At 37.1% G+C, this 72,089-nt stretch overlaps 1 long non-coding RNA gene across 1 annotated transcript; it reads right to left on the bottom strand.

The window, feature by feature from the left end:
• Positions 1-29,750: 29,750 nt before the first annotated feature.
• Positions 29,751-52,139, bottom strand: LOC131383934 (uncharacterized). The gene is made up of 3 exons (XR_009214342.1): positions 52,108-52,139; positions 30,673-30,762; positions 29,751-29,783 (listed from the first exon to the last, which is right to left on the bottom strand). It is a non-coding gene; the product is annotated as an uncharacterized LOC131383934 (long non-coding RNA).
• Between the last annotated feature and the right edge of the window lie 19,950 nt (positions 52,140-72,089).

The following is a 72,089-nucleotide window of genomic DNA, read 5'->3' as shown; positions in this document are numbered from 1 at the left end:
AGACTTTGGGTAGAAATGGTATTAGTTCTTCTTTAAATGTTTAGTAGAATTCAGCAGTGAAGCCATTGGGTTTCAGGGTTTTCTTTGCTGGAAGACTGCTCATTAAGGCTTCAATCTTGTTACTTGTTATTGGTCTGTTGAGGTTTTGAATTTCTTTATGGTTCAATCTTGGTATGTTATATGTGTCTAGAGATTTGTCTCTTTCTTCTAGATTTTCCATTTTATTGGCATATAGTTGCTCATAGTAGCCACTAATAATCCTTTGAATTTCTGCAGTATTAGATGTAATGCCCCCTTTTCCATCTCTGAATTTATTTGTTTTAGTATTCTCTCTTTTATTTCTTAGTCTGGCTAAAAGTTTGTTGATTTTGTTTGACTTTTCAAAAACACAGCTTTTTGTTTCATTGATCTTTTGTATTGTTTTCTTCAAGTATAATTCACTATTTTTTTCTCTGACTTTTATTATTTATTTTCTTTCACTAATTTGGGGTTTGCTTTTGCTTTTCTACGTCTTTAAGATGAGTCCTTAGGGTTGTTTATTTGAAGGATTTCTTCTTTTTGGATATATGCATTTATAGCTGTAAACTTCCCTCTTAGTACTGCTTTTGCTGTCTCCCGTATGTTATGGTATGTCGTGTTTCTATTATCATATTTCAAGAAAGTTTTCAATTTCCTTCTTAAATTATTCATTGACCCACTGGTAATTCAGGAGCATATTGTTTAATTTCCATATATTTTTGTATGGTTTCCAAAATTCCTATCATTTTTGAATTCCAGTTTTATTCCATTGTGCACAGAGAATATGCTTGATATAATTTCAATTTTGTCAATATTTTAAGACTTGGTCTGTGACCTACCTTATCATCTATCCTTGAGAATGATACATGTGCTGAGGAAAATAATGTGTACTCTGCAGGTGCTAGATGAAATGCCCTATAAATATTTATTAGAAATATTTGGAATATAGTGCAGATTAAATTCCATATTTATTTGTTGACTTTTCTGTCTGGAATATCTTTTCAATCCTGAGTATGGGGTGTTGAAATCTCCAGCTGTTATTGTATTGGTGTCTATCTCTTTCTTTAGCTCTAAGAATATTTGCTTTATATAACTGAGTGGTCCAGTGTTGGGGGCATATATATTTAAAATTGTTATATCCTTGTATTGAATGGACAACTATATTTACATATAGTGACCTTTTGTATCTCTTCTTATGGTTTTTGTCTTGAAATCTATTTTGACTGACATAAGTACAGCTACTCCTACTCTTTTTTGGTTTCCATTGGCATGGAATATCTGTTTCTTTTTTTTTTTTTTAATTATTATTATGCTTTAGGTTTTAGGGTACATGTGCACAATGTGTAGGTTTGTTACATATGTATCCATGTGCCATGTTGATTTCCTGCACCCATTAACTCGTCATTTAGCATTAGGTATATCTCCTAATGCTGTCCCTCCCCCCACCCCCAACCCCACAACAGTCTCCGGAGTGTGATGTTCCCCTTCCTGTGTCCATGAGTTCTCATTGTTCAATTCCCACCTATGAGTGAGAACATGCGGTGTTTGGTTTTTTGTCCTTACGATAGTTTACTGAGAATGATGTTTTCCAGTTTCATCCATGTCCCTACAAAGGACATGAACTCATCCTTTTTTATGGCTGCATAGTATTCCATGGTGTATATGTGCCACATTTTCTTAATCCAGTCTATCGTTGTTGGACATTTGGGTTGGTTCCAACTCTTTGCTATTGTGAATAGTGCCGCAATAGACATACGTGTGCCTGTGTCTTTATAGCAGCATGATTTATAATCCTTTGGGTATATACCCAGTAATGGGACAGCATGGTACTGGTACCACAACAGAGACATAGATCAATGGAACAGAACAGAGCCCTCAGAAATGATGCCGCATATCTACAACTATCTGATCTTTGACAAACCTGACAAAAACAAGAAATGGGGAAAGGATTCCCTATTTAATAAATGGTGCTGGGAAAACTGGCTAGCCATATGTAGAAAGCTGAAACTGGATCCCTTCCTTACACCTTATACAAAAATTAATTCAAGATGGATTAAAGACTTAAATGTTAGACCTAAAACCATTAAAATCCTACAAGAAAACCTAGGCAATACCATTCAGGACATAGGCGTGGGCAAGGACTTCATGTCTAAAACACCAAAAGCAATGGCAACAAAAGCCAAAATTGACAAATGGGATCTCATTAAACTAAAGAGCTTCTGCACAGCAAAAGAAACTACCATCAGAGTGAACAGGCAACCTACAGAATGGGAGAAAATTTTTGCAACCTACTCATCTGACAAAGGGCTAATATCGAGAATCTACAACGAACTCAAACAAATTTACAAGAAAAAAACAAACAACCCCATCAAAAAGTGGGCAAAGGACATGAACAGACACTTCTCAAAAGAAGACATTTATGCAGCCAAAAAACACATGAAGAAATGCTCATCATCACTGGCCATCAGAGAAATGCAAATCAAAACCACAGTGAGATACCATCTCACACCAGTTAGAATGGCCATCATTAAAAAATCAGGAAACAACAGGTGCTGGAGAGGATGTGGAGAAATAGGAACACTTTTACACTGTTGGTGGGACTGTAAACTAGTTCAACCATTGTGGAAGTCAGTGTGGCGATTCCTCAGGGATCTAGAACTAGGAATATCTTTTTCTAACCCTTCATTTTCTGTCTATGTATGTCTTTTTAGGTGATCTGCTTGTTGTAGGCAACTAATCAGTGGGTCTTGTCTTCTTTTTTTTTTTTAAATCCATTCAGCTAATCTGTGTCTTTTGACTGGAGAATTCAGTCTGTTACATTCAATGTTATTATTGATAAGTAAGGACTTATTCCTGCCATTTTTTTATTTGTTTTCTGGCTGTTTTGTGGTCTTCTCTTTTTACTTTCTTTCCTTCCTGTCTTTTTTTTAGGAAAGGTGATTTTCTCTGGTGATAGGACTTGGTTTCTTGCTTTTTATTTTTTGTGTATCTCTTATATGTTTTTGGTTTGAGGTTACCATGAGACTTGCAAATACTATCTTATAGCCCATTATATTAGGCTAATAACAAGTTAACACTGCATAATCAAACAAACAATCAAAAAGAAATATGCTGGCCAGGTGCAGTGGCTCACGCCTGTAATCCCAGCACTTTGGGAGGTTGAGGCAGATGGATCATGAGGTCGGAAGATCAAGACCATCCTGGCTAACATGGTGAAACCCTGTCTCTACTAAAAATACAAAAAATTAGCCAGGCTTGGTGGTGGGTGCCTGTAGTCCCAGCTACTTGGGAGGCTGAGGCAGGAGAATGGCCTGAACCCAGGAGGTGGAGCTAGCAGTGAGCCGAGATTGCACCACTGCACTCTAGCCTGGGCAACAGAGTGAGACTCCATTTAAAAAAATAAATAAAAAGAAATGTGCTAAAAACTCTACACCTTAAATCTGTCTCTCTGCTTTCTAACTTTTTTTGTTTTTATTTATATCTTATTGTACTGCTTATGTCTTGAAAAGTTGTAGTTATTATTTTTAATTGGTTCATTGTTTTATCTTTCTCCTTCAGAGTAGTTTACACACCACAGTTACAGGGTCATAATATTCTGTGTTTTTCCATGCGCTTACAACTACCAGTGTTTTTTGTATCTTGAGATGATTTCATGTGGCTCATTAACATCCTTTTCTTTCCTGTTGAAGTACTTCCTGTAACGTTTCTTGTAGGACAGGTCTAGTGTTGATGAACACTTTCAGTTTTTGTTTGTCTGGGAAAATCTTTATTTCTTCTTCATGTTCGAAGGATATTTTCACTGGACATACTATGTTAGAGTAAAAGGATTTTTTCATCACTTTAAATATATCATGCCTCTCTATCTGGGCCTATAAGGTTTCCAATAAAAAGTCTGCTGTCAGGTATATTGTAGCTCCATTTTATGTTATTGGTTCCTTTTCTCTTGCTCTTTTTAGGATCCTTTCTTTATCCCTGATCTTTGAGAGTTTGATTATTAAATGCCTTGAGATAGTCTTGTTTGGGTTAAATCTGCTGGGTGTTCTATAACCTTCTCGTGCTTGGATATTGATATCTTTCTCTAGGCTTGGAAAGTTCTCTGTTATTATGCCTTTGAATAAAGTTTCTACCATTACCTATTTTTCTACCTCCTCTTTAAGGCCAATAACTCTTTGATTTGCCCTTTTGAGGCTATTTTCCTGGCCAGGCGCAGTGGCTCATGCCTGTAATCCCAGCACTTCAGGAGGTTGAGGCAGATGGATCACGAGGTCAGGAGATCGAGACCATCCTGGCCAACATGGTGAAACTACGTCTCCACTAAAATACAAAAATTAGCTGGGCACGATGGTGCATGCCTGTAATCCCAGCTACTTGGGAGGCTGAGGCAGGAGAATCCCTTAAACCCGGGAGGCAGAGGTTGCAGTGAGCCAAGATCGTGCCATTGCACTCCAGCCTGGTGACAGAACGAGACTCCGTCTCAAAACAACAGCAACAACAACAACAACAACAACAACAAAAAACAGAAAAAGAAAAATGGGTCTCTCTCTCTCTCTCTCTCTCTGTTCTGAGCCACCTGGAGCTGGGAGTGGAGTGAAAAACACCCCTGTGGCCACCATTGCTAGGACTGTGCTAGGTCAGACATGAAGCCAGCACAGCACTGAGTCATGCTCATGGCTTACTGTAACCACTCCCTGGCTACTGCCTATATTCTATCAAGGCCCTGAGGCTCTACAAAAAGCAGGTGGCAAAGTCCGCTAGGCCTGTGTCCTTCCCTTCAGGGTGGTGAGGTCCCCCAGGTCCTGTGTGGGTCCTAAGGTACCTTGTGGGAGTCAATGACTAGAGTCAAAAATCTTAGAAGTTTACCTGGTGTTCTATTATACTGTGCCTGAGCTGGCACTCAAATAATGAGATACAGTCCTTCCCACTCTTCCCTCAAAGGCAGAGAAGACTCACCCTGTAGCTATAGCCGTCACAGGCCATGGAGAGTAACACCAGACTACCTCTGATGTTCCCTTAATGCTCAAGGGCTCTTCATTCAGCGTGTGGTGAATCCTGCCCATCCTAGGATATATCCTTCAAGGAAGTGGTCCCCATTCTAATCCAGGGCAAGTCCAGAAATGCTATCTAAGATCCAAGACCTGGAAGTGGAGACATCAAGAGCCTGCTAGATGCTGTATTCCCCTGAGGCTGAGCTGGTACCTAAGGTGCAAGACAAAGTCCTCTGCAATTTTTCCTCCACTCTTTGCAAGCAGAAGGAGTCTTGCTTTGTAACTACCACAGTTGAAAATGTGTTTAGTATCATCTGAAGCCGGCAGGTCTCATTGTCTCACCCAAGGCCCTCATCATAGTACCTGGGTATCACTGCTGGTTTTTCAGGGCCCAAGGGCTCTTTACGTAGCAGGTGATGTTTCCAGGCCTGTTTATTCCCCTTCAAGGCATCAGGTTCCCTTCTGGCCCACAGTATGTCTAGAAATGTCATCTGGAAACTAGGACCTGAAAACGGGGCCTCATGGCTCTGTTCTGTGCCCTAGCCTGCTGGGCCTATGCTAGTATCCAAGAGGCAAGACAAATTACTTGTCACTCTTCCCTCTCCTCTGCTCAAGCAGGGGAAAGGGTCTCTCGGAACCAGGATCTGTGCAGCCTGTGATTAAGGGTGGTGTGATGCCAGCATTCCCTTAATCTCTCTGCTGGAGTCCCAGTAGATCATGTGCCACCCAATTCCACTGGCCCTGGGACTAGTTCAGCACTAGAATTCACCTAAGTGTTGCAGTCTTTGTGGCCTCAGCTGCCTATCAAGTTTATTCAAAGCCCCAGGAGTGCTTTAGCCCACGGTGACAAGGCTTCCAGGAATTCAAGTTCGGATCGCTGGAATCAGTGATTCTTTTCTGACTAGGGCAGGTTTAAATACTCCTTCCGTGGGTGGACGTCAGCTGAGTTTGACTCAGTTTGACTGAGGGCAGCACTGAGATCAGTGTCTCACAATTGCTGCACTCTTCCTCTCCCCAAAGCATGGAAAGAATCTCTACCCTCCTCTGCCACTGCTGAGAGATGGAAGAGGGAGGGTGTCAGCAATTCAAGACTGTTTTTTTCTACGGCTTATCCATCTATGTTTGATGAGTTTTAAATCTTAATGTATTACTTTTCATTAGTAAAAGATTACTTTTGTTGTTTCTCCCACCTGCCTGTTTCTCTTTGGAGAGAATCTTTATTGGTGAGTAAGAACACAAATTCTGAAGCCAATTTGCTTGGTATGCAGTATGTTCCCACCATGTACTAACTAAGAGAACTCAAGGAAATTCACCTTTCTTCTTGATGCCTCCAATCCCTCAGCCATAAAGTTAGGACGCAAGTGGTTTTCTATCATAGCTAATCTCTTGGCTTACTCGCTGTACTCCACTTGTCTTTTAACTCTTTTATCCCTTATTTTACAAAGTTCCTCATTAAATTACCTCTATTTTTAATAGTGGTTTCTGTTTTCTTGAATGTACTCAGTTTCTTACTTCTGTTTCCACCCCGTGATTTATTGAAGTATAATTGACAAATACAGATTGTGTATATTCAAGCGTTACAGCATGATGACTTGAATATATCTATATCTAGAGATATATTCAATTATTCTATATATATACACATACGTAAATGTATATGTAGATATACACATTTTGTGATGATTACCAAAATCAAGTTAGCACATTCATCACAGACCATAGTTAACAGTGTGTGTGTGTGTGTGTGTGTGTGTGTGTGTGTGTGTGGTGAGGACTCAAAATCTGATTTCTTCTTGTAACCAATCTCAGGTTCAGCTGCTTATGTCCCAAAAGCAAAATTTGAGAGACAAGCTTTGGTGGATGGGAAGAAATGTAGGTTTATTCAGGAGCCGGCAGCCCAAGGAGATAGTGGACTTGTTTTGCAAAGATATTTCAATTTTCTCAGACTTGCAGAAGGGGATTTAAGGGGGAAGAGGCTTGGTAAACTACGTGTAGGAGTTAGCTACACAGTTCAGCCCGTCTGGTTGTGATTATTATCTTGAGTAATGGGCCATCTAGATGTCTAGCTGATGTCATCTAAACTGAAACAAGATTGAAGATTAACTGTTCAGCGTTTTTTTTTTCTGGGGAGAATGTTTCACGGTCTTGGTTTTATCTCATAATTAGTTCTTGGAATTCTTACGCAAGCACACAGTAAGGCACTGTAAAAGAAAGCATATGGCAATTTGCTTTCAAAGTGGAGTGAGTGCTTCAGTTACATTATCAAATTTCAAGTAAACAATACAGTGTAATTAATTATAGTCACCATGCTCTGCATTAAATCCCCAGATCTTATTCTCTTACAATGGAAAGTTTGTACTCGTTGACTAACATCTCCCCATTTCTCCATCTCCAGACCCTTGCAACCATGATTCTACTCCTTGCTTTTTAGTTCAAAGTTTTTAGATTCCACATACAAGTGAGATCACATACTATCTGTCTCTCTGTGATTGCCTTATTTCAATTAGTATAATGTTGTACAGGTTCACTGATGTCACAATTTGCAGAATTTCTTTTTATTGGTTGGATAACATTCATCTGTATATCTACCTGTCTGTCTGTATCTCTATCTAATATTTTCTTTATTCATTCACCTATTGAGAGACACTTACATTGTTTACATTTTATATCTTAGTTATTGTGAATAATGCTGCAGTGAACATTGGAATACAGATATCTCTTCTGGATACTGATCTCATTTCCTTTGGAAATACACCTAGATGTGGGGTTGCTTGATTTTATGGTATGTCTATTTTTATTTTTTTGAGAAACCTCCATAGTATTTTCCATAATGGCTGTACTAATTTACATTCTAATTAAGAGTGTACAAGGGTTTCCTTTTCTCCACACCCTCACTATCACTTGTTCTCTCAGGTTTTTGATAATTGCCATCCTAATAGGTATGATTTTGACTTGCATTTCCCTGATGACAAATAATGTTTAGCATCTTTTCACATACCTGTAGGCCATTGCATGTTTTCTTTGAGAAAATTTCCATCTGAATCTTTTACTAATTTTTACTTGGGTTATTTGGTGAGTTTTTTTTGTATTTTGGGGGGTTTCTTTTGCCCTTTAGTTCCCTATATATTTTAACTATTAACCGTTCATCAGATATAAGGTTTGCAACTATTTTCTCCCATTTCATAGAATGCATTTTCATTTTGTTGGTTGTTTCCTTTGTTATGCAGAGGTATTTAGTTTGACATAGTCCTACTTGTTTCTTTTTGCTTTTATTGCTGTGTTTTTGATGTAATATCCAAAAAATCATTACCAACACCAATGTTAAGGAGATTTTCTGCCACATTTTCTTCTAGGAGGTTTATGGATTCAGCTGTCACATCTAAATTTTTTAATCATTTCAAGTTAACTTTTGTATATGTTGTAAGACAATAGTCTAATTTCATTCTTTTGCATATAGATGTCCACTTTCTCCAGGACCAGTTATTAAAGAGACTTTCCTTTCCCCCACTGTGTGTTCTTAGGCCTCTTGTCAAACATTATTTGACCATACATGTATAAGTTAATTTCTGGGCTCTCTACGCTTTTCCATTGATGAATCTCCCTATTTTTATGCCAGTACCATTCTGTTTCCCTTACTAGTACTTTGTAATGTATTTTGAAGTCAACCAGTGTAAGGCCTCCAGCTTTGTTCTTCTTTCTCAAGATTCCTTTAGCTATTTAACATCTTTTATGATTCCGTACAGATTTAGGATTGTTTTATCTATTCCTGTGAAAAATGCCATTGGAATTTTGATAAGAATTGCATTTATCTTTTGGTATTTAGTTCTTCATTCATTTTTTTAGGTATGGGAGTGTATTTTTTTCCTAATTTTAAAAATTGTAGTAAAATACACATAATATAAAATTTACTATTTTAAGTGTACAGTTCACTTCAGTAGTATTAAATACACTCATAATGTTTTGCAACCATAACCACCATCCATATCCACAACCTCTTTTCTCTATCAAAACGGAAACACTATAACCATTAAAAAATAGCTCCCCTTTGCCCTCTTCCTCCAGCTGCTGACAACCACCATTCTACTTTCTGTCTTTATAATTTTGACTACTGTAAGTATCTCATATAATTTGAATCATGTTGTCTTTTAGTGACTGGCTTGTTTCACTAAATATAATGCTCTCAAGGTTCATCCCCGTTGTAGCATGTGTAAGAATTTCCTTTTTAAGGCTAAATAATACCTATTTATTTTAGTACAAGAGATTTATATTTCTTTTCTATAAATTCAATTTTGCATTGTTTATAACATTGTTATATTCTATTATTTATTGATCTCTGTAATAATATAGTTTTCTGGTTGTCTTTGTTGCACATTATGCCAAACCTGTGCATTTATAACATATATTATGTACCAAAGGGATATATTGTAGTATTAGCATCAGTACATTAGATACATGGAAATAAAAAAGAAACTGTTATGCATAATAATATTTTATCTTCTCAAGCTAAATGAAATGCTTCTGTAGGGCTTAAGTAGTTTAGATGTCTAAAGCGAATTGTTTGGAAACTAACTGATTGACTGGTAAAGGTGGAGGAATAATTATTAACCTGGGACGCTATCATAAAGAAATGCCTCAGAGTTAATTTTCATTTAACTGGAGTAGAAAAAAAATATTGACTAAACTACAGATTTTATGTAATTGGCAATTGTAACCATTGTTGACCATAAGGAATTATTAAATATGATATCTATTGTGTATTCATAGTATATCAGTCCATTTTCCTTTTTTTGCAAGATAGGTCAGTAGATTTAATGTACTATAGGATGAAAAAGTCATTAATATGATTACAGAAACTTGTCAGTTAGTGAGTTTTGATCTAGAACAAAAGAAAATATCTACACTTATCTGAAAAGACTATTAAAAGATTCCCTTTCCAACCATATATCTGCGTGAAGCTAGATTTTCTTTTTTTTTCTATTTTTTTTATTATACTTTAAGTTTTAGGGTACATGTGCACAACATGCAGGTTTGTTACATATGTATACATGTGCCATGTTGGTGTGCTGCGCCCAGTAAGTCGGCATTTAACATTAGGTATATCTCCAAATGCTATCCCTCCCCCCTCCCCCAACCCCACAGCAGGCCCCGGTGTGTGTGTGATGTTCCCTTTCCTGTGTCCATGTGTTCTCATTGTTCAATTCCCACCTATGAATGAGAATATGCAGTGTTTGGTTTTTTTGTCCATTTTCACACTGCTATAAAGAAATACCTAAAACTGGGTAATTGTAAATAAAAGAGATTTAATTGGCTCACAACTTTGCAGGCTGCACAGGAAGCATGGCTGAGGGGTGGGGGTCTCAGGGAGCTTTTACTCATGGCAGAAGGCAAAATTGGAGCAGGATCTTTATATGGCCGGAGGAGGAAGAAGGGATAGCGGTTAAGTGCTACACACTTTTAAACCAGCAGATCTTATGAAGTCCATTTCAAGTTAACTTTTGTATATGTTGTAAGACAATAGTCTAATTTCATTATTTTGCATATAGATGTCCAGTGTTCCCAGCACTATTTATTAAAGAGACTTTCCTTTCCCCCATTGTACAAACAAGGTTTTCCTTTTCTCCACACCCTCACCATCACTTGTTACCTCAGGTTTTTGATAATTGCCATCCTAACAAGTATGATTTTGATTTGCATTTCCTGATGGTAAATAACATTAAGCATCTTTTCACATACCTGTTGGCCATTGCATGTTTTATTTGGGAAAATTTCCATTTGAATCCTTTACTCATTTTTAATTGGATTATTTGGTGCTTTTCTTGTATATTGGGGGATTTCTTTTGCCACTTAATTCCCTATTTATTTTAAATATTAACCTTTCCTCAAATATAAGGTTTGGAGCTATTTTCTCCCAGATACCCTAAATTATTACTGTCAAGTTCAAAGTTCCACAGACTCGTAAGGCAGGGACATAATGCCTCCAACTTCTTTGCTAAAGCGTAACAAAAGTGACCTTTGCTACCATTCCTACTAAGTTCCTTAATTCCCTCTGATACCTCCTCAGTCTGCACTTCATTGTTCATATCACTATCAGCGTTTTGCTCACAACAATTTAACAAGTCTCTAGCAAGTTCAAAATTTTCCCTCAGCTTTCTGTCTTTTTCTGAGTGCTCCATGCTCTTCTAACCTCTGCCCATTACCCAATTCCAAGGTTGCTTCCACATTTTCGGATATCTTTATAGCAATGCCCCACTCATTGGTACCAATTTGCTGTATTAGGCCATTCTTGCTCTTCTATAAATAAATACCTGAAACTGGGTAATTTATAAAGAAATAAGTTTAATTGGCTCACAGTTCCACAGGCTGTACAGGAAGCATGGCTGGGCAGGCATTAGGGAGCTTTTATTCATGGCAGAATGCAAAGTCTGAGTGAGCATCTTCACATAGCTGGAGCAGGAGGAAGAGAGAGTCAGAGGAGCTACATGCTTTTAAACAACCAGATCTCGTGAGAACTCTATCACAAGAACAGCACTAGGGGGATGGTGTGAAACCATTAAAAACCACCCCCATGATCCAATCACCTCCCACCAGGGCCCACCTCCAGAATTGGGGATTACATTTCAACATGAGATTTGGGTAGGAGCACAGATCCAAACCATATCACATGGGTATTCATAGATCTCTCAGACCACACTTTCAGTGCAGAAATCATCTTACAACAAATATTTACTGAGCAAATACTTTGTGTCAGACATTGTTTTAGGTTGTAATGATAATTGGCAAATAATATGGACAAAAATCACTACCATTTTGGACTTACGTATTAGAGAGAGAAAAAGAGTAGGGTGAGAGATGTCGGGAGTGTTGAGAAGAGGGAGTATAAAGTGGGGGGACTACAGTGCAGGCATCACTGATGAGGTTGCCTTTAAGTAAAACTTGAAGGTTTGAACCGTGGAAAAGAACCTCGATGCACAGCACAAAAACAAGCCAAAAACCTAAAGGTGAGAAAATACCTGGCTTGTTCAGAAATGGCAGTACTGAACTAAATCTTTAAATTAAGTATTTTAATGAATCTCCTCATATAATACATGAAAAATAAAGACTGACTGCAGATTTGGTCATACAGGAAATTTGTTTACATTTATCTTATTAATAATTACTGAAACGAAGTGGGGAGAGTGGGCTGAGAGTATGACAGTTATGTTCATATGTGAATCTTGTTAGAATAATTGGGTATGGGGAATTCAACATAAAAAATAATAGGGATTGCACAAGAGAAATTAGCAAACAAATGAATTGAAATTAAAAAGTCCCACTTCATTATAATTATTTTTGATGGAGAAAAATGCAAGATTCAGGTTTTCATTCTTTGATCAAAGACTTAGTCAAGACAGTAATCCACAAAAAAGAGATTGTCAGGAATTCTCATAAATGAAACTCATTTGTCATATATGTGCATTATCTTTCCAAATGTCATAAGTTTAGTTTTTCTTTATATTAGTATGAATACATAGAAAACAGATACTTAAAGGTTACTAGCGTTTGCAGGAACTCTAAATTTCATGGCCAAATGTATATTTGACTGGGTTTGAGGTTGGAATATAACTAGGATGCATTTTTAAGTTGTTATTTCTTTGCATGCCTAGATAGTGATACATTGAAGGTTTTAAAAGTTACTGGATTTTTCTAAGAAATTCTCAAATCATTTCCATAGGAAGAAATTGCTCAATGTGATTGTCCCTCATTATGTAAATTATATTCATTGGGAATTTCACATACACACATTTTTCTCCTTAGATAGAGCTGTTGAATTTCTTAGGGAGCAAAGACATGCTGAATTAGCCAGAATAAAGGAGATTTGGAAGAGGTACCACACATACAAAGCAATATTAAGTTAAAATTAACAAAATCAGTTTGAAAGTTCAATGAAGTGAAATCATTTGTAATTATCAAATAAAACCTAGTGAATGCACTTTAATGTTTCTTTGGGTCCTATATGATGATTTACTTTTGTATACATTAACATTGTATCTTGCAATTAAATTCATATGGCTGCTCAGGTTCTCAGCTCGTTCTCTGGAGTTTCAGTCAATATGTCTAATTCAATGTTGATTTCATTTTGGGTTAATTGAAGGATTTTTCTGATCCTGAAAGTTTCTCTAATCCTTAAAATTCAGTTTAAATAATTTTGCAGTTACATAATTTTGATCTCCTACATAAGTCAGCAGAACTTTAAATATTATTCAAAGTAATAATAATAAATTGATGGTATCAATCAGAATATATACTCTGAAGAAGCCAGTGAGGAAATTAAACATAATCATAGTTCAAATCTTATGACAATTGAATGGTATTTATTTAAAAAAATAAAATCTGACTAAATACAGTTTTAGCTATGATTTGCACAATTTAAATTGGAATTAAAGTTTCCTGTTTCATTAAAACTGTATTAAAAAGCAAGCCATTAAATAATCAAAATTATCGTGATATGCAAATGGGTTGATGCTTTGCGAATTATAGCAGCAAAAGTAACAGTGTTTTGTATATATTAATGTAAGCAAAAAAATTTAATAAGGGACCTTGGGCTGATGACCTAATTAATGTAATGTGGCCATGTTGCATACACACAATCTGTTCCAATTGATAAATTTAAGCTAATTGGAAAAACTAGAGATATATTTATCTTGGTGAGGTCACAATCCAGACTCTGTCAAAATTGAAATCAATCCTGATTTTTTACTGACTGATTAAATAACAAGCTAGTAACAAAATCTGTACCAGGCTAAAATTATCTTTTTGAGAAGTTAACTGATCTCTGGGAAAGCACGTATTGGGGTAACCTTAGAAGGTGTACCCTTTCAGGATAGTCACGTGACTGTCAAGGTCAGAGCTGTGGGGTAGGCTGAACATGTATAGCCTATAAGAGTGCACTTGTCATTTACAAGGATTTAATGTTCAAGCTTGTACTAATCAAGAATATGAACATTCAAAGTGGAGTGCAAAATATTGTTCGAGATATCTTCAATAATTACATAGTGTTGAATTTTTGATGGTAGAAATTTTCACCATTTCAGGTATATTTGTAAATTGTCTTTTATCTGATTGGATGTAATGTGTATAATCAGTTGGAATGTACATGTGTTTTAAAGGCAGGTGGACTTGGTTGAATTCCTAACACAGTTCTTTCATTTGTTAGCCATGGAACCTTGAATGAACTTCAGCTGCTGAGTTTCAGATTTCCTATCTGTGCAATTAGAATAATAAGAATACCTACCTCAGTTTAAAGGAGATCCTGCATGTAAAGTGTTTAATGGAAAGCTAGCATCTGTAAGGTGCTCAAAAATGTTAGCACTCTCATTGAGTTTACTGGAATGTCCTTTGCCACTAGGCAACTTGACTGCCCCCTTTACATTCTTCTCTGTATCACTCGGGAACTGCCTTTCCCAGGATCCTTTGCCTCCATGATTTTTCACTGCTGTCTTTCTCTGAGCCATTCACATGAGACTTGGAAGTTGGACAAGAAAGATAAGGTGGCCGGGCGCGGTGGCTCACGCTTGTAATTCCAGTACTTTGGGAGGCCGAGGCGGGCGGATCACGAGGTCAGGAGATCGAGACCACAGTGAAACCCCGTCTCTACTAAAAATACAAAAAATTAGCCGGGCGTGGTGGCGGGCACCTGTAGTCCCAGCTACTCGGAGAGGCTGAGGCAGGAGAATGGTGTGAACCCGGGAGGCGGAGCTTGCAGTGAGCCGAGACTGCGCCACTGCACTCCAGCCTGGGCGACAGAGCGAGACTCCGTCTCAAAAAAAAAAAAAAAAAAAAAGAAAAGGCATTATTCTCAGGTGGCATCTTTGGGCAGAGGCTTGGATACTGGCCACCTGCAGATCATTTTCTTGAGAGTTGAAGGCGGCTGAAGGTACTGGTGGCAAGCTTTCTGTAATCCCTATTCTTCCAAATTTCCTGAAAATTAGCCATAGCTCTCAATGACATTCCCTCTCAGGCTTCCAGTAATTATATAAGCTTATAATTATCTGCGTGAAAGCTCCTTTTACTCAGAATACCTAGGGTGTCAACTATTTTCATAACTCTGGCAGATACTTTGAAGATACCATTGTCCTTCTAAGTTGTCACTCCTGATCAGTAGTTTCTCTCTCCGTTGCATTCAACGTTGATATGTGGCTTCCTTAACATTTCTTACACTTGCTCTTAGCCAATTCTTAGAATGATCTTATGTGGGTCCCCTTTTTGTCAACATCTTCTCAATACTGGTGCATCTGAGAGTTCCATTTATGGTCTTCTTTTACTATACACATTATCCCTGTATTGATACCTACTTCCTCTTTATCTCAAGAATGTACATCTCTAGCCTCAAAACTTTGAATAAATGAATAATGAAGTAAAAAAGAAAGTTGAATGGGGAAAGAAAAAGTGTACCCTTAATATACATGGTATTTTAATGGAGTGTATTTATTCCACCTACAGAAAGGTGGAAAAAGGAGGAAGCCCAGAGGCACTGTGCTTAGAGAAAACATCAAACTTATAAAATCATTCTAAACATATTTAGGATGTACAATTTACTCCAAGTATTTCTAACGATGAGGAATAGAATAGAGGAGATGCTGCTTTTAGTGAACTAAGAAGAAATTTAAACTTTAAGAAATCCTGGAAGAATATATTTTTAACTTGGTGCTCTTTTTGAGGATTAATTAAAGATAATAATGACAAGTGAAGGTGAGCAAAATAGGCATGAGAGAAAAGTAACATTTGTTATACTGGACACATTAGAACTCTTTTCAAAAATGATCTATGATCAAGTCAGGGAGAGATTTTCAAGCTGGGATATGAGAATCTAGGGTTCCTAGCGTGTGCCCTAGTGAGATAGGCAGAGTTCTATAATGCCTGCCGAGATTTTCATCCCCCCATGTAATGTTCCACATAATCCTTAAAACTGTCTATGATGATTTGCCTTTCCTCTTATTTACGTTATGTTATATGGAACAATAAATTTTAAGAATGTGAGGTTATTTAGAAAGACTGACTTAAACACTTGAGCCCTTTAAATCTGGGTCTTAGAAATCACAGGGCGAGAGATGTCAGAGAGACCTCTCTTGCTCTCCTCGAATAAAGCACAGTATTATTCTTAACTCTCAACTCTATACGTTGAGACTGGCCTCTGGCTGACAGCCAGCAAGAATATAGGGATGTAAGTCCTATGGTCACAAGGAACTCAGTTTTTCCAATGAGCTGAATAAACTTGGAAGTAGATTCTCCTTTAGAGCATCCAGAAAGTAAAACAGCCCCGCTAGTATCTTGATTTCAGCCATATAAAACCTGAGCAGAGAATGCAGAGACACTGTGCTTAGAGTTCTGGCACACAGAACTGTTAACTAATACAGGGGTGTTGTTTGAAACCACTAGGTTTGTGGCAATTACATATACATCAATTTGTAGTTAATACATCTAGGAACCTCTGTATTGGCAGGATCAGCAATCTAGACCCTCAGGATACTTCAACTCCAGCAGTTCCATTTCCATATTTTATGTTGTGCATTATAATTTATTAAAGTAGTACGTTATTGTGGCACTCCTGTATATTGCATTTACTTTTCAAGCAAGTTTCCTCAGTAATGTAGGCAGAAACAGCTTGAAGCCCTGATTCTTTTCTTATATAAAACCCTGAACCATTTACAGAACTTTTGCTGGAGAAAAGGGAGGACACCAGAGAATGATACTGAAAATACCGTGGATGAAAGGACAGATTCTCAAAAGTTGGTAAAAAGCACAAAGATCTGTCCTGCTTGCAGTGAAACCTTGGTTCAGAATCCTAGAAGCACCCTAGATGTATGGCAAGCTATAGTGAATAATATCTGCATGGTGCACTTACGGAGGTTCACGTTATTTCCACCAATATCTATGCTTTGACCATGGAGTCAAGTAGCATGGAAGTCAGGACAGAAGGGATCCCGTACACAGTATTATTGGAGGTTTTGGTGGTAACAGGTCAACACAGATGACATATGAACAATGGGGCCCAATTGTTTCAAGCCACCACCTCGTTTTGCTTCTACATATGATTCTAGAAAAGGGGAGGGATAAGCTTCAGAATTACTCAGAAAACATTTGCCAACAATTGGAGTTATAGATGTTTTGATTTGGAAGGTGATTGGAAGACAGTAATGTGGTATTTCCTACCCACCTGTGGTTTTACACTGCATTTCATAGCTTACATCAAATTGGGATTTGATGTAAGATTTCACTTGAATTAAAAAAGTGTTGACAAGCTACCACCTGACCCATCACCTGTTGCCGTAAATACAGTCATTCGTCACTTAGCAAACGGGATACATTCTGAGAAATGTGAGGTTAGGCGAGTTTGCTATTGTGCAAACATCATAGAGTATACTTACACTCACCTACATGGTATAGCCTACTATACACTTAGGTTCGATGGTATAGCCTATTGCTTCTAGGCTATAAACCTGTACAGCATATCACTGCACTGAATACTGTAGGCCATTGGAACACAGTGATAAATATTTGTGTATGTAAACATTTATAAACACAAAAAGGTAAAGTAAAAATGCAGTATAATGGATAAAAATGGTACACCTGTAGAAGGTACTTACCGTGAATGAAGCTTGCAGGACAAGAAGTAGCTCTGTGTGTGTGAGTCAGTGAGTGAGTGGTGAGTGAATGTGAATGTGAAGGCCTAGGACATTCTACTACTACAGGCTTTATGAACACCATACACTTAAGCTACACTACATTTACAAAAAAGTATTTTTCCTTCGACGATGATAAATCAACCTTAGATTACTGTAACTGTTTTACTTTATAAACTCGTTGACTCTTTTGCAATAACACTTAGCTAAAAACAGAAGCACATTTTACAGTTGTACAAAATATTGTCTTTCTTTATGTCCTTTTTCTATATTCTCTATTTTTTTAAACTGTTTTGTTAAAAACTAAACACACGTATTAGCTTTGGCCTATGCCAGGTTAGGGTCACCTATACCACTATTTTCTACCTCCACATTTTGTCCCACTGGAAGGTCCTCAGGGGCAATAACAGGCATGGAGCTGTCATCTCTTATGATAACAATGCCTTCTTCTGGAATACCTCCTGAAGCTCTTCTTAAGGAGATGACATTCTTTTCAGAAATACATGTCCATGGTAGTTTGCTTGATTTATTTTACTTGTTTTCATAGAGTTGTTTGTAAGCAGATAATGCAGCATGAGCATTCCTCTTTATTAAATGAAAACCTTTGAGTGTTGGGGTCCACGTTTTTAAACTCTTTAAGGAGCTTGTTGAGGCCTGCAAAGTCTTTTGCCAAACCCTTTTCTATGAATTTTCTTGGGGGCTATTTTCCTTCTCCTGCAATCTCCTTTTCTCTTGCGTCTTCTTCAACTATGCATTTCTTTTCCCATTCTACAACTCCTCATTACTCAATTTCTCAGGCACCACCTCTAGGCGCTACTCAATGTCTCATTCGTCCACATCCAGGTTAAAGTTGTTTGTCATCTCAACCACGGCCTTGTCAATTGTTACAATCTCCTCATCCTTGACAAATTATTTGAAGTCATTAATGAACCTCTTGAGTGTCTTCATCCAGATGCCATTTCTACATTCCTTGGTGACATCTCTTCAATTCCAAGCAAGGTTTTTGATACATCTTGGATGTTGTAATCCTTCCAGAATTGCATCAGTGTCTTCCTCAGTTGCAGAGATAGCCTGGGCATAGGTCCTTCTCTGGTAGTAAAAACTGCTGTCATTCCTTGATGCATTGGTTGGATCAGAGAGGTGGTGTTTAGGGAGACAGTCACCACTTTGATGTCGGGATGAAGATGACCAGTAGAAGGAAGAGGTGCAGGAGCATTATCAACAGCAAGCAAAATCTTGAAAGGTATGTTATTCTCCTAACAGTACATTTTTCTCTGGCATAGCAACTCAGGAGGGCTTCCTGGAAGAGGGGATACATAATCTGTGACTTCTTATTGCTCCTGTAGTACACTGGCCATGTGTGCTTATTGGTATGCTTGAATGCCCTGGGTTTCTCACTGTGTCCGATCACAAAGGGTTTATTTTGTAGCCTGCAACATTGCCCCAAAGCAAGACTGTATCCTGTCCTTAAAACCCTTAAAACTTGGCATTGACTTGACCTCTTTATGACAGAAAGTCCTTTCAGGCATCTGTTTCCAGAATAGGGAGGTTTCATCTACATTGAAGATTTGCTCTAGCAAGTATTTTTTACCCACAACTCGTCTAGAGTTTCCAAAAATTCTTCAGCTGCCTTCATGTCAGCCCTCAACGACTCACCAGTTACTTTTACATTATGCAATGGATAAAGATTCTTGAATTATTTAAACCGCCCAGAAATACCAGTACATTCAATATTATAGTTGGATCCAGCCTTTTCTTTCAACATTATAAATAACTCTTTTGCTTTAACTGTAGTCTTTACGGTGCTGAGAGAGCTATGTTTCTGGGTCTGGTTTTCAATCCAGATCATTAGAAGTTTCTTCATATCTGATATAGGCATTTCTCAAACTTGTTGGTCTCGTCACCTTCAATGAAGCAGATACTTTAACAATTTCTGTCACTTTGTTCTTGTTTTTCAAGGCTGTAGCTATGGTGGAATGGGACATACCTGTCTGGCCAGCAATAACCATCACTGATTTTCTACCTTTGGAGATCCTTAATCACTTTACATTTTGTTATGAACGTGACCTCTTACCACAGTAACTGTGGATTTTGAATACTTAGGAACCATGATAAACAAAACACTTGAGAATCAAGGACGAAAGAAAGTGATGCAATCAAGAAACACAGTAAAGACAAGGCTGTCTGTGGCTGCTGCCGGTATAACATGGCATACTATTTAACAATAAATATTCTTTTATAGGTACGAGGAGTACACTCTAAAATAACAAACAAATTTATAGTAAATACATAAGCCAGTAACAGTCATTTTTTATTATCATTATCAAGTATTAGGTACTGTACGTAATTGTATGTGCTATACATTTATGCAACTGGCAGTGCAGTTTTGTTTACACCAGTGAAGCAGCTTTGTTGTCGAGGGTAAATACTAAGGTTCTTGGTCTCACGGCCAAGGAGATCAAGGTTGCAGACACACACACACACACACACACACACACACACACACACACACACACACACAGCAAGCTTGGAGCAGGAGTTTACTAGGCAAAAGGAAAGAACAGCTCTCTGTCACAGAGAGGGGTCCCTAGCGGGTTGTCAGGCAGTAGTAAAAATGTCAAGGTTTTTATAAATGGGCTAGAGAGGAGGGGGCTAGTGAGGAGGGGAGGTCTTATCCTCCGAGGGCCCGACAGTTTAGTTGGGACCAGGTGTGCTATCTGTATAGAGAAGAGGTGCTTGTTTGTTTGTCGTTTGTTTGTTTGTTCGTTTGTTTTTAATCAGCTCTCACCCCTTTCCCTGACCACACAGGCAGAATCTTAGTCTGTGCTGCTCTGTTCTGCTTTGTGTCGCTTATCTGGGAGGGAGAGTTTCTGTTCCCAGACATCTTCTTGCAGCTGCAGGCATCCCCCTGGCCCCCCAACGTCCACTTCTAGCTTCTCTATCTTAGTGTGCCTAAAGAAAGAAATGTGCTTAGTAAGGGCCACTGTTTCTACTGGGGCCCCTTATATGAGTGTGAAGTTTGGTGGTTATCCAGGAGACTGCCCCTCTCCTTCTGTGCTAGAGTGGTGGTTTATCTGTGATTCACAGCCTGATCTTTCAGGCTACCCTTTGTTAGAAGAGAAGTGATTTCTTTGAACTGCATGAGGTTAGAAAGGGAACTGTTTCTGAGCTGCTTTTTCTTAGAAGGAAAGTTTTCTGCCAGGGACTCGCTTTACTCTGTCTACCTAAATAAATTCTTTCTATTTCCTATAACACTAGTATCACCAGAAACATGTTAGTAATTCATTAAGTTACAACGTCACTAGGTGGTAGGAATTTTTCAGCTTCATTTCAATCTTACGTGACCACCATTGTATATGTGATCTGTTGTTGACAGAGATGTCATTATATGGCACTCCACTGTAAAGTTTTATTGAGCACAGCCATGCTCGTTAGTTTACATATTGCCTATGGCTATGTTCCTGCTACAATGGGTGTGCTGGTGGCAACAGATATTGTGTGATGATTACAGCTGGAAACATTTAATGTTTACCCATTACTGGAAAAGTTTGCTGACCTCTGAAGTATAAGATTCTGTGGGTAAAATAAATTTGAGAACTACCAAAGTGAAGGAAACTCAATTATTGCAAACATGTAAAAAGAACACACCCACCATTTTGGATGAACCCCAGAGGGACCAATATTTCCAAGTATCTGTTCCTGGAAGGTTTTGACCTTGAATTCATTTTACCCTTATTCTAATTTTAGGACTAGCCATCATGCCATCCAAATATTATCTTACTTGTATTTATCCACAAGTTGCTGATCTGGGAGGTGTATAATTAAAGCAGGATGGGAACTTAAGTGATAAAGTATGGATTTTTTATTGCTAGAAGGCAATACAAGCTGTCCTTTTTTTGACAGACATTTTCAAAGGACTATGTACAAATGACTCATTTCTTGTCAAACTTGAGGAAATTTGTTTAAAACTATCATTTTGAAATAAATACATATTTCATTCCAAAATGATAATTTCCAAAAAACATCATTTAACTTTTTGCTTGACATGCATAACTGGGAAATCAGTCACAACAGGAATTAATTTGAGCGTTTTTTTATTCTGAAAAAGTTTCTTCCAAATCTTTGTTTTCTCTTTTACTAAAGTTTTTACTTAAGTAATGTAAAACCTGTGCCTCTATTTGCTATTGTAGTTACGAATTCTTTCTCTTTTGGGAAAAAGAAAACATTGTGTAAGCTAGTCCTGCTCCCCTTGAATGACAATACTTGACTTTAGTGAATCTTTTACCCTTTTGTGGATAAAACATTTAAAAGTTATTTTTAGTTTATTAAGAAGATTGTACACATTTCAATTTGCTGTTCATACACAGGTATCTACATGCCCCATTAAAAATACGTGCGATAGTCCAAGTTAACTTTTACCGGTATGCTTACATTTTTAATTATGATCTATTAACAACCACACGAAATATTTAAAAGAAAAATATAAGAAATTGCTGTTTACCCAACACCTATCCACCTGAAAAAATAAAATATTACAAATGTAGTAGAAGAATCTCATGTAGCCTTTTCAAGTCATATTATTTTAAATATGGAATTTGCCACTCATGCATTTTAATAAAGAATGTATGCTATTGTTTTCTTGCATAACTATTGTAGTATCCATTGCTCTACAACCTTTCCAGTATGAGGTATTGTAAAGGCTACTTAAACTTGGCCAATAAAACATATATGAAATGGTCCGTTGTTGTTTATTTTATAATTCATTGACTACTAGTGTGATTGAGCAGTTTTTCTTTTCTTTTTTTTTTTTTTTTTTTTTTGAGATGGGGTTTCCTCTTGCTGCCCAGGCTGGAGTGCAATGGCATGATCTCGGCTCACTGCAAACTCCGCCTCAAGGGTTCAAGTGACTCTCCTGCCTCAGCCTCCCGAGTAGCTGGGATTACAGGTATGCACCACCACACCTGGCTAATTTTGTATTTTTAGTAGAGATGGGGTTTCTCCATGTTGGTCAGGCTGGTCTTGAACTCCTGACCTCAGGTGATGCACCTGTCTCGGCTTCCCAAAGTGCTGGGATTACAGGCGTGAGCCACCGCGCCTGGCCAATTGAGCAGTTTTGCATGTTTCTTGGCTCCTCAAGTTCATTCTTTAGTGAATTTCCAGCTTCGGTATTAGGTGGTTTGCCTTTCGTGACTCATTTGGAAAAAGGTTTTTATATACTGTGGATGTTAACTTTGTGTGACTCGTGTAGATTGAAAACATTTTTTCCATGTTTGTGGATAGTCTTTTGACATGCTTTATAGTGTCTTCAGACACACATATATTTTTATTTTAATGTAGTGTTTTTTTCTCTATTGCTTATGATTTTTCATGTTATGTTAAATCCTTCTTTAACCTGCAGTCATCATACTGTTTTCTATTTTGTGTTGAAAATATTAAAGCTTTTCTTTTTCACCTTTTTGCTACCAACCCCAATGTTGAAGAATCCATCCTTTTCCTACTGATCAGTGATGTCAGTCCTGTCATTATCTGTTAACATTTCCTATGTTTAGATTGGTTTCTGGGCTTTCTGCTCTTTTTTTTTTTGTCTGTTGTCTCATATTCATATTAATATATTAATTAATATGCCCTTATAATAAATGTTTTTTGTTTTTTTTTTTGAGACGGAGTCTCGCTCTGTCCCCCAGGCTGGAGTGCAGTGGTGCAATCTCGGCTCACTGCAAGCTCCGCCTCCCAGGTTCACGCCATTCTCCTGCCTCAGCCTCTCCGAGTAGCTGGGACTACAGGCGCCCGCCACCACGCCCGGCTAATTTTTTGTATTTTTAGTAGAGACGGGGTTTCACCGTGGTCTCGATCTCCTGACCTCGTGATCCGCCCGCCTCGGCCTCCCAAAGTGCTGGGATTACAAGCGTGAGCCACTGCGCCCGGCCCAATAAATGTTTATATTGCTTAGGACAAGCATGCTCACTTTATTTCTCTAATTTAGAACTATCTTAAATTTTCTTGGCTCTCTGTCCTTTGATATAAAGTTTAGAATCAGCTTGTTAAATTACATAAAAACTTGTTGGAATTATCATTACAATTGCATTGACTTCATACATCATTTGGAGAAGAATTAACTTTTCCCCCCAATATTTAGGCTTCAAATGCATACATTTTCAATTATTTATGAAGACTTTAATTTGTTTCAGATAAGTTCATGTTTTTCTTCCTAAGAGCTTTGCATATCGTCTGTTAAATTTATTTTTTTGTAACACACAGTTTGAAGGCTACTGTAAATGACATATTGTTAATATTACATTTTTTAACTCTTTGTTGCTCACATATAGTAATGTGGTTGATTTCTTTGTATTGTCCAGCAACCTTTACTTAAGATCTTCTTAAGATTTATAATGGCTTTTTGTGCATTGTCATGTGGTTGCTCTCAATCGTCATCCTCCTGCAAATAAGAAAAAGCTATTTTATTCCTTTCTCTATCTATCTATCATCTATCTATCTATCATCTATCTATCATCTATCATTTATCTATCTATCTATCATCTATCTATCTATCATCTATCTATCTATCTATCTATCTATCTATCTATCTATCTATCATCTATCTATCATCTATCTATCTATATATCTTTTTCAACTCTTATTGACTAACTAGCCCAAGTGGGATGTTTTAGAGAAGCAGTGAGTGTATCTATCATCACCTCGTTTCTCATTTTGAAAGGAATGCAACTACTGTTACATCATTTATTGATCACCATGTAATTTATCACCCATACCAGGACCTTTTATGAAAATGTGTATGTATTAGTTTTTCTAATTTTGCTGTAACACATTAGCATGAACATAGCGACTTTAAACAAGAAAACTTTATTATCTACCATTCTTGAGGTCAGAAGTCCAAAATGGGTTTCCCAGGACTAACATTAAGCTGTTGGCAGGGCTATGTTGCCTCTGAAGGCTGTAGGCTTCCCTGCCTTTTCCAGCTGCTGGAGGCTATCTTGGTTTGTGGCCTCCTTTCTCCGTCTTCAAAGCTATAAACATTACAGCTCTCTGACCACTTTCTAGTAATCATATTCTCTCTTATTCTTTTTTTCTGTTTTCCTTGTTCAATTTTAAAGACACTTAAAACTCTGTTGGAATTATAATTGCAGTGGAGTCAAATTTATACGTCGTCTTAGGATGAACTTTTTTATTATTTGGTGTACCTGGATAATCTAGGATTATCTCTCTATTTAAAAAAGGCCGCTGATTAACCATCTTAATTTTATCTGCAACCTTAATTTTCCTTTACCATGTATTGTAACATATTCACAAATTCTGGTAATTTTATGGGGCGCTATTCTCCCTACCACAAGGTACAATTAATAATCACACCAAGACTCAGGTATTGTCATATTTTTTCATGCAACTAGTTCCATATGTTTATCCTAATTGTGTATGATATCTAGTGCATTTTTCTTTGTAGATCGATAGACTTTATCAAGTGGAGAAAGCACCCTTATAACCCAGTTTGGTAAATCTTACATCAATATATTTAACGTTAAAATCATCTCTGTATTATTCTATAATAATTCTAATTTGTACATAGGGGGTGTGTGTGTGTGTGTGTGAATTTAGTTCGTTTGTATTATTTAAGGATTTTGTATCTATATTCATGTGTCATTGCTTTTTATTTTATTTGGCAATTCTCTGGTTATAAAATTTATGCTACCTTATAAATTTCATTTAGGATATTCCAACTTTTTCTGTTCTTTGAAGGAACTCTAGGTTAATTCATATATTTCACTTAACCTTGGGTATGTCTTGGAAAATTCTAATTTTCTAAAGAGAAATTCCGTTTTATCCAACTTTACAAATGTATTGGCATACAATTGTTTAAAGTAAATATTGTATTTTTTCAAATACTTCCCTTGTTTTAATTTTTATCTTGTTTTTAATTCACAGTATTGCTTTCTGTACTTACTTTTTCATCCCTTTGGCCAAGTTTTATCTATTTTATTATTATTTTGAGAGAAGAACCCTTTGGCTCATTTGATTCTTACTATTATATATTTTTTTCTCTTTTATTTCTGCTCTTTCATTAATTATTTTCTTCTTTCTACTTCCTTTGAGTTAATCATACTGTTCTTTAATATATTTTGTAGGATGTTTAATTAATTTTCAACATACTTTTCTACTATTAGCACTTCATGCTATAGATTTTAAGTACCTTTTATCTGCAGCCTGAAAGATTTGTATATATGATTTTATTATCATGTATTTATAAATGTATTCTAATTAATTATGAGTAATTTGGCAGGCATCTTTACATATTGATATGTGTGTGGCTTTTATCTATTGATATGTAGATTTTTGTAAATATTGCACACATCCTTGAAAAGAATGTGCATCTTTGATTTGACAGTACAAATTCCCATATGTGTCCATTAGCTTCAGTTAATTATGTTATTCTAAGCTTTCCTATCTTTTCTATTTTTTTTGTATAAAAATTTGTATTGCTGTATATAAGTGTAACAGTTATTACATATTGAGGTAATCCCATATTTTCATTTTCATTTGGATGAAATCACTGAATCAATTCTTGGCATATTTGTAGCACTTATATAAAAAGAATAGTTTGGTGAAGTTTTGCTTTTTTTTAGTGAGAATGGATGCTTAAAAGAGACTAGTTTTTTTTACTTTATTTTTCTCTACCTTTTAATAAAGACTAAAAACTTTCTAAGATCAGTAATAAAGTAAGACCATCTATGCTCATAATTAAGAAAGGCATTGCTCTATTAATAAAATAAGTTACACTAGAGGTCCTCCTTAATTTACGTGTGCTTGATGTGTCATTTACTGAACAGAAGTGTATTAAAATGACCTATGTACCAGGCAGAATTCTAAGATTCCCCCCACAAGATTCCTGGCCCCTACTATACATACCTCTTCGTTATTCATTTAGATCCTAATGTAGGAACTGCTATGAAGTAATTGAGTGAATGTAATTAGGATCTCAAATTAACCTTAGGATAAGGAGATTATCTGGGTATGTCTGACCTAATCAAGCTATCCCTTTAAACATAGTTTTCTCCAAGGATTTTAGATGAGGAAGTCATTGTGAATTGCTAGTGTGGGCCCTGTGGTTCTGAACTTTGGGAGGCTTCTAGGAAGTGAGAGTGGTCTCAGACCAATAGCTTATGGGAGAGAAAGGACCTTTGTCCTTCCACCACAGGAAAATGAATTCACTAATAACCAATAAACCTGGAAGAAGATTCTAAGCCCCAGATAAAAAACTCAGCTGTCACCAACATTTTGTTTTTAGCCCCTTGAGAGCTTGAACAGAGAATCCAGCCATAGTTTGGCCAGACTTCTCACCTACAAAATGTATGAGCTAATAAATTGGTGTTCTTTTAAAGTTTCAAAGTTCGTAGTAATTTATTATACAAGAGTAGAAAACTGATACAAGGTATGATGCCTATAATGGTTTTTGTTCTTCATGGTTATTTTATTTGGAGCATAGTATCATATATATATATATATATATATATATATATATATATATATCCCATTATATAATACATATCATCTATGTACTGCGTATTATATATAAGGCATCAACTCAGGGAATCTCCCACTCAGGCATGTCCTTATCTCCTGACACTTATTATAATGGGTCTTACTCTGTATAACACAGTTCCCTATCTTGAATATTCATTTTTCACTTGATCTGTATCATAATCTAAATAGTGGCTTTATAAATTACTGTATGTGTAGACCAAACATAAAATTCTAAGGCCCACCAACCACCTGAATGGACTTTCCCCTCAGCCAGGGCACTTTCAAAATTTAACCTGAGAGACTGGTTCAGGCCATGATGTGGAGTTGGACGTGCCTCATTATTCCTTTGCAGTATTAATATCAACACAGACCTTTAAGTCTGATAAGAAGCATTTACAATCTACTCTCTCTGAAGCCTGCTACCCGGAGGCTTCATCTGCATGATTAGACTTTGGTCTCCACAACCTCTTATCACTACCCAGACATTTCCTTTCTGTTGATTCCAGGTCTTCAGATAAACTCAACCAATTGTCAACCAGAAAATTTTAAATCTACCTATAACCTGAAAGCGCCCCCTGGACCAAACTAATGTGTTTCTTAGATATATTTCATTGAAGTCTCATGTCTCCCTAAAATGTATAACACCAAGCTGCACCCCGGCCACCTTGGGCAAATGTTCTCAGGACCTCCTGAGGGCTGTGTCACAGGCCATGGTCACTCATGCTTGGCACAGAATAAATCTCTTCAAATATTTTACAGAGTTTGACTCCTTTTTAGACATATGGTTACAACAGTAATCAAAATCCAAAATATCAGAGTTGTAAGATTTTCATTTAGAGTCTAAGGTGAATTGAATTTGTTTTAATTTGTATATTTTATATTTTATTTGTAATTTTGTTATTTGGATATATTGAATAGAGGCGAAGTCTTGGCTGTTAGTGTATGTATTACTTGAATAATATACACTGTACCCATTAAGTAATTTCTCCTCATCCAGACTTCCCCCTTTTCATCCCCACATCCATCCTGGTCTCCAATGTCTTTCAGTCCACACTGCTGTGAGCAATGACTGTTTGGGGCCGGTTTGCCAGGTGGTAAGAGAATTTACCAAGACAGAAATAAAACAACAGAAGAGAATGTGTAGGGAGGAACACTGCTGTATAGTAGAAATAGACAGTAGCAAGAGAGCTGCTATATGCCAAGAGGCAGAAATGTGAGGGGGTTTTATAGGACAGTGTTGGAGGAGTCTACATGCCAGTGCGATTGTGCTATATGCTAAGAATATGTTGGGGTAATTTTTAACTGCGAGGCGTTTCCTCTCCAGGTGCCTGAGGGAAACACTCTGCTACTTTTAGCCATCTTGCAACCAGCATGCCTTCTGCTCTGGAGTTGCAAGACAATAGCTGTATTTTTTCCACACCAAGTGGTTGCAAGTGGAATTAGGCCCCTGTTTCACTAGCATGGCTTCTTCCCAGTTCCTGTGAACTTATTGATTTATTATAGTCCCCCATATACATTATTCAGCTCCCACTCATAAGTGAAAACATACGGGTATTTTTCTTTCTGATTCTGAGTTGTTTCACTTAAGAAAATGGCCACCAGTTCCATCCATGTTGCTGCATAGTGAATTGGATTTGGAATACCATGGTATTCTGTGTGTATGTAATCGTCAGTTTCAGCTAACAGGCCATGACAATGGCTGTGAAAGTACAATACTCTAGTTAAGTTTCCAGAGAAAGGAATTTTCTTTTTTTTTTTTTTTTTTAGACAGAGTCTTGCTGTGTCACCCAGGCTGGAGTGCAGTGGCAAAATCTTGGCTCGCTGCAAGCTCCGCCTCCTGGGTTCATGCCATTCTCCTGCCTCAGCCTCCTGAGTAGCTGGGACTACAGGCTCCCGCCACCACATCCAGCTAATTTTTTTTTTTTTTTGTATTTTTAGTACAGACAGGGTTTCACCGTGTTAGCCAGGATGGTCTCGATCTCCTGACCTCATGATCTGCCCGCCTCAGCCTCCCAAAGTGCTGGGATTACAGGCTTGAGCCACTGCACCTGGCCGAGAAAGGAATTTTCATTATTTTTTTTTTTTCTGTGGCAGTGTAGGAAACATGGACACCAAATAACTCTAAAACATTGTATCTATAATTTCTAGTCTGCGTATGCTTTAAGCCTAAGTGCAGTATTATGAACATCAGTTGTGTACAAATACTGTGCTAGCTACTCTCAATTATGATATTAGTTTCTGACATAACCCTGTGTACTAGTTTTACAGGTAAAGAAACTAAAACTAAAATAGATTAAGTAATTTTCTGAGTTCCTAAAGGTGATTGATCACAAGGCTCTTACTCCAGAACCTGAGCACTTACATAGGTCAGTGATTTTTCATATTCACTATATAAAACTGAAATATTTTCAGAGCTATTCATGTGTTCCATAAACATTTGCTTGGATTTTTATTTTAACATACAATTGTCCCCTGGAAAACATGGGTTTGAACTGCGTGGGTCCACTTATACAAGGTGTGTCTTCCACCTTTGCCATCCCTGAGACAGTAAGACCAACTCCTCCTCTTCCTTCTCCTCTTTATCCTGCTTAAAATGAAGATGAGAAGAATGAAGACCTTTATGATGATATACTCCTACTTAATGAACAGTAAATATATTTTCTTTCCTTAACGATAGTCTTAACATTTTCTTTTCTCTAGCTCACTGAATTGTAAGAATACAGTATATAATACATACAACATACAAAATACGTGTTAAGCAACTGTTTATCAGTAATTATAGGGACAGGAGGCAGAGCAATTCTGGGCAGAAGAGGGCAGGTCCCTGTTGAGGGCCCTACCCTCAAGCCTGGAACTGTGGCCCAAAGTGAGAACACACATCCTCATTTTCCCACTTGAATATTGCCTTTTCCAAAACCACCCATGGCCCGCCCCACCCCTCATCCTGTGCCCATTAAAAACCCCAGCCTCTGTCACCAGAGAGAAGAGAAGAGGAGAAACACCTGGACATAAGAGACTATGGTCAGAGAGAAGCAGCTTGACTTCAGAGGGACAGTTTGATGGCGTAGCTTCAGAGAGGGGTCCAGCTGGGGATGGCCAGGCTCTAGGGGAAGATTACCTTCTCCCTCCATCACCTTTTCAGCTCCTCTTCTTGCTGAGAGTCACTTTCATCAGCAATAAAATCCCTGGCATTTACCATCCTTCACATTTGTTCATGTGACCTCATTCCTCCTGAACACTGGACAAGAACTCAGGCATGGTGCAAAAGGTGCAAAAGGCTGTCACACTGACAATCCACTGAGCTGTTAACACTTAAGGTATCCGTGGATGGCAAAGCTAAAAAAGCACTGACTGTAACACTCCTTCTGGGGCTTCAATGGCCGTGGGCATCCCCCTAGATGCTGCCGCATGGCCAGTATGAAGTTCATTCCTTCTAGCACCCAAAAGCACTCACCCCAGCTCCTGCACCTGCTCACCTGCGCACTCCCTCTCATGAGGGATTGAGCACAGTGGGTACAACTGAGTGGAGTTCACTCCTGCTGGCATCCGTGCACTCCAGTTCCCACCTGTGAAGGAGTCAGGGAAAATTTCCTGCTTCAGTAAGGCCTCTGATGAATAGTAGGCTTAGTTAAATATTGGGAAAATAAAAAATAATAGTGGAGTTTTGACTGTGTGGGGACTCAGCACCCCAACCCCTGTATTATTCAAGAGTCAACTGTATATTGAGTATATAGTAAATTATTATTCAAACTTTCATAATATTAATAACTGGCACATTCGAATGTACCATGTACAAAATTGTAACATGACGAAGACCAGCAGCACATTAGTTTTTGCTGCCTCACATTCTTTTCTACTTTTGTCACTTCCCCAAATAGAAGCCCATCTTGCCATTTGTCTTCTTTCATATTCTCATTCTTACACAGTTTTAAGATATTTTCTACCAAATCAATGTCTTGTTTCTTTCCTCCCTTCTAATTTTTTTTTTTATCAATTTCTATAAAACAATCTTGGAAGCAAAGCTCAGCTTCTCTTATCTATTCTCAAAACTGCTCCTTTCTCACTTCTGGCATTAATAGAAGCCTGACTTTTTTTGTAATACATGATTCCCCAACAATTTACTGAAATTGGGACTTTTTCTTTTTTCCACATAATGTGCACTTAAATTTGAAGAGTGTCACTAAGTATCCTCTTACACCCAATATAGCCTCCATGCCATGAATCTATGTTTAACCATAAAGATTGCTCCGGGTCCCTAAGCCTTTCATATTCACTGACGATTTGAGTATCTGCCTCATGCTTTCCCTCTCTGCTTTATTTCCCACCATCATTACTATTAACTGTTGCATTCATGTGGGTGACTAGAGTTGTAACATGAATATTCAGTTCTTTGACTTCAGCATCTACAATCATCCTTATCTCCAGTCTTATCTTGTATCAATCTCTCTCTTGCATGGTCACATTATAGATTTAATCATGACTCAGATCTTCTCCAGCTTTGAAATCTTAATGTCTAATGTTATACTGGCTTGTAATTTTACTCACATTATAATTATTATTTGACTTCAAGGAGATCTCCTAATTCTTGGTCATTATATTTTCTCCCAGTATTCTGGAGCCTCTTTGCTTTTATCTTATTGTTTACATTTTATTTTGTATACTAACATATAGCTGTTTCTCTGGTAATGCTCGTTCTGATAGAAGCCAGCTTTTATGTCAGAAGTCTGACCACTATGAGTGCACCATGTTGGAGAGGACACATTAGATGATGCTCCAGTCAACAGCCTGAATTGAGCTCCCAGCCAATAACCAGCATCAATTACTAGACAAGTGAATGAGCCATACTAGACATTCAACTCAGTAAAATCTTCAGTTGTCTTTGGCCCTGGCTGATATCAGACTGCAAGTAAATGTGATATCCCAAGCAGGAAGTGCCCAGTTGATTCCTAACCCACAGAATCTGTAAGAATAATAATAGGGTTGCTTTTTTATGCTACTATATTTTACTGATTTGTTAGGCATTGATAATAAAGAACAGTTTCCAATTTCAGCTGAGTCTTCAATGAAATACTTCAATTCATTTACATGTTTTTATTTACTTACCTTTTCCAACCACCTCAATATTAATAACTATGACTTTTATCAAGTCTCCTTGGCTAATCTCAACCCTGATCATGCTTGCATAAATACTCTAACTCATATAAAAGAAAAATTTAGGTCAGATCATTAAGGTGTTATATATTTGAGTTCTCTCCATTCCCACACCATCACCCCACCAGAACTAGGCCCTCTATGCACGTCAAACTTCATATTGTTTCTTTACATTCAGAAGGTAAAGTGCCTTTTCAACTGTGCCTTTTACCAGACCGTCTTTATTTCTGTTCTCCTTCCTTTTCCGTGTTTCCTTCCTTCCCTCCCTCCTTCCTTCCTTCCTTTCTCATTTTATTTTTCTTGTCTTTCTTTCTGTTCTTACTGAGAACCTATGTATATGTAAGGAACTATGCTAGACACTATGCTTATAATTATCTGTTCTAAAAAGCTTTGCCCTTATGTAAAGGAGGGCATAATACTTTCACTATTGTGTTCTTCCATAAGCCATCCTGTAATATTGGAGAGTTTTTCCACTTCTTCCACTGTGCTGTTGACATCACTTCATCTCATAAACCTGCTCAATAACTTAACATTTTTTCACTTAGATGAAATTAACGTAACATAAAATTGACCATTATAAAGAGCATCCATATTAAAACTAAGACATACCACAAATCAATAACCTAACTCACAAATTTTGAAACTAGTAAAAGAAGAGCAAAATAAATAGCAAACAGAAGGAAATAATACAAATTAGAGCAGAAATAAATAAAATAGGAAGTGGAAGCAATACATAAATCCAACAGTTGCCTCTTGGTAAAGATCAACAAAATTTAGAATCCTTTAGCTAGACTTTCCAGAAAAAAAAAAAGAGAGTTGACTCAATTTAAGAAAATCAGAAATAAAAGAGAGATCGCTACTAGTTTATAGAAAGAAAAAAAAAGTATAAGGGAATAGTATAAACAATTATATGACAACAGATTATCTAACCTAAACAGTATGGACAAATTCCTAAATAGATACAAAGCCAACATAGGGAGAAATAGATAATCATTGTAGAACTGAATTGGCAATTTGAATACTTCCCACAGGTGAAAGCACAGCACCAGTTAGCTTCCCTGATAAATTCTATAAAATCTAAACAAAAATCAATACCAATCCTTCACAAACTCTTTCAAAAATTATATAAGGAGAGAAGACTTGCCACCTTCCATGAGGCTAGTATTACCCTGATAGCAAAACCAGACAAAGACATCATGAGAAAGAAAAAAAAATCAATACAGATATTTCTTATGAATATTGGCTCATGATTCCTAAAGAAAATACCAGCTACCTGAATCAAGCAAAATATGAAAAAATAAATTATACACAAAGACCAAATGGGATTTATCCTGCACCTCAAGGTTGGTTTGACATCCCAAAATCAATGTGTTACACCATAGGATGAACAAAAAATAAAAGGCCTTCTTGACACAAGAAAAGCATTTGACAAATTCAACACTTAAGAAACTAGGAAGAGAAGGTAACCTCCTCAAGCTGCTAGAAACCATCTACAAAATACCTGCAGCTAATATCAGAATTAACAGTGAGACTACATGATTTCCCTCTAAGATGAGGAAGAAGACAAAGATGTCTGCTCTTAAAATTCCTAATCAACATCGTACTGGAGGTTCTAGCCAGTGCAATTGCAGAAGAAAAGGCAATAAAAGGCATTCAGACAGTAACAAAGGAAATAAAAGTACATTTGGAGATGACATAATCTTGAATATAGAAAATCCTAGGTAATTTATTGAAATCCTGTTTGATGTAATAAACATAAAAACATAATAAAAATGATGCACTTAGAATTAATCTTAAAATGACCCAAACACAAAAATCTATTTACAGTATCATCAAAAAGAATAGAAAACTTGTGAATAAATATATCTAAATAAATGCAAGGACTGTATACAGAAAACTGCAAAGCATCAGTAAAATAATTCAAAGACCAAATTAAAAGGAAAAAAACACCTCATGCTCATGGATTGGAAGACATAATATTGTTAAGATGGCAATATTTTAAAAGTTGTTCTACAGATTAAATGCTTTTCCTGCCAAAATCCAAGCTGTCATTTATTTGCATAAATTGATAGGCCAATTATAAAATTTATAATGAAATACAAGTGTAGGTGTATTAGTTCTGTATTGCTTATGAAACAATTTACCATAAAATTAGTTACTTAAACAACACGAATACCAGACTGCATTCCACTGGAGATGCTAGGATAAATGCACTTCCTCACCTTTTCCAGCTTCTAGAAGCTGCTGCCATTCATTGGCTTGTGGATTTATCATTCTGATTTCTATTTATGTTGTTAAATCTCCTTCTTTGAGTCTGACCGCACTGTTTTCTTCTTATAAGTATTCTTGTAATTATGTTGGGCCTACCTAAATAATAGTGATAAACACTTCATTTTGAGATAGTTATCTCTATTACATATGCAAAGTCCCTTTTGCCATGCAATGTAATGTATTTGGAGGCTCTGGGGATTAGAATATCTGTGGAGGGTGAAAATTCTGTCTACCAGATCAGGAGACTCAGAATAGCCAAAAAATGTATTTTAAAAAGCAAAGTCTCAGGACCCACATTTCCTGGTTTCAAAACTTATCACAAAGCTCTAATAATTAATACTGTATGATACTGGCATAAGGGTAGACATATAAATCAATGAAATATAATTGAGAGTCAGTTGATTTTTGTCAGCCGTGCCAAGATAATTCAATAGGGGAAAAGAGTATTTTCATAAAGTGGTGCTGAGACTGCTGAACATGCAAGAGAATGAAAATGGAACTCTGTCTCACAAGATGTAAAAAATGAATATGAAATACATAAAAATCCCTAATTATGAGAGCTAAAACTGTAAAACTCTTAGACAAGTGTACTTCTAGAAGTAAATAGAAGTAAACCTTTATGACCTTGAGTTAGGCAATGATTTTATAGATACGAAATCAAAAGAAGGAATGACAAAAGGAAAATAGGTAAGTTGGATTTCATAAAAATTAAAAACTTTGTCATTCAAAGGATATCATCAAGAGACAAACAAAATGGGAGAAAACTTTTAAAAATTATTTATGTGATAAAAAATTTATGTCCAGAACATATAAAGAACTACAATTCAAAAATGAGAAGATAAATAACATAATTTAAAAATGTGTAAAAGACTCTAATAGATATTTCTTCAAAGAAGATTAAACAAATGACCAATACATGCATGAAAAGATGATCAAAATAATTAGTCATCAAGAAAATGCAAATCAAAACTACAGTGAGATATATATCATCACACCCACTAGGATGGCTATAATGAAAAAGATGTAAAATAACAATTGTTTAGAATAGAGAGAAATTGGAATCCTCATACATTGCTGGTGGGACTGTAACATGCCTCTGTGGAAAACAATCTGTCAGTTTCTCAGAATATTAAACATGAAGTTTTCACATGACCAACAATTCTACTTCTGGGGATGCAACCAAAAGAAATGAAAACTTATGAACACACAAAGATATGTGCGTGTATGTTCATAGCAGCAATATTTACAATTGCCAGAAAATGGAAACAACCCAATGTCTATCAATTGCTGAATGGATAAGAAAAATTCGTATGTCAATACAATGTAATGCTGTTTGCCGATACAAATAACAAAGTACCGGTACATGCTGTAACACAGATGAGCTTTGATTTGATTATGCTAATTATAGAATCTAGACAAAAATGCCACATGTTGTACAATTCCATGAACACAAAATTTCCAGAATTAATAAAGTTTTAGATAATAAATGTAAGATTATTGACAATCTAGGGCTGGGGTGCTGGGGGAATGGAGAGTGACTGTTATGTTGTGTGAGATTTATTTTAGAAGTGGTGAAAATTTTCTAAAATTGCTAGTAGTGATGGTTGCACAACTCTAAATATATTAAAAAATTTTAAATCATGTACTTTAAATGTGTGAATTGTGTATTATGTAACTCACATCTCAATAGATATAAAATGTATAAAATATAGGTTTTATATCTCAATTTAATTTTTAAAAAATTAAATGAAGATTAGAAAGACAGACAACAGCATGCTATGAGAAAGCCACCACGATACTATATAATGCCCAAAGTGTTGTAACTACTCATATTTAATATGCATAATATTCAGAAACCATGTGCACCATAATTCCATGGAATAACTCCACAGGACATTTAGGTATACCTAACCTGATTTCGAAGTGTACTTTTTCAGTTTCTCTGGGCATGCAGATGCTGATATTAGTATGGGATTATGAAAAGTCTGAAATGAATGCTGTTTATGTTTCAAATTTTCTTTGTATTAAAAAAGAAGAGGAGGTAATTCATGATAACTTTATGGTGAGACAGAGCTTACAGCATGACTGGATCTGGATGGAGCCAAATTAATAAATGAAAACTGGGCCGGGCACGGTGGCTCATGCCTGTAATCCCAGCACTTTGGGAGGCTGAAGGGTGAGGATCACCTGAGGTCAGGAGTTCAAGACCAGCCTGGCCAACATGGCAAAACTTTGTCTCTACTAAAAATACAAAAATTAGCTGGGCATTGTGGTGCACACCCGTGATCCCAGCTATTTGGGAGGCTGAGGCAGGAGAAGAGCTTGAACCTGGGAGGTGGAGGTTGCTGTGAGCCAAGATTGCATCACTGCACTCCAGCCTGGACAATGGAGTGAGACTCCATCTCAAAAAATAATAATAAAATTAAATGAAAATGGAACATCTTATTTATTATGCAGGGGTTTCTACATGTTTGAGTAAATTCTAACAGCTAAGTGTATAAAGTGTCTAGATTATTAGTGAAACTTTTCATTTTTTCTCAGGCTCTTCACTATATTGCTGGTCCAGGTTTTGTCTATTAGTCTGGGATACATCAGAGGCAATCATGACTTATAAACAAGTGTGTACGAGTGGTACTCCTGGCCAAGTTATTTATACATTTGTTGAGTTCGATAGAAAATTTTAGCCACAAACTTTAACAAACTGAAAAAAATAATCCTAGCTTATAAACATAACTCTAGCCTTTGTTTAAGACCACATGCTCTGCCTGGTATTAAGAGAAGAGGTCACTAGCAATTCTAATACCATTCTGTCTGTAATTCATGAAGTCAGCTGGATGAATGGCAAAGAAAGCTAAAAAAAAAATCATTCATCATCTTTGTTGATACTGAACTTATGCAAAGCCCATAGAGTACCACAAAGCCACTTAGATGCATTTTCCATGAAAAGAAATTGCATCACTAAGGATTCCAGGCCAAGAACAAAGTAGTAGAGAAAAGCGTGCTGCTTCAGCTGAAGAATTTCAAAGATAATTTAATCTCCAAAGGACATCTCACAGACTGAATTCAGAACATCACTTAGCATATGCAGTCATGTTGTGCTGCTACTATATCAAGAAGATTGCTCATGCTGATTGAAAAGAATGAAAAACATAGTAACTAATGAAAAGATAGAATGTCTCTTTCTTGTCTCCACCATTTGCCTAAGTAGTCTGTCTTCTTATATGTTGATAATCACTAATGATATCAGATATAGCTAATAAAATTACTTATATTTTGAAATCTGACAATATACAACAGCAAATTTTATTTAACTCCAAACAAACTCCCTATTTAAATGAAGGATCCTCAGAAATATTGAAATAAGCCAAATATTTTCAACAGTAATTTACTTTGGAAAAAATGATGTTAATGGAGAGAACAGATAATTAAAGGACGTCTCAACACTGTTGTCTGACATATGCTTTAAACTAGTTTAGAACAGCAATATCCAATAGAAACATAATGTGAGCGTCATATGTAATTCTATTTTCTAGAAGCCACATTAAAAAGGTAAAAGGAAATAGGTTGAATTATTTAATAGTATATTTTATCTAACCCAATATATCTAAAATATTAACATTTAAAACATATACCCAATATAAATATTAATTAGATATTTTACATTGTGTTTTCATAATATGTCTTCAGAACATGCCAATTATTTTAAATTTATATTACATCTCAATGTGGGCAGGCCACATTCTAAATGTTCGATAGCCACATGTCATTAGTGGCTCATGCATTGTACAGCACAGGCTAGATTGTATAAGATATACAATAGAATATCTTCTCATTTAACATCAATAATTCCATATTGGTCATTGGTCAGCATTTGGCTATGATACTAAATAAAGCACATCCAGAGGGCAATTGAGAAATAATTTAGTGTGGCATTTTTTTAACTGTGAACTACTGAGTAGAAGATTTGAATATGAATGTGGAATTAGATTTTTGAGTCTCAACACTATTATTGTTCCTCTGTCCTGCTTACTGATAGCTGCAATGACAAAAGATATAACTTACTGAAATGTCCTATTCTTATTTTAATTATTTAATAATTTGTTGATTACACAAATGTCTATTGGTAATCAAGGCCTCTTGAGCATGGAGGTATGGCTATGTCATTGGTTTTGTTCTTCCTCATTTATGTTTTCTGAGGATGCTCATTGACATCAATGTACTGAGTGCCTTATCCCAAGGCATCTTATGGTTGACCAGAGAATGGGTAAGTCTTAAATAAAGGACATCTTAAGGAACACAGAGTTAGAGACCAGACAAATTATTGGTATGGTTAAATTTAGCACCTTGCTTATGGATAGGGTGAACTTTGCTGCCAAGCAGGCTGAGGCATGAACTACAACAAGGATCTCACTAGATTACTTAGTCAACACAGACAAGAAACTACTGAAAATCAGAATCTGGGGCCTTGGAATTATGCTAGGCTTCAAAATTTAAACAGTTCTAAACTAGTTTAAATTGAGTTTGGGGATAATTTGGGAACTGAGAAATCACAATCTTCAGTGCCCCTCATTACACAAGGCAGAAACCTAGATAGTGTTGCAGGAAGGCAGGGACCATGAACTGAGGGGCCGGCTGAAGCCATGGCAGAAGAACATAAATTGTGAAGATTTCATGGACATTTATTAGTTCTCCAAATTAATACTTTTATAATGTCTTACGCCTGTCTTTACTACAATCTCTGAACATAAATTGTGAAGATTTCATGGACATTTATCACTTCCCCAGTCAATACTCCTGTGATTTCCTATGCCTGTCTTTAATCTCTTAATCCCATCATCTTAATAAGCTGAGGATGAATGTCACCTCAGGACCCTGTGATGATTGCGTTAACTGCACAAATTGTTTAAACAATATGAAATCTGGGCACCTTGAAAAAAGAACAGGATAACAGCGATGTTCAGGGAACAAGGGAGATAACCTTAAAGTCTGGCTGCCTGTGGGCCGAGTGGAACAGAGCCATATTTCTCTTCTTTCAAAAGCGAATAAGAGAAATATCACTGAATTCTTTTTCTCAGCAAGGAACATCCCTGAGAAAGAGAATGTGTTCCCAAAGGGAGGTCTCTGAAATGGCCGCTTTGGGAACGTCTGTCTTTTATGGCTGTCGATAAGGGATGAAATAAGCCCCAGTCTCCCGTAGTGCTCCCAGGCTTATTAGGATGAGGAAATTCCCACCTAATAAATTTTGGTCAGACTGGTTGTCTGCTCTCAAACACTGTCTCCTGATAAGATGTTATCAATGACAATATGTGCCCGAAACTTCATTAGCAATTTTAATTTCACCCTGGTCCTCTGATCTCACCCTGCCTCCATTTGCCTTGTGATGTTTTACTACCTTATGAAGCATGTGATCTCTGTGACCCACACCCTATTCGTACACTCCCTCCCCTTTTGAAAATCACTAATAAAAACTTGCTGGTTTTACGGCTCAGGGGGCATCACAGAACCTGCTGACATGTGATGTCTCCCCTGGACACCAAGCTTTAAAATTTCTCTCTTTTGTACTCTTTCCCTTTATTTCTCAGACCAGCCGACACTTAGGGAAAATAGAAAAGGACCCACATGAAATATCAGGGGCTGAATGTCCCCCAATAAGATACTACTTTTAACTCTTTCTTCCTATTTACCACTCAGGACTGTCAATTTCACCACCAACAGTGAAGACCCCTGCTATAATCTGTCATGGCTTCTACTATAATTTTCTTTTTTTTTTTTTGAGACAGAGTCTCGATCTCAGCTCACTGCAACCTCTGCCTCCCAGGTTCAAGCAATTCTCTGCCTCAGCCTCATGAGTAGCTGGGATTACAGGCACTTGCCACCATGCCTGGCTAATTTTTGTATTTTTAGTAGACACAAGATTTCACCATTTTGGCCAGGCTGGTCTTGAACTCCTGACCTCGTGATCCCCCCACCTCTGCCTCCCAAACTGCTGAGATTACAGGCATGAGCCACTGCACCATGACAATTTTCACTTTTATCAACTATCTTTAGTATTTAGTATTATTCTTTGCTTGGTGATATGGTTTGTCTCTGTGTTCCCACTTAAATCTCATCTTTAATTGTAATCCCCACATGTTGAGGGAGGGACTTGTTGGGAGGGGATTGGATCATGGGGGTGCGGTTTCCCACATGCTGTTCTTATGATAGTGAGAGAGTTTTCACAAGATCTGGTGGTTTTATAAGTGTCTGACACTTTCCTCTGCCTTTGTTCTCTCTCCTGCCACCTTGTGAAGAGGGTCCCTGCTTCCCCTTTGCCTTCCTCCCTAATTGTAAGTTTCCTGAGGCCACCCCAGTCATGTAGACCTGTGAATCAGTTAAACCTTTTTTGTTTATAGATTACCCTTCCTTGGGTAGTATCTTTATAGCAGTGAGAAAACAGACTAATACAGAGATTTGGTACCAGCAGAGTGGGGTACTGCTATAATGATAACCTGAAAAATGTGGAAGTGACTTTGGAACTGGTTAACAGGCAGAGGGTGAAATAGATAGGAGGGCTCAGAAGAAGACAGGAAGATGTGGGAAAGTTTGGAACTTCCTAGATACTTGTTGAATGGCATTGACCAAAATGCTGATAGTGACATGAACAATGAAGTCCAGGGTGAGGTGGTCTCAGATACAAATGAGAAACTTATTGAAAACAGAAGGAAAGGTCACTTGTGCTATGCTTTAGTAAAGAGACTGGCAGCATTTTGCCTCTGTCCTAAAAATCTGTGAAAATTTGAACTTGAGAGATTATTTAGGATATTTGGTGGAAGAAATTTCTAAGCATCAAAGCATTCAAGAAGTGACCTGACATTTCCTGAAAGCATACAGTTATATGTGCACAGAAATAGATAATTTGAAATTGGAATTTATGTCTATAAGGAAAGTAGAGCATAAAATTTTGGAAAATTTGGAGCCTGACCATGTGTTAGAAAACAAAAACCCATTTTCTAGGGAAGAATTCAAGCCAGCTGCAGAATTTTGCATTAGTAACAAGGAGCTGAATGTCAATAGCCAAGACAATAGGGAAAATATCTACAGGGCATGTCAGAGATCTTGGTAGCAGCCCCTCTCATCACAGGCCTGGAGGCCTAGGAAGAAAAAACGGTTTAATGGGTCAGGCCCAGGTCTCTGCTGCTCTGGGCAGCCTCAGGACATGGTACCCTAAGTCCCAGATGCTTTAGCTCCAACAGTGGATAAATTGGGCCAAGGTACAGCTCAGGGCATTGCTTCAGAGGATGCAAGCCCCAAGCCTTGGCAGCTTCCACGTGATGTTGGTATGCCGAAGTTAAGAGTTGAGGTTTGGGAACCTCCATTTAGATTTCAGAGGATGTATGGAAACTATTGGATGTCCTGGCAGAAGTTTGCTGCAGGGGTTGGAGCCCTCATGGAGAACCTCTGCTAGGGCAGTAAGGATGGGAAATGTGGAGTTGGAGCACCATACAGAGTCTCCATTGGGGCACTGCCTAGTGGAGCTATGAGAAGAGGGTCAATCTCCTCCAGACCCCAGAATGGTAGACCCACCAACAGCTTGCACGGTAATCTGGTGTGGCTGTGTCTCTATCCAAATCTTGAATTGTAGCTCCCATAATTCCCTCATGTTGTGGGAGGGACTCAGTGGGTGGTAACTGAATCATGGGGGCCAGTCTTCTCCATGCTGTTCTTGTGACAGTGAATAAGTCTCACAAGATCTGATGATTTTTATAAAGGGGAGTTCCCCTGCACATTATCTCTCTTGCCTGCCACCCATGTAAGACATGACTTTGTTCCTCATTTGCCTTCTGCCATGATTGTGAGGCCTCCTCAGCCATATGGAACTGTGAGTCAATTAAACCTCTTTCCTTTGTAAGTTACCCAGTCTCAGGTATGTCTTTATTAGCAGTGTAAGAATGGACTAATACACACCGTGTGCTGGGAAAAGCCACAGGCATTCAACACCAGCACATGAAAGCAGCTGATTTCATGGGAATTATGAGAGAGGGAATTATGGGAGCTACAATTCAAGATTTGGGTGGAGACACAGCCACACCAGATTATAGTGCAAGCTGTTGGTGGGTCTACCATTCTGGGGTGTGGGGGAGAGTGACCCTCTTCTCACAGCTCCACTAGGCAGGGGCTGTAACGTGCAGAGCCACAGGGGCGGAGCTGCCCATGGGAGTCCACCTGCTGCATTAGTGTGCCCTGGATGTGAGATACGCAGTCAAAGGAAATTTTGGAGCTTTAAGATTTTATGACTGCCCCACTGAGTTTCAGACTTACATGGGGCCTGTGGCCCATTTGTTTTGGTCAGCTTCTCCAATTTGAAATGGGAACATTTACTCATTGCCTATACCCCCATTGTATTTTGGAAGTACTGAACTTGCTTTTGATTTTACAGGCCCCTAGTTGGAAGGTACTTGCCTTGTCTCAGATTTGATTTTGGTTGTGGACTTTTGAGTTAATGCTGACATGAGTTAAGACTTTGAGGAACTGTTGGGAAGGCATTATTGGCTTTAAAGTGTGAAAAGGACATGAGATTTGGAAGGGGCCAAGGGCAGAATGATATTGTTTGGCTCTGTGTCCTCACCTAAATCTCATCTCAAATTGTAATCCCCATGTATCAAGGGAGAGACCTGGTGGGAGGTGATTGGATCATGGGGGTGGTTTCCTTAATACGGTTATTGTGATAGTGAGTGAGTTCTCACCAGTTTTGGTTGTTTGATAGGTGTCTGGCATTTTCCCCTGAAGTTTCTGTCCCTTTCTTGCCACCTTGTGAAGAAGGTGCCTGCTTCCCCTTTGCCTTTTGCCATGATTGTAAGTCTGAGGCTTCTCCAACCATGTGGAACTGTGTGTCAATTAAATATTTTTTTGTTTTTAAATTACCCATTCTCAGGTAGTATCTTTATAGCAATGTGAAAACAGACTAATACACTTGGACCAATGAATAAAAACTTGTATCTTCCCTCATAACTCATATTAGAAATACACTGTATCTAAATTTTAGGAAGAACTTTACTCATGTTTTTTTCTTGTTGTTATGAAACAATGGCTAAATTTGGGCTGTAGTAGAGCATAAGAACATAGTTGTATGGATTGGTTACTAATTAAGTAACTACACAGAATGACTATTTTTTTTTTTTGAGACAGCGTCTTGCTCTGTCACCCAGGCTGGAGTGCCATGGCACAATCTTGGCTCACTGCAACCTCCGCCTCCTGGGTTCAAGCAATTCTCCTGTCTCAGCCTCCCAAGTAGCTGGGATTACAGGAGTGCACCACTATGCCTGGAAAATTTTTGTATTTTTAGTAGAGATGGGGTTTTACCCTGTTGGCCAGGCTGGTCTCAAACTCCTGACCTCAGGTGATCTGCCTGCCTCGGCCTCCCAAATTGCTGGGATTATAGGCATGAGCAACTGCACCCAGCCTAATGTTTTTAATGTAAAGTATAGCATACTCTATACTGCCTAAACCTAGTCCCTATCTATATATAGCATTGAGCAGAAGAAAAAAATATTTTACTGAAAAAGAAAAGTGTATGGGATCACTAATTATATGCAGTGCATGCAGTTACAAGATTTTGTTGGCATATGCTTGAATATGTTTTGTTTGTTAGTAGAAAAATATACCGAATCAGTGGAATTAGACAATTAGGACTTTATGAATAAAACACATCTTGGTCATCAGGGTATAAAGATCCAGGCCAGACAATAAAGAAAATGATATTCTTCATATCTATATTTATGTGACAATAGAAGTAAAGCCAGCAAAAAGGAACATAGCTGGATACTAAGTAAAAAAGAGGTTTTGATCATGAATAAACTCTGCCTGTGCCCCCCACTTGTTGCCCCAGTTACTGCTTGTCTTCATGCTCATGACATGATAATGGACAAAGCTGTGGGCCAGTTAGATCAGTAGTAATGAGGTATGAACCCATAAATATTTCTTACAAGGTTGCCTCAAGAGAAGGACTAGGGTGAAGTTCAAGTGAAGTTTATTTTTTGTTTTCCTTTCTGCCATAGTCTATATCATCTAATTTCTAGTCACAACAACTCTATTCATGGCAGATATAGATTATTAAACAATAGAACTACTGCTTCTCATCATTATGCTCAGTTGGATTTTCTTGTTGCTGTGTTTAACAGTCTACTGCCTAAAAATCTGTTTCTCTCTGTTGTTTTCATAGAAGACCAAGCCCTTCTAGTTTTCGCTGAGGAAAATGTGACCTGGTTGAAAAATGCCAAATATAAACAATATCATATGGAATCTTTCTAAGAGGCACAACACATAGGTCATATATATTTGTGTTATAAATGAGCCAATAAATTATTATATTTCCCATATGATACAAGAGGCAGATGGATAGAGGTAGGATCATCTTTATGAAAGAAATAAGGAAACAGATTTTGATGTTTAGTCTAGTTGAAATATGGAGGAAGGACAGAATCTGAGGAATAAAATTGGCTGAGCACAGAGTCAGGAAGAAGCATTAGGTAACTAAAGCCTTGCATTTAAAGTCACATAAAAATGTAGAATATCTAGAAATTCATCCTGACTTTTTTATAAGTAATTCCACCCTCAAGGGAATGTGGGCAAAATTGGGAAGATTGTTAGTGTTCCAAGGCTGTCAATATTAAAAGGCAAATTCTGACAATATTTTGAAGTTGTACAATTAGACACCCAAATGGAAAACATGTTGACACCAATCGTTTTGAAGACGCCAGAGGGTGGCAATAAGTTCAGTTTTTAATGGACTATACCTAGCAAAGTGGGTAGAGAGAAAGAAGATTAAGAGTAGATACTATAAAACATTGAATTAAGTTAAGGCCTATACTGGTCATATATATACACATATATATATATATGTATATATATACACACACACACACACACATATATGTATATACATATATGTGTGTGTGTGTATATATATATATATATAGAGAGAGAGAGAGAGAGAGTTGAGAAACTATCTTAAAACATGTTGTATTATTATTTCCTTGCAGGCAAACAACTATAGAATCTAAATAAAAAGTTCTGACCATCAAACTGTAACTTGGTTCAATTCACTGAATGTTAATTGAGTTAAAATATGTTTAGAGTCTTCAGATTTTCAAAAATAATTACTAGATTGGGAAATGCCATTTAAACAAACCATTAAAACTAACTGAGTGGCTGGGTGCAATGGTTCATGCCTGTAATCCCAGCACTTTGGGAGGCTGAAGCAGGTGGATTTCATGAGTCCAGTTTAACCAGCCTGGCGAAATGCCTTCTCTACAAAAAATATAAAAATTACCCTGGTGTGGCATTGTACTTGGGAGGCTGAGGTGGGAGGATCACTTGAGCCTGGGAGGCAGAGGTTGCAGTGAGCTGAAATCATGCCACTGCACTCCAGCCTGAGCAACACACCGAGACATCATCTCAACAACAACAACAACAACAAAAAGTATTGGGATCATACATTTTCCATTGATAAAATTTTAAGAAATTAAAAACTTCATTTTTTAGAAAATATATGAATGTCCCACCCACGTTAAATGTGTGGATTCTGTGCAAGAAGAGCTAAACGGCTGTATAGTCTTTCAGTTTGAGGATCCCCTGTGATCTCCAAGTATACTAAAAGAGACTAGGATAATCAATTGCAGTGTTATTATACATTACCCTGTTATTTAAGTTACTAATTTTTGTACTCAAGTTATGTAACGGATTGACCATGTTTGAAAGAATACAGTACTATTTTGGAAATCCTGGCCTGTATTTCCAACATCCTAGTTGATATCATCCTTTGAGTATCTGATAACCTAAACCTAATATGTACTCAACCAAGTTCTTCATCTCCAAGTCTACTCCACTTATAGTCTTTCCCTTTCTCTTAATTAGTGGCAACTCTGACCTTTCATTCCTCACCCAAAATATCTTGCTATAATTATTGACCTCTTTCTCATATCCAATATATTGTTTGTCATTAAATCTTATCAGCTATACTTTTGAAATATATTCCAGATTTGACTACGTGATTTCCACTGCCATTACCTTGGTCCAAACCACCAACATCACTCCCTAGATTATTGTAGTAACTTATTAACTGGCCCCCCGACTCTGCACTTGCCTCCCTTTAGTCTAATCTCAACACAAAGCCGAGTGATCCTCTCAAAAGTAAATCGTATTATATGACTCCTCTGTGTAAATTCCTCCAATGACTTCCAACCTCATTCAGAGTAAAAGCCAAAATCTTCATTATGACTTAATGGGCCCTGAGTCATCTGGTCCCCTTCCATCCCTCACCTCTCTGGCTTCATATTTTATGACACTCATTTTGCAAACTTCTTAATCTTATTTAATTTTCGCTATTGTTTATCACTTGAAAGCCACTTTTGCTGCATCTAAAAAAATGTTATTTTGTATTTGGTGCTTTCAAAATTATCAACTTTAACATATTTTCTAATTCTCATCATTTGGTTTTTGACATGAATATGTTTTTAAATTTCCAAATGTATGCTTTAGCATTATCTGTTTATAACTGATTTCTAATTGGAATACATCATGGTCAGAAAATACAGTCTGGGTGATGCTGAATTCTTTGTAAGTTGTTAAAGAGGTTGATAGCCTAATATCAGGTTAACTTTTATATGTTTCATATGTGCCTGAAAAGAAAGTGAATTTTATAATGTGGGGTATAGGAGTAAGCTTGTCAAATTTTTTGCTCAAATCTTTGTCAGTTTATTTATAATTGTTATTACTAATTTATTAGGATTTCTTTTAACTTTTAACTTAGGTACATGGGTACATGTGCATGTTTTCTACATAGGTAAATTGCATGTCACAGGAGTTTGATGTATAAATTATTTTGTTACCCTGGTAATAAGCATAGTACCTGATAGGTAGTTTTTTTATCCTTACCCTCCTCCTACCCTCTACCTTCAAGTATGCCCCAGTGTCAGATTTTCTTTCCGTTTTATTTTCCATTATATTTTAATTTTTATTGCATCATTCTGCAATTTTTCCTCGATTGTTTTCCTCTCTTTTTTGCTGTTATTTGACTTGGTGTTTTATTTCTCCTGCTTCACTTTTTCTTACTGTTTACTGGTTCGGAAAATATACAATGTATTTCTACAAATTGTTATACTTGTAATTGTCAATATGCCTGACTTAACTTGAAGTAATGTTAGTCATTATCTTTAATATCCTTCTGAATAATACAATATAAGAACCTTAAATACTTTAACTTTGTTTATTACTCATCTTGGCTTGTTATGATAAAAGAATAACAAATAGTCTAAGACACAGTGAATTTTAAGCTGAGTTGACTGCTGGGCAAGGCACAGAAAATCTGATCCAGCATGGAGGGGTTGGCTATGGGATAGGGCCTTCATATTACTGTCAAAGAATATCCCCAAGACAGTTCACGCATTGGGTATTTACATTTAGGCATGAAAGAAGGAGAGCAGCCCTTGTGAAGATTGCCTCCCAGAACGAAGGCAAGGGTAGAGTTTAGAAAGTTGAAAAGAAGCAAATTTGAATAGTCCTGGAGTCTCCTGGGGAAGTAGTTCAGCTGGATCTAGCCAGTTTCCAGAAAGGGACCATAGCACTTGGCTGATGTCAGCCTCCTAGTTGCAAGGCTGTTCCCAGGGCTCACATTAAGTATGCAAACTTTGGCCTTTAGTATGCATATTATCTTGTATTGTTTCTGGACTTAGAGACTACTTGATCTATTTTCTCATTGCTTATAGAAAGTAGTTGTCCTCTAGACTTTCTTTGGCCAGCCCACAGCTATGTAAATACCTTAGGGTTGGGGCTCTTCTCTGTCTTGTTTCCTATCCACCCTGCAGGCCAAGGTAGGCCACTCTCTGTGGGAACTTTCGATGTGGTGCAAACAAAACATCTATGCTCTAGATAGCCATGGAATAATAAACATTTGGGGAATAGCATGCTGTCTGCTAATTGCCTAAATATATGTTTTTTCTCATCAACTGTATGTTGTTTCTGTAATGGTGTGTATCTACGGATACATTGCATGACAAAAGGCAAAAAACATAATCTTACAAAGCTAAGTGATTGCTTAGTTGAAACAAATATTTTTGTCTGTTCAGAACTGGTTGGTTGTGTTGGAGCTCAGACACAAACCTACTGGTGAGCCCCAAATCCTTTTAGGTTACATGTTCGCTATTTGGGTATTTTACTGCTGATTCTGTTAGTGTTTGCTCTGATTCTTTTTCTTCTAAGATACTAGATGTTGGCTATTTTACAGCCTGCAGGCTCAGGGTCATACAGAAATCAAGTTGATATGCTGAAGGTTGAGTGAAAATTTTCTTTTTAAACATTTTTTTAATTTTAAAATATTTTGGCTCTACCATTTTTACATTCTCCCAAATAGGACACTATTCATTTATACCAACAAATTTTGTTTAGATTTATCCACAGGGTTACATTTTTGATCATCATTCCTCTTGACTCTTAGAGTTAACTTCTGAGATCACATGCTTTCATAATTGAAGTAAATCTTTTAGACATTTGATTGATGAGTATTTTGATGATAAACTAAGTTGAATGAAAAATCCTTGTGGAGCAAAAAACAAACAACTTCATTAAAAAGTGGAAAAAGAACATAAACACTTTTCAAAAGAAGACATAAACATGGCAAACAAGCATATGAAAAATGCTCAACATCACTCATCATAGAGAAATGCAAATCCAAACCACAATGAGATACCATCTCGCACTAGTCAGAATGGCGATTATTAAAATGTCAAGAAATAACAGATGCTGTCGAGGCTGCAGAGAAAAGTGTACGATTATACATTGCTGGTGGGAAAGTAAATTCATTCAGCCACTAGGGAAAGCAGTGTGGCATTTCTTCAGAGAAGACATAGAAATAAAAATAGAAATAGAAAAAGAAAAATAATCAAAATGGCTATTATTAAAATGTCAAAAAATAACAGATGCTGGTGAAGTTGTGGAGAAAAGGAATGCTTATACACTGTTGTTGGGATTGTAAATTAGTTCAACCCTTGTGGAAAGCAGTGTGGTGATTCCTCAAAGAACTAAAAACAAAACTACTATTTGACCCAGCAATCCCATTACTGGGCATATACCAAGTTCTACCCAAAAGACACATGCACACGTATGTTAATCTCAGCACTACTCACAATAGCAAAGACACGGATTCAACCTAAATGCCCATCAATGGTAGGTTGGATAAAAAAAAAATGTGGTACATATACACCATGGAATATGATGCAACCAAAGGGAAAAATGAGATCATGCCCTTTGCAGGAACGTGGTTGGTGCTGGAGGCCATTATCCTCAGTGAACTAATGCAAGAACAGAAAAACAAATATTTCATCTTCTCACTTCTAAGTGGGAACTAAATGATGATGACATGTGGACACACAGAGGTGAAGAAGACACTGAGGCATACCTGAAAGTGGAGGGTGGGAGGAGGAAGAGCAACAAAATAAGTAATTATTCGTTACTAGTCTTAGTACCTGGGTGACAAAATAATCTGTACAATATGCCCTTTGTGACACAAGTTTACCTATATAACAAACCTGCACATGTACCCCTGAACCTAAAATAAAAGTTAAAAAGACAGTTACAATAAAAAAGGCTTTATTTAATTCAAGAACAAGATGAAATGACTAGGCTACTAGCTTGTGGCATGTGGTATAATGTCAAAATATACTTGAGATAAAAAATAATGATCCAAGTACTATTGTACTTCCCTCTACCCCAACAAAGTAAAAGTCTTCTAATAGTTACAGGAGAATAACAAGTTTCTTTTAGTAGCAAGCACAGGAAACTAATTCTAGTGTTTCAGCAAAACATCAAGTACACTGAAAGGGTACTGTTGTTTCTCACAGTTTTGAAGAATGATTTTAATAGCCAAGACTCAGGAAAGGCTGCAATTATGGTGGATGTGGGACTCTAGCAGCAGAAAACTGTGAATGTTCTCCTTTAAATTTTGACATTGACATGATTTGGCTCTGAAGACTCTCAGTCTTGGTTTAAAGGTGTTTAAACACCCTTAAGAGAATTGTATTTGGTCTATGGATCAGTCAGCTATGGTGACGTTCATTTAATTATTTGCACTGATTTTCTTTTCGTTTTGAGGTTGTTTCAAGGAAAAGGAGAATTATTATAAATCAGATGGCTACCTCAAGAAGAGTTTACTGTAGGTTGATAGTTAAAGTCTGTGATTTCAGTGAAGTTCAAGAGAAGTGGGAGATGATAAAGAGTAATTTAAACCATTTCAACATCCATTGAGATTCCATTTTTCTTAAAATGCCTTATGCTAGAAATAAGTGATATAAAGATGAGTACACCCAAGGCCCGATTTGCCCTTCTGCACTTCCTTGCCACCAGGCCTAATGCTACATTTTTACATCTCTGTACGACATCTATAAGGCATCCTTCCAGAGTGCCTGCTTTTGATAATCATCAAATTTAGGCAAGCCAATATCTGCAGATCAGGTAGAGAAAGTGTGTTGGGAAGGTATATGTGTAAAACAGTGTGGCGATTCATACAAAAGAGAAAGGGAACTAAGAGAAGAAATCATGAGTGAAGTAACACTGTAGCATCTTGATAGTTGGTGTACAGAAACTACTGGCCATTTACCATAAATCATTTTTGTCTTCTTAGGCATATAACTAAACTACATGTCTCAGTCTCCCTTGCAATTTGATATGATTATTTGACAGTTAGAGCCAATGGAACATGAGAGAAAATGTTGTGCTGTAGCAGGACAAGCCACAGACCAAACCCCTCAGACACCGAGTTAAAGAAGGAAGGGCTTTATTCAGCCGGGAGCTTTGGCAAGACTCACGTCTCCAACAACCAAACTCCCCAAGTGAGCAATTCCTGTCGCTTTTAAGGGCTCACAACTGTAAGGGGGTCCACATGAGAGGGTAGTGATCAATTGAGCAAGCAGGGGGTACATGACTGGGGGCTGCATGCACCAGCGATTAGAACGGAATAGAACAGGACAGGGATTTTCACAGTACTTTTCTATACAGTATCTGTAATCTATAGATAACATAACCAATTAGGTCAGGGGTTGATCTTTAACTACCAGGCCCAGGGTGTGGCACCAGGCTGTCTGCTTGTGGATTTCATTTCTGCCTTTTAGTTTTTACTTCTTCTTTCTTTGGAAGCAGAAATTGGGCCTAAGACAATATGAGGGGTGGTCTCCTCCCTTAGTGCCATACCACTAATCTTTTTATATAAGCTCCTTTCCTATTATTTTTTTCATATAACACACTCTTATGGCAACCACCAAGCTGCACTTGGAAGATGTATGTTGACTATGGTAGAGCTGCTGTCATCCTGGATCCCTGAATAACTGTGAAGCAGAATATTTCAGCAACCCAGAACCACTCTGAACTGTTAAATCCATGGTGTATTAGTCCGTTCTCACACTGCTATAAAGAACTTCCTGAGACTGGGTAATTTATAAAGGAAATAAATTTAATTGACTCACAGTTCTCCATTGCTGGGGAGGCCTCAGGAAACTTACAATCATGGTGGAAGGTAAAGGAGAAGCAGGAACTTTCTTCACAGGGAAGCAGGACAGAGTGAGTGCAAGCAGGAGAAATGTCAGATGCTTATAAAACCATCAGATCCCATGAGAACTCACTCATTAACATGAGAATAGCATGGGGGAGACTGCCCCCATGATCCAATTACCTCCACCGGGTACTGACCTTGACAAGTGGGGATTATAACAATTCAGAGTGAGATTTGGCTGGGGACACGAAGCCAAACCATATCACATGGGAAATTAACTTTTAATATGTTAGGTCGTTGTTTTTTTTTTTAATTTTTTAGTCTATTTGCTAATACACACTACTTTCCCTTATGTAGAAATTAGTACCATAAAAAAGGAATTACTATAACAAAAGTCTAAAGCATGCATCACTGGCTTAATGGCAATGACAATATGTAGCAGGCTGGGAAAATAGACTCCCAAGTTTCATATGGTTAAAACATTTGGCAAAGCCATCTTTCAATATTTTGAAACTAAAACAAAGGTATATGTGCCTATATCTCTAGCAGAACTGATTATTAAGAGACAAAATATTAGTGCCAGTATGTCACTATGGTTTGACAATTACTTGCTACATTTAGCAAGAGGAAGCTCAGTTACTGAATGATCTTGCAGAACAGACCTGTGAGACAATCTGGTCCACTTAGGCAAGGACTGATATGCGAGAGGAAAAAAAAAAACCTTTTTCTCTCATGTAAACTTCTGTATTTTAGAATCTGTTGGCTATATTGGCATGGCCTTTATTTTAACCAATCGGATGAAATAGTGGAAAGTATCAACAAAAGCATAGAACTGACTTAGATGCACCCAAAAAGTATCAAGACATTTTGTTTATCTAGACCACAGTTTGGCAAACTATGGCTTAGGGCCAACTGAAGCCTTCTGCCTGTTCTTTTCTTCAACAAAGATTTTCTGGAATACAGCCATGGACATTCATTAATTATTATTATCTGTTATGTAGGTATTGTCTATTGTATTGTATTGTATATAACATATTGAGTAGTTGCAACAGAGACTATATAGTCTGCAAAGCAAAAGATATTTACTATCTGACCCTTTACAGAAAAACTTTGCTCACACCAATGTAGTCTGTGTATTGTAAATATGAGAGGGAATGGGAGATAAAGCCCAAGAATATTTGCAAAAGTCAGTGTTGAAGGTCTTAAAAATCAGAATGAATAAGACAATGGGGAATTATTACAAATAATTGAAAAGGCAAGTGATTGCCCTAAAATACGTCCAGAAATTACACTGTAAGATGACATTGACAAACTAGAGTGGTCAAGGACAATAAGGATGTAAATGAAGGATCTAAAACTAGGTCGTAAGTGAGAATGGTTGGAGAATCTATAACTATTTAGTCTATAGAAGAGAAGATTAAGAAGTACAGTATTTAAATATTTAAAAGCTTGGTTGGTGTGAAAATATTCAACTTAATTGCAAATATTTAATTAATCACAAGGCAGTTCTCCTCTGAAACAGACTCTTGAATAGAGCCAAATTGAGATTATTTAAATGGTCAAATCAGATAAGTGGGCATATACTCTAAAAATGTACCTCACAAAACCATGTCATCTATTTTTTATGTTGAAATTCCCTGTTATACTTTCGCATTAATCCACTGCAATTGTATTCTCATTATCACTGCTACTTCACTAAATTTGCTTCTTGCAAGGTCACTAGTAGCATTTTTATTTAAAAATTCAATGAATACTTTTCAGGCATTTACAGTATTCATGACATGCTTTTAAAAATTTTCCTTTTACTTTGATTTGTAACACTAACCTTACTGATTTTTGTTTCCTCTGTGTACATTGCATGTTGATCTTCCTCAGAGGAGCCTATTTTGTTGTTCTTCCATTATGTTTGCTTTATTCTCTTCATTCTACCCCCATCTCACTGGCTAATGCTGCATATTCTAGAAAGGACATGCTAAAGCCATAATGCATCATGTTTTAAACGTTTTTAAATAATTCATGACTTTAAATGCTTTTAAGATTAAGTTTAAAGAAAAAGATGTCCCTGTCAATGACTTTACATTTATTCATTTACAACGTGAGTGTCCAATTGACACTTCTTTGGTGCTCAAGATGTAATAGTGGGTAAGTAAAGATATGTTGGTTTCTGGCTCTTATGAAATTTTCATTCTAGTTGGAAGGAAAGAACAGAAGTAAACAAATATGTGGATAATCAGGAAAATTTCACAAAGGGCTAAGTACAGAAGTAAACAAAAGTGTGGATAATCATGAAAATTTCACAAAGTGCTAAGTACTATAAAGAAAGTAGACCGTAGTAATTAAACAGGGGGATAGCTGGGAAAATGACTAATTTAGATAAGATGATCAGGTATGATTTCTAGGAGAACCGAATAATGAGAAGCTGGGACTTTTGACCTGAGGTCTGCATAATGAAAAGGAGCTAGTCATGTTAAGAAATGGGTGAACAGTATTGCTAATGGATTCAACAGTGGGTCCAAAGGCCTGAAGGAATGAGACTGGCATGTCAAAGGAAGAAACAGAAAGAACAGAGTGTAGTTCACAACAGGGAAAGTAATAGTTGGTGAAGATAGAAAAAGTATGGAAGCCAGATTATGTTGGGCCTTGTAGGCTAGGATGTGAAGTTTGAAGTACCTATAAATGCAATAAAAAGAGCCATTGGAAGAGTTTTTAACATGGTGTAACATGATATCACATTACCTGAATTGTTTTCTATTTCTCAGATGATACAAATTATGTAATGCCTTTTGACTTTGTTACAATGAAATTTAGACCTAAAAATTAGCTGGCTGTCGTGGGATACACCTGTGGTACCAGCTACTTGGGAGGCTGGATGGGAGGATCACTTGAGCCCAGGAGGTAGAGGTTGCATGAGCCAAGATTGCGCCGTTGCCCTCCAGCATGGGTGACAGAGTGAGACCCGGTCTCAAAAAAAAAAAAAAAAAAAAAAAAAAGATCTACAGTAAATGCTTGTCCACAGGATATAGATTAGCTTATGACTACATGCATATTTATTATATTACTGGTATTTATTTTCAGAATAATGATTTTTGTTTATATGTAGCTTCTGTTGTAAAGTGTTTCAAACTATTTTGAGTTATATACTACATCCTTATTGTACATAAGAGCATTGAATGTGGATTGAATAACCTACATGCAATGCTGGTTCTAACAGTGAGTTATTCATATGCATTTAAGGTAATCATTCAAACTCTTTGGGGCTTAATTCCCTCATCTCAAAATGAGGATCAGCTATAATTATTTCTGTACCTCTCAGGAATATTGTGTGGAGAAAACAGACATATATGTATATGGGCAAATAATCATAAAGCTATAAATATTATATATTTCTTGAGTTCCCTTTATGGGAAAAATTTAGATATTAAAGTTTGGAGATTCAAGATGTATTTTTAGAAAAGTGATCTGGATTAATTTTTGTTGAAAACATGCTACCAAACATTTTAAATCCATGTACATTTCATACAGAGAAGGAAATACTGGATGTCTTCTCAATTGTGTGAATCTTCCAAAGATTTTTTTAATGGGGTGTCTGAATCTCCTGATAATCATATGAAATTTGTATCATTAAGAGTTGAAGTTCAAAGTTAAAATTAGGAACAAAGTTTGAAGGTCTCTGTAAGCATCCTAATTAGAGTTACTGCTAATGGCTATGTGCAAATTTACTTAATCAATTATTCAGTTTGATATCAATCTTGTCTGGTGCCATAGACTTTTGAAACAAATAATGTGTTGCAACTCTCAAGAATATATCTTTAGGCAACAGTGGAAAAATCACTTGAAATCTATAGCCTTCATGCTTTTAAAAATATTTAAACTTTAGGTAAATTGCATAAGAAATTTTCAAGTTTTATAACTTTTCAATAATTTATCTTATTTTTATCAAGTTACTGTATATGTTTTTGCTATGAAACACTGTCAACCCCATGTGTACATTATTTTAATCCTAGATGGGGGTATCTTTATAAATATTAATATTTCAGGAGTGGACAGTGAGAGGACTCCTTAGAACTCAAGTTCCCTGTGAGCCACATTTTGGAAGCCTCACTGACTTGTAGAAAATGGTCACCTAAGGACTGATCCCAGTCTTCACAACTATAACATTTGCATTGATTAATGTATCTTTATTTGGTAAATGTCAAAATTTAAGTGGCTTTTCACACCGTTCCAAAATTTGTGAAATCTTATTTCATAATGCTTCATGCTTTATACATTGCTTTGTTTTTTTTTTCATCTATAATTCCTTCTAATAACCACTTCTTGCCAATGTTAATACTACTTGTAATTGAAGGCTCAGCCATTTCTACCAGTATTTTGTATGTGTGGAATAGTTATAAGTAGGCCTTTCTCTTCACTGATGTAGGTCTTTTCCTCATGGTTGTTTATTGCATATTGTCGCCAAAGCTATCACTTAACAGTGGTTGGGGACTGGGAAACAAAATTGGTGAGATATGCTTAATAAAATAATCCATAGAAGGAAGCCACTCTACAGGTAGAAGTCATAGAACCCCTGGAATATTGACAGAAAAGATATTAGGGTACAACATACATGCTGTTACCCTAAATAAGTAGAAAATAGTATAGCCACCTTGTTGCCCTGCCCCCAAAATGGCCTATTTCAATTACTGTAAACTCTTGAAGATACTGTGTTTTAAATATATATATTCATACCTCAGGTTGTCTGAAATTTATATGTTAAATATGAGGCCTTCCTACATACATGTTGAAATGAATTATGATAGCATTCTGAGACATTACATACCATGTGTTTGCATGCTTTTCATAATATCACTGCTCATTTTCTTCATAGAGATAAGCCCCCAAATAGAGTTTTTCTACCTAAGTTCTAAGCTTCTTAAAGGCAGAAATTGCAGGTTGGTTTTCCTAGAAATCAGACTCTGAGGTGGAGAACTGTATGCAATAAGTTTATTAGGGAGTGTTTTCACACCTATGAGGAAGTGAAAAAAGTAGGCATAATTGGAGGGACGAGTTTAATTGCCATACAGTTGCAGCAAAAGCTTCAGCTCATCATGAAGGGAGCACTTGAACTGGGATGATCACTCAGAGTTGTCTAAATTTTAGGAAAAACATCCACACATTTATACTCCAGCAAACAATCACTCTTTAGGTGTAGGCTATTTCTGCAAAGATGGGATGATCTTGGGCAACCTAGCTCTTTTCAGATAAGAACAGTTTTCAGAGTGTCTTGGCCAATAAATAGCAGCTGCTAATACCATAATAGCAGCTGGAGCAATGAGGTTTTTCAGTCCTCAAGTTGGACTGAAACTCTAGGAGACATACCATAGAATTCATTACAACAGGGTTGAATGACTGAGTCACCTCTATAACTCCCATAGAGTTTGCTGAATTGCTGGCACATTGTAGGCACTCAAATAATCATTGAATGAGTAAGTTAATATAATAATGTGATGGTAAACATGAAATAAATATACAAACACATACTAAACAGTGATAACTTGTAATTATTATATTACTAGTATTTTTGTTAAAACCCATACTGAAAAACAAAGAAAAATTGCTTTTTTCTTTATTCTAAGAATATTTTATACAGGTCCAAATAATTCAAGTAAGGCATTTATTATTTCATATCTTACTTGTTAGATATGTTAGTCAGGTTACGGAAAAAAACAGATAATACACTGAAACAAGGAAATGAAGAGAATTAACAGCAAACAACTTGATATAATAAAATGTCACAAGGCTTGAAACAGCAGGCAGCCGTTACTACCCCTAGGCCTGAAGGGCAAGTGGAGAGAGTAATTATTACAAAGCAGAGATAGCAGCAACTAGGTTTCTAAGAGAGGTCTGTGACCTTTCGTAGAGGGGCAGCCACTATCAATACAAAGCCCATCAAAGAGGGAACCTAGGGAATGAATCCCCAAACCTCATTCTACATCCACTCTTAATCTTTTGCAGAATGCAAGGTAATCTAATTGGTGTCATCCATATAGGTCAACTTCTGGAGCTAAGAACAGGGTGAAGAATGGCAGAGAGGAGATCTTGAGAGATCAATCAGTGAATACTCTCTGCACATTAGTTATATATTCCATTTGGGGAATAATAAATTCTGTCATTTCTATCAGGGCCCTCACAGAGACCATAGTATACTATGGTATCACCAAAATGGTTCCGATCCAGAATGGAAGTTAAACAATATTTCTAAAATTGTGGTCTTGGGAGCTTGGGAGGTTCATAAAACTCTTTCATATGTCCACATGGTCATAACAATTTTCATAATACTAAAACAGTTACCTTTTAAACTCTGGTTCTCTTACAAGTATATAGAAGAACTCTCTACAATATCTCACATCACAAAAAAATGAATGTAGAAATATGAGTATTCAGCTCTCTTCTATAGACCCAGATATTAAAAATACAAACAGGTGAAACAAGTACATTCTTCTCAATTTTTGTCTTATAAAACCTATTTTTATAAAATTCATGATTTGTCAATATACAAGTTTATTATTAGTTTTAAAAATGCATTGATAAACATTTTAAAGGTTCTCAACATTAATTTCCAATGTAGTATATATTAATAAACATGAGTTATGTGAGAGAAAGCTTTTGGAAATCCAGAATATTAAGAGTTTAAAGAAGTTTCAAAAGCAAGTGTTTTGAAAATTGCTGATGTAAGATATTCAGGACTTCTGCTTTCTGACTTATAATTTGCACTAAATAGTGGTCGAATAAAATGTTTCACTGTTTTGAAAGCTTTTGAAGAAGCATGTAAAAACATGTATTAAAGTAGACGTGTATTGCCAAAACTAGGCAATCAATTGAATTACTCTTATTTTTACCTACATTCTTGGTTTCTTGTTACCTTCCTGTTTTAGTCAACTTGTTCTGCTACAGCAAAATATCTGAAATGAGGTAATTTGTAAACAGAAATTTATTTCTTGAAGTTATGGAGGATGGAATGCCCAGGATCAAGGTAGGCATTGGTGTCCAATGAGGGTTGCTCTCTGCTTCCAAGATGGTGGTGTGTTGCTGCATCCTCCAGAGGGGAGTTCCTCACATGTCAGTGTGTTCTCACATTGCAAAAGGGATGGAAGGGCAGGAGAGTGCTCCTTTAAAACTCAAGCACTTTTGTAAAGATGCTAATCTCATTCATGAGGGTATGGCTTTCATGACTCAATCACATTCTAGGGGTCACATCTCTTAATACTTTTACATTGGGGATTAAGTTTCTACATGAATTCTGGATGGGACACCATCATTCAAACCAAAGCCTTTCCTCAGGCATCCATTAAATGTAGCACTTTCCACTACCTGTTGTTTTACAGGGAAAGTTATTAAATACTCCAACCTTACAAAGCCTCATCACTTACCAAGGCCTTTGTTTCACCTGAAAGTTAAAGAAGAGGTAAATCTTGAGAAGCCCAGCAAGGAAATGTGTAAGACAATGATCTACCACTAGGACTGAACTGAGGAATCATAGTTAAGGTTGCTAGATTCTGGCTTCAGAATGTCCAGGAGACACAACGTAAAAGGAGATTAAAGAAATGTTAGTTCAGCTTCCTGTTAACAAATAGGTTTGCTTGTGCTGTCAAAATGCTCTAAAAGTAGCCTTGGGACGCTGCTGCTGGTGTCTTACAATGCATGATACAACTGGGAAAGATCTGAAGAAGGGAAAGGCTTGGGGAAATGCTGCCTTATATTCTGGAGACAGTTCACTTGCCATTGTAACTATTTAGAATTAATTCCTATAGTAACAATAACAATAATAATAATGATACTGATAATAATGAAAAGAAGAAAGGAAGGAGAAGGAGGTGGAGGAAAAAAGGAAGGAAGAGGAGGGAGAGGAGACACAATTTAAATGGATATTGAGCTGAAATTCATCAGGCAAAGTTCTGTCAGTGGGAAACTGCACTAGTTCCACTCTGTGACTACTAAAGGCTTGAAAAAACACTCCTTGCTAAGAAGGCTGAGGGGGGCTTGAATTCTGCTTTTTAGCTCCCATCATACAATGGCCAAGTCTAATCTGGCTTACTATTGTTTGGGAGCCACAATTAAATTTTGTCCGTGCTCATGGAAAGTAGTCTCAAAGGCTGGAGGGTAATATACTGTTGTAGGCACACAATACAGAAATTAGGCCATTTGCAAATTGATGTATAAATATGGCAAGGTGAAAAAGAAACTCTAACAAGATTAAACATAATAGAAATAGTATGAGAATAAATTATTTGACTTTTTATTACCCAATTGCAGGTTAAAAATATTGATGGAGATTTTTACTTGCTTTTGGTTTTAGTCAAGATGGAGTAACTCCATTCCTTTCAGGTCCCCTGCTTACAACTAAAAATGCTACAACAACAACAAGAACAACAAAACACAGGAAGTCTTTGAAAGGTGGAAGAAAAGAAGGCAGACTGCATAAGAGACATTGGGATTTGAATAATAACATGATTGTGTGTTTCTTGGGCTTCCTTACTGCCTTTCATATATCCCAAATACAGTTCTTGTAAAGAATTAAACCTAGACTATCAAGAGGCACAGATAATCTTGAAAGTCTTGTTCCCCTAGCCACAGGATTGAAAAAAGAGAGGCCTAAGATCAGAAAAACTTTTGACAATACCCATCTTACTCCAGCCAAACACCAGCAAATGTGGCAGAAATGCGTATAACCACCATCTCCACCTCCAGAAGTTTCAGCTGGCTTGAACAGGTAGCTGATATTCCATACAAAAATCCCAACCTCCAACATGGAACCCTATAGAAACAGGCAGAATTCTCTGGTTACCTAGGGAAATTGTGTTGGTGGAACCAAGTGGAAAGCTGATCTTGAATTCCATGCTTAGCAGAAGTAGATAATGGTCTTATTCCCTCAACCAACTTAGTGTAGTTGAGACTGAGCAGGGAACTTATCTTCCATTCCCCACCCAGTGAAATCAAGTGGTAGTCTGATTATTAGCAAGACCCACCAAGCTGAGCCTCGACTCTCACCCTTCTGTAAGGTAAGTTATTGAGGCTGTTCAAGTCAGAGAAAATTACTACTCCACTTCATTTCACTACTAATTTTACCAGGTGTTAGCAGGATCCAGCTGGTAGCTGAGTCTCCATTCTCAAATGGCTGGAACATGACTGAACAAAGTGGAATGAGTACAGTTTAGGTGACACTATATGTCACTGCTGGTATCACTGGGGCTCAGTGATAAATAATGTTTACACACAACTGGCAACAACAGACTGAGGAATATGGTGTGAGGCAGGGTAAGGTGGTATTCCTAATCTCCTTTTGCCTAACCTTGTGCCAGAAGGTATGGCATTGAGTGCTTACCCCCAATTAGCATAACTGAGGCAGAAGGAAGCATTGTAAAGTGGGGCTAACAACTTAACTTCTCACTTCATGTCAGTGAGCCCACTGTGAAGCTGCTCTAATACCCAGGAAGAAGAAATAAGATATTGTGATTTGGTGCCTACTTTCTCTGTGAAGGGATCAGAAAGGTGAAGGGGTGAACCGAGCTTCCAATCTATCCACTTGTAATGAGGCTATATAAGTCAGCACTTCACTTTTGCTGTGTTGTTGGAAGTCAGGGACTCCGAACGGAGGGACCGGCTGAAGCCATGGCAGAAGAACATAAATCGTGAAGATTTCATGGACATTTATTAGTTCCCCAAATTAATACTTTTATAATTTCTTACACCTGTCTTTACTGCGGTCTCTGAACATAAATTGTGAAGATTTCATGGACATTTATCACTCCCCCAATGAATACTCTTATAATTTCCTATGCCTGTCTTTAATCTCTTAATCCCATCATCTTCGTAAGCTGAGGATGTATGTTGCCTCAAGACCCTGTGATGATTGTGTTATCTGCACAGATTGTGTGTAAAGCATGTGGGTTTGAACAGTATGAAATCTGGGCACCTTGAAAAGAACAGGATAACAGTGATTTTCAGGGAACAAGGGAGATAACCATAAAGTCTGACTGCCTGCGAGGCCAGGCAGAACAGAGTCATATTTCTCTTCTTGTAAAAGCGACTAGGAGAAATATCACTGAATTCTTTTTCTCAGCAAGGAACAGCCCTGGGAAAAGAATGCATTCCCAAGGGGAGGCCTCTAAAATGGCCACTCTGGGAGTGTCTGTCTTATGCAGTTGAAGATAAGGGATAAAATATGTCCTGTTCTCCTGCAGCGCCCCCAGGCTTGCTAAGATTAGGAAATTCCAGCCTGGCAAATTCTAGTCAGACCAGTTCTCTGTTCTTGAACCCTGTTTCCTGTTAAGATGTTGATCAATGACAATGCGTGCACAGCAGGACATGGAACCTCATTAGTAATTCTAATTTCGCCCTGGCCTTGTGATCTTGCTCTGCCCCCATTTGCCTTGTGATATTTTATTGCCTTTGAAGCATGTGATCTCTGTGACCCACACCCTATTCGTACACTCCCTCTCCTTTGAAAATCGTTAATAAAAACTTGCTGGTTTTGAGGCTTGGGGGCATCACAGAACCTGCTGACATGTGATGTCACCCCTGGAGACCCAGCTATAAAATTTCTCTCTTTTGTACTCTTTCTCTTTATTTCTCAGACTGGCTGACACTTAGGGAAAATAGAAAAGAACCTATGTTGAAATACTGGGGACTGGTTCCCCCGATATTGCTGGAAGTGTTGGTGGGGCCCACTGGGAAGCTAAAACCACACACCCACGAGGCTGTTGTCTCTCTCAATGAGAGAGCTGCTTGCTAATAAGGAATATTAAGCATGATTCAGAATTACATAATATAACATCTCAAACAGCTAGGATACAAAAAAGAAATTTATCATATCAACAGCTAGGAATATAACAACACAAATGAGAAGTGGTAATCAACAAATGCCAATATTGAAGTGAATCAAATGTTGGAATTATATTACAAGGATTTTAAAGCAGCCATCATAAAAATGTTTCAAAAACAATTACAAATCCTTTTGAAACAAATGAAAACATGAAATATCTTACTAAACGAACAAAGTTATAAAAAATAACCAAATGTAAATTATAGAACTGAAGAATAAAATCTCACTGGATGGTTAAATAGCAGAGTGAAAATAATAGAGAATAGAATTAAATAACTTGAGGACAGACTGTTAGAATTTACTAACTCTATAAAACAGAAAAAGCCTGTAAAAGAATGAACAGAGCCTCAGGGACCTGTAGGACATATATATGTATATATGCATATACCCCCCCACACACACACATCCTCATTCATATAAGTATTCTAATTCATATTTTATCGTTGAAGGAGAAACATAATCCATATGATATGGTCCTCAATGTATGTAAATATCTGACTATTATATTTAAAATTGGAGAAAAGAAGGTATAAGGGCACAAATAAAAGTCTACATTGAACTCAAAGTGGTAAAACATGAATACCAGTACACTATGATAATATGTATATTAACACATACACACATAACTATAACAACCACTATAAATAGAAAATCAAATAGAATCCTAAAAGTGTTAAGTAACACACCAGAAGGAAGAAAAGAGAAACAGAGGAAGCCAATGAAAAACACATAATAAAATGGTAGATGAAAGCCTTGAAATATCAATAATTATTTAAATGTAATGCTCTAAATGCACCAATTAGGATTTTTGAAGGGGGAATAAAACCAAACAAAAAAAAACCCTACAAACAATCTAAACCATCATGTAAAATAATATGTTGTCTACAAGTAAGTCTTTCAAATACCATAGCATGAGTAGGTTGAAAGCAAAATGATGGAAAATATGTATTATGTACATATTAATGTTTTTTTAAAAAATTACAGGGTAGCTAATATGATAAAGCCAAATTGAGCACAAAAACCCCTAAAAGGAGGAAATATACATAATTATAAAAATATCAATCCACCAGAATGACATCATTGTCCCAGATGTGTACACACCAAACAACAGAGCCTCACATTATGTAAAGAAAAAAACCGATAATGCTGAAAGGAGAAATACGTAACTTCATAATTATACATATAGGAACTTCAAGCCTCCACTCTCAGCAATTGACAGCAGTACTAGCAAATCAGCAAGGATATAGAATAACAACATAGTTAATCAGTAGGATCCAATTGTCTACACACACACACACACACACACACACACACACAAATCATTCCACCCAACGACAGGAGGATGCACATTGTTTTCAAGTGCCCATAGAACATTCATTAAGTGTGACAGTCTAATGGCCCTTTCCCTAAGATATCCACGTTCGAATGCCCAGAACATATGAATATGTAAGGTTACATGGTAAAGGGGAATTAAGGTTGCAGATGGAATTAAAGTTGCTAATTAGTTGACCTTAAATTGGTAAGATTACCTTGAATTATGAATTGGACTCAATTTAATCACAGGGATCCTTAAAAGTAGAGAAGAGAGGCAGAAGAAGGAAAACCAGAGAGATAGTAGTCTGAGAAGGAATTCTTCTGATGTTGCTGACTTTGATGATTAAGGAAGAAAGGCCACAAGCCAGTGAGTGTGGGCAGAATACAGAAGGTGGAAAGGGCAAGGAAAGGGATTCTCCCCCTAGAGCCCCCAAAAAGGAAAACAGACCTGCCAACACCTTGATTTTAGTGAGCTCTATGAGGGAAGTTTTGCACTTCTGAAGTACAGAACTCTAATACATTTGTGTTGTTGTTTTAAGCCACTAAACTTGTAGTAATTTGTTACAGCAGATGTAGAAATCTCATGCTCCAAAACAGACAATCTCCTTGGCCATTAAGCAAACCTCAACAAATGAAAAGTTACCAAAGTTATACAGAGTGTATTCTCTAGCCACAGTGGACTCAAACTAGAAATAAATAACAGAAAGATGAAAGAAAAATCTTTAAACACTTGAAAAATAAATAACCTTTCTTATTGGGTACAATGTTCACTCTACAACTTGAAGAGTGACAGTTATACCAAAAGCTCAGACAACACCACTACACAATATATGTATGTAAGAAATCCGTACTTGTATCCCTTAAGTGTATGAAGAAAACTAAAGATTATAAATAAATAACACATTTCTAAATAATCTCTGAGTCAAAGAGGAGTTCTCAAGAAAAAACCAAAATAATATATAATGTCCAATAATAATTATAATACAGCACATCAAATTGTTTTGCAGGCAGCTAAAACAGAGAAAATTTATAACACTAAATTCTTACATTAGAAAGAAGGAAACACTCAAATCAGTAATCTAATTCTCTAATGTAAAAAAAAAAACAGGAAAATAAAAATAAAATAAAGCCTATGAAAGTAGAGGAAAGTAAATAAGAACAAAAATATGTAAAATTGAAAACAAAAAAGCAATAAAGTCAGTGAAACAAAAGCTGATTTTTAAAAAACATCAACAAAATTGACAAACTAAGGAAAACACTGACAATACTAACAGAAGATACAAAATACCAATATCAACAATGGAAAAAAGCAATATCACTACAGACCATGCAGCTCAAAAAGATAAAGGCAGAATATCACAAACAACTCTACACAGAGAAGTTGTCAACTGAGAATAGGTGAATTCCTTGCAAACCACAAACTACTGAAATGCAAATCAAATGCAACAGTAACTCTGAATAATCTTATAATCACTAAAGAAATTAAATTTGCAATTATAATACTTCTATAAAGGATGTTTCCAGGCCCAGATGGTTTACAAAATAATTTTATCAAATATTGAAGGACAAATTAACTCAATAGGTATACAATATTTTTCAGAAAATTGATGAGGAAGATACATTTATGAGACTAGTGTTATCCTGGTACCTAAGCCAAACAAAAACAGCATGAAAAAAGAAAGAAAACTGTAGGCCAACGTGTGTAACATAGATGCAAAATTTCTCAACAAAATTTTAGAAAATAAAATCTGGCAATATAAATATCATATATTATGAACAAGAATAATCACTATGATCAAATTGGTTTTGTTCCAAGTATTTGACACTGATTCAACATTTGAAAAATTAATGTAATCCACAATATCAACAAGGTTAGGGAGAAAAAAACTGCAGATCAAAACAACAATGAGATACCATCTCACACCACTTAGAATGGCGATTATTAAAAAGTCAGGGAACAACAGATGCTGGTGAGGCTGTGGAGAAATAGGAATGCTTTTACACTGTTGGTGGGAGTGCAAATTAGTTTAACCATTGTGGAAGACAGTGTGGTGACTCCTCAAGGATCTAGAACCAGAAATACAATTTGACCCAGCAATCCCATTACTGGATATATACCCAAAGGATTATAAATCATTCTACCATAAAGACGCATGCACACGTATATTTATTGTAGCACTATTTACAATAGCAAAGACTTGGAACCAACCCAAATGCCCATCAATGATAGACTGGATAAAGAAAATGTGGCACATATACACCATGGAATACTATGCAGCCATAAAAAGGATGAGTTCATGTTCTTTGCAGGGACATAGATGAAGCTGGAAACCATCATCTTCAGTAAACTAACACAGAAACAGAAAACCAAACACTGCATGTTCTCACTCGTAAGTGGGAGCTGAACAATGAGAACATATAGACACACAGTGGGGAACATCACACACCAGGGCCTGTTGGGGGGTGGGGACAAGGGGAGGGAGAGCATTAGGACAAATACCTAATGCATCCGGGGCTTAAAACCTCGATAACGGGTTGATAGGTACAGCAAACCACCACGGCACAAGGTTACCTTTGTAACAAACCTGCACATTCTGCACATGTATCCCAGAACTTAAAGTACATTAAAAAAAAAAAGAAAAAAACACAAGATTGTATCAACGAATGCAGTAAAAAAAAAAAATGACAAAATCCAATGCCTATCATGATAACCTCAGCCAACTAGGAATAAATAACTTTCTTCATTTCTCACACATAGCCCCCTATATCACAGAACCATCAATCATGCACCAAAGCCTTCTCACATTTGGAATCTCTTTGATTTCCCCTGCTGCTGCATCTTTTCTACTTCTTCTTTTGATACATCTCTCTGACTTTCTTTGGCTTTCCTTTTCCTCTTATATCATATGACTGCATTAACCCCACCTGGATCTAGGATAGTCTCCCTATTTTAAGGTTACCCGATTAGCAAACTTAATGATATCTGCAAAGTCCCTTTGTAGCAGTACCTGGATTAATGGTAGATTGAATAACCAGGTGATAGAAATCTTGGGAACATATATTTAGATTTCTTCCTACAACAGGTGGCAAACTCAGATAAACCTCCAGAGGGATATGAATAGGAAGTCTTAATGGTTGAATGCTACTTCAGTCAAATTCCTTCTTTCTTTCTACTCTTTATTTACTAAATACTTATTGAATGAATATTATGTACTCAGACTGTGATAGATAAAAGGGATAAAGAAGTGAATAAGAAACAGTACATGGCCTCGTGGATATGGTAAACTTGTGATGAATACCAAGAGTTAAAAATTTTTTGGTGATTATCACCAAGATGTAAATAGATAGAATTCAGGGAGACGAATGTATTGGGAAGAGTAATTATAGGGTGCTGTGGGAGCTAAATAGAGGGTCATCTGAAACAGACTAATGAAGAACAAAATTTGCAATCTACATTTCTCCAAAGGTTAGAGAACTGATCATCTCCATAATGATTTCAGATCTAAAGATACATGTGAGAAATGATGGGCAGATGTAGAAATCTTCAGGCTGGGTATGTTAAGACTGGATGATGATCACAGGGGTCTCCAAATACTTAAAGAGTAGAGATCCCTATAGGACAGGCTTTGGTGGGAGGATGGAAAGCACCCCATAGTATTCCATGTTTCTCATCTCAGTAACCATGCTTATTGTGATTTTTATTTGAAATGTAAGATAAATGTTTGTGTTTCATAAGATATAACTTCTACATGACATGGAGAAAGAACATAGCAAGAATTGATGAAAATAGCTTCCTCCTCTCTTAACTTCCTTCCCTGCCTTCCTCCTTACTTCCTTGTCTTCTCCCTTCCTTTCTTCTTTTAAATGTTGAAGGAAAAGGGGAAGGCAAGTGTTAGGTAGCAGTTTATTTAAACAAGGAAATCATTTTCCTGTGACATCTAGGGACGTATGTGAGTGTCCATTATCTGCAGAAACCTTTATAGTTCCTAGTTGTATACAGTTAACACTATTGGGATTCTGTTTCCTCCAAAAATAGCATTTTATTCAATGATGACTTTTCTATTTATTTTTAACTGCCTTTAGGAGAAATGGTGGGGGGGAGTTGGGGGCGGTGAGGAATCACACTCCTGTGGTGCCAAATTAAAAGCTCCTGAAGCGAATAGTGGGAGTGATTATTATGACACTGACCATCCTGTGTTAAAATAAGTTTAATGAAGAAAATGGATTATGAAAATAAGATCCAGGTTAGCACCAAATATCCTGGTGTCAACTCAGGAAAGTATTTTACTTAGTACATACATAATCTGGCTTGCAACACTCAAAAGGTGCTAGAGAAATTGTTTTCGGTAAAATGTCTGCCATGATTATTTCCAAAATGACTTAAGGCTAATTCACACATAAATAGTGAAAAATGTGACCAAGTTAGAGCAGAGACCAACTAAGTTCAAGAGTTGCCTCTTATAGGAAGCCTTCCCTGTCTCTATTCCATGTCTGCTTTTAAGGCTGAGTTAGGTGTTTCTTTTTCTCTTCCCATAAGTCCCCACGCTTCTATCTGTCATGGTTTGTGTTTCCTGATACATTGTTGATGATGGACTTCAACTTGAGAGGATGTTACCCATTTTGTGTCAGATCAATATATCTTGTCCAATGCTTGGCATAGCCTATAAACTAAGTAAATAGCTGCTCACAGTTGTAAGTGGGCACAGACATAGCTCTTAAGTTTCTTGACAGTGAAAGGAAAAAAAAAAAGGAGTCATAGTGAATATCTTAGTTCATTCAGGCTTCTATAATGGAATGTCGTGGACTTGGTGTCATATAAACAACAGAAATTTCTCACAGTTCCGGAGACTGGGAAGTCCAAGATCCAGGTGCCAGCAGATTTAGTGTCTGGTGAGGACCTGCTTCCTGGTTCATAGACAGCCATCTTCTGGTTGTAACCTCACATTGCAAAAGGGGCAAAAAAAACTTTCTGGGATCTCTTTTATAAGGGCACTAATCCCCTTCATGAATTCTCCACCCTTGTGAGTCAGTCACCTCCCAAAGGCCCCACCTCCAAATCATATTGAGGGTTAGGTTTTAATATGTGACTTTTGGGGAGACACAAACATTTAGTCTATAGCACAAATTACATAATTTGAGGACCCTTTTCTACCTTTATTTGAACTCTTTGAGCAAGACAAACAAGGAATCACACTCTCCTTTTTCTATGAGCTTCTTTAACAATGTAGTATCTTGGTTTTCTCCTGTTCTTACTGGTTACTTTTTTCAATTTACTTGTTATTATTTCTGCATCTTCTAAATGTTGAAATTTCTCTCAACCCTATCTTGGGTCACATTCTTCTCTCCCTCTCTATGCTTTTTCTATAAGTAATCTCATTTATTTCTGTGGCTTAACATTTTCCTGCCCTCCGTGGTAATATAATTTGAAAAGATCTGGACCACCTGGACATCACATTGATTTCCTGCATTGGTAACATCATGTAGGTTGGACAGGACAGGCAAGAAGTGACAAATAGACTGAAGGCTTTGTTAAGACACATGTACTTCAGAGGGTGGGAAATGAACCCTATTAAGTTCCAGAGACCTGCAATTTCTGTGAAATTTTGAGGTTTCCAGTAGTCAGGAATGTTCTAGGATATTTGCTCCGAAGTAAAAGGCACATTACTGCATCCATTGTGAATCTCACATTACAAAGAAAGAAACACAGCACTAGGTAGCCATCTTTGGATTCTAGAGGCCGAGAATTCCACACCTGAGCAATTTCTCCTCTTCTTATATTTGATAATATGGAAATCTACCAGCTTTGAGTGGGGCCAAGAAGGAAAAGGCACTGAAGCAAGTCCAGACCACATTGCAATCATTCTTGTCATTTGAGCCATATAATTCGTTAAACCTTGTTGTATTGGAAATATTAGTTTTGGGAAAGGATGCAGTTTGGAGTATATGTTTTAGTGGGATATTCACAATATAACCCCTTGGTATTCTGGAACAGAGCTATGCTATTCATAGCAAAGAATTACACGTGTTTTAAGAAACAGCCCTTGGAGTGTTGCTGGACCCTGGCAGAGGCATAACATTTCACCATGTGTCACCAAGTGAACATGTATTCAGAACTGCTCTAGGGCTGAGTTCTATTGAACCCAACAAATTATACAGTCAGACATATCTAGCAACAGGCCATTAGGAAATGGACTAAATTGAACCCAAGCAGGATCAGAGAGCACAAATAAGCTGCATGAGCTGGAAGACTAGAATTCTTGCTACCCAAAAGAGTTGTACCAGTGTCCCCTCCCTGGTTTGCACCCATAGACATATAAGGGCTTCTGTACTATTGACTGAATGAAGAAAAACTCTGAGCTTAATTTACAGGTGGGTCAGCATGCTACATGAATGAAATGGAAAAATTGACAGTGGCCACATTGTAACCACATTCAGGAGTGGCTCTGAAATTTAATGAAGATAAAAATCTTCTTGATGGTAAGAGCTTCAGTTCTAGCACCCTGGTTATCTACTTTGTGTAGAAGGAGAAGGGGCCTGAGGTGAGAATATATAGATTAATGGCCAGTGGTCAATGGCCTGGCCTTCTAATCTGGGGCCTAGAAAGACAAGCACTAGAAAACTGAAGACAATGAGGTCTATGGAATAGGCATGTGGACAGACATATGGGAGGGAATAAAAGTGTGAAAATATTTTAATGTTCACCAGAAAGCATTACTACAGATAGGTACTGCAATCTAAGTTGATGAAATGACTTGACCAGTTGACCTTACCAGCCTTTCTCGTTAGCGACCCCAGAAGTATCATAATGGGCACGCGAATGGAATGGCCATGGTAGCGGAGATGCAGACTGTATGTGTGTTCAACAGCATAAACTTCCACCATCCTAACTATTGTTGTCTCTGAATGTCCAACTTGTCAGCAACATGGACCAAATCTGAGCCCCCACTATGACACCATTATTCAAGGAGACCAAATGACCTTGGGGTGGCAAGGCTGACCACATTGGGCCCCTCTATTTTGGAAAGGCCAGAAGTTGATTCTCACAAAGATAGATACTTATCTAGCCATGAGTTTGCCTTTCCTGCTTATAGAGCCTCAGCCAGCACTTAACATCTGTGAGCTTATAAAATTCCTGATCCATAGACTGGGTATCTCACACAGCACAGCATCTGACCAGACTGCCCACTTCACAGAAAATGAGGTCCAGGAGTGGGCTCATGGCCGTAGGTTCCACTGACCATATCACATAACACACCATCCAGAAACAGCTGACCTCAGAGAACACTGGAACTACTTTCTAAAAATGCAACTGAAGTGCCCAGTCAGGAGAAACAGTCTGAATGAATGGGATGTCATCCTTTTAAATGCAGTGTATTTTAGTGGATTTATTAAATCAGCAGCCTCTATATGATACTGTGTCTCCATTATGAAAGCATATGTGTCTGGAAACAAAGTTTGGCAACAGCATTGGCCCCACACCACCATTACCAATGATCCAGGAAATTGTGTGCTTCATATCCTTATAACTTAAAGCTCTAGAGTTTGGAGGGTCTTGTTCACAAAGGGACACATTCTTGCCAGGAGAAACAAGTAACAACAATTTATGGCTGCCATGAGGGCACTTTGTACTCCTGTGCCCAAGGAGAAGCAGATGAGAAGAGGAATCACCACATGGGAATATATAACTGATTCTGATCATCAGGATGAGGCAGGGCTGCTTTTCTCCATTGGAGCCAGAAGGGGTTATATGTGAAACACAAGTGATCCGCTTGGATACCTCCTTG

This window comes from Hylobates moloch, unplaced genomic scaffold (assembly GCF_009828535.3).
Source record: "Hylobates moloch isolate HMO894 unplaced genomic scaffold, HMol_V3 SCAFFOLD_7, whole genome shotgun sequence".
Lineage (NCBI taxonomy): Eukaryota > Metazoa > Chordata > Mammalia > Primates > Hylobatidae > Hylobates > Hylobates moloch.
Note: the sequence above shows the minus strand (reverse complement) of the source record. Positions and strands in the feature narration are given on the sequence as shown.